At 33.2% G+C, this 72089-nt stretch overlaps 2 protein-coding genes and 1 non-coding gene across 3 annotated transcripts; 2 read left to right on the top strand and 1 right to left on the bottom strand.

Annotated features, from left to right (window-relative positions):
- Nucleotides 1-21890: 21890 nt before the first annotated feature.
- Nucleotides 21891-22441, top strand: LOC139870241 (uncharacterized). Its single transcript, XM_071858074.1, has 2 exons — nucleotides 21891-22075; nucleotides 22159-22441. Exons 1-2 carry the CDS (start codon nucleotides 21891-21893, stop codon nucleotides 22439-22441), a joined length of 468 nt encoding a protein of 155 aa, XP_071714175.1.
- LOC139870242 (uncharacterized) lies at nucleotides 22442-40397 on the top strand. Its single transcript, XM_071858075.1, has 3 exons — nucleotides 22442-22575; nucleotides 39675-40330; nucleotides 40372-40397. The coding sequence occupies exons 1-3, from the start codon at nucleotides 22442-22444 to the stop codon at nucleotides 40395-40397; spliced, it is 816 nt and encodes a 271-aa protein (XP_071714176.1).
- On the bottom strand, nucleotides 26854-26960 carry LOC139873731 (small nucleolar RNA R71). The gene has a single exon (XR_011767456.1). It is a non-coding gene; the product is annotated as a small nucleolar RNA R71 (small nucleolar RNA).
- Nucleotides 40398-72089: the final 31692 nt, after the last annotated feature.

Here is a 72089-nt window from a genome sequence, read left to right on the forward strand (position 1 = left end):
AACCGCCCAAAGTCGACAAAAGAGCTACGCCGACATTAAAAGAAAAGATATAGAATTTGAAATTGGAGAGATGGTCATGCTTAAAGTTGCACCTTGGAAAGGCGTTGTTCAATTTGGTAAACGGGGGAAATTAAATCCAAGGTATATTGGACCATTCAAGATTATTGATCGTGTCGGACCAGTTGCTTACCGACTTTAATTACCTAAACAACTCGTGGCTGTACATAACACTTTCCACGTCTCAAATTTGAAGAAATGTTTTGCTAAATAAGATCTCACTATTTCGTTAGAAGAAATCCAAATCAATGAAAAACTTCAATTCGTCGAAGAACCCATCGAAATAATGGATCATGAGGTTAAAAGACTTAAGCAAAACAAGATACCAATTGTTAAGGTTTGATAGAATTCTCGTAGAGGACCCGAGTTCACCTGGGAATGAGAAGATCAGATGAAGAAGAAGTACCCGCACTTATTTCCAGAAGATATGTTAACGGGTAGGTACTGTAATGACCCAAACTTTTCCATGTTTATATATATTAAATAAAATTGTTATTTACATGATTAAGTGTTTCCAACATGTTAAGCAATCAAACTTGTTAAGACTTGATTAATTGAAATAGGTTTCATATAAACAATTGACCACCCAAGTTGACCGGTGATTCACGAACGTTAAAACTTGTAAAAACTATATGATGACATATATATAGTTAGCATGGTATTATGGTAAGTAAACATATTAAGTATATTAACAATTAACTATATATGTAAAAACAAGACTACTAACTTAAGGATTTCGAAACGAGACATATATGTAACGATTATCGTTGTAACAATATTTAACTGTATATATATCATATTAAGATATATTAATACAACATATTATCATGATAATATAATAATTTAACATCTCATTTAATATAATAAATAATGGGTTAACAACATTTAACAAGATCGTTAACTTAAAGGTTTCAAAACAACACTTACATGTAACGACTAACGATGACTTAACGACTCAGTTAAAATGTATATATACATGTAGTGTTTTAATATGTATTCTTACACTTTTGAAATACTTAAAGACACTTATCAAAGTACTTCTACTTAACAAAAATGCTTACAAATACATCCTCGTTCAGTTTCATCAACAATTCTACTCGTATGCACCCGTATTCGTACTCGTACAATACACAGCTTTTAGATGTATGTACTATTGGTATATACACTCCAATGATCAGCTCTTAGAAGCACATGTGAGTCACCTAACACATGTGAGAACCATCATTTGGCAACTAGCATGAAATATCTCATAAAATTACAAAAATATTAGTAATCATTCATGACTTATTTACATGTAAACAAAATAACACATCCTTTATATCTAATCCATATACCAATGACTAAAAACACCTACAAACACTTTCATTCTTCAATTTTCTTCATCTAATTGATCTCTCTCAAGTTCTATCTTCAAGTTCTAAGTGTTCTTCATAAATTCTATAAGTTCTAGTTTCATAAAATCAAGAATACTTCCAAGTTTGCTAGCTTACTTCCAATCTTGTAAAGTGATCATATAACCTCAAGAAATCTTTCTTATTTACAGTAAGATATCTTTCTAATACAAGGTAATACTCATATTCAAACTTTGATTCAATTTCTATAACTATAACAATCTTATTTCGAGTGGAAATCTTACTTGAACTTGTTTTCGTGTCATGATTCTGCTTCAAGAACTTTCAAGCCATCCAAGGATCCTTTGAAGCTAGATCTATTTTTTTCATTTCCAGTAGGTTTATCCACAAAACCTGAGGCAGTAATGATGTTCATAACATCATTCAATTCATATATATAAAACTACCTTATTCGAAGGTTAAACTTGAAATCACTAGAACATAGTTTAATTAATTCTAAACTTGTTCGCAAACAAAAGTTAATCCTTCTAACATGACTTTTAAAATCAACTAAACACATGTTATATATCTATATGATATGCTAACTTAATGATTTAAAACCTGGAAACACGAAAACACCGTAAAACCGGACATACGCCGTCGTAGTAACACCGCGGGTTGTTTTGGGTTTGATAATTAAAAACTATGATAAACTTTGATTTAAAAGTTGTTCTTCTGGGAAAATGATTTTACTTATGAACATAAAACTATATCCAAAAATCATGGTTAAACTCAAAGTGGAAGTATGTTTTTCAAAATGGTCATCAAGACGTCGTTCTTTCGACTGAAATGACTACCTCTTACAAAAACGACTTGTAACTTATATTTCTGACTATAAACCTATACTTTTTCTGTTTAGATTCATAAAATAAAGTTCAATATGAAACCATAGCAATTTGATTCACTCAAAACGTATTTAAAACGAAGAAGTTATGGGTAAAACAAGATTGGATATTTTTTTATTGTTGTAGCTACGGGAAATATTGTAACAATTCTATACAAATCATATCCTAGCTAACTTATTGATAATGCTAAAAACGAACATATATTTCATAGCATTATCCCTCAAGAAAGACAAGCTTTTAGTTGCAATTGTTCTATTTACAAGTGATATTCGTTTAAATAATAAAAGGTGAAGACAAAAGACAGATTCGACGAATTGAAGACGCAAATGACCAAAAAGCTCAAAAGTACAAAATACAATCAAAGAGGTTCCAATTATTGATGAGAAACGTCTCAAAATTACAAAAGTACAAGATTTAAAATGCAAAGTACAAGATATTAAATTGTACGCAAGGACGTTCGAAAATCCGGAACCGGGACCAGAGTCAACTCTCAACGCTCGACGCAACGGACTAAAAATTACAAGTTAACTATGTATATAAATATAATATAATATATAATTAATTATATAAATTATATATAAATTATATTTATATATTAAAACCGTTGGCAGACTAGGATCCAAACTTGTGTGAGCTGGTTTTACGAACTCCGCGACTTGCGGAGTTTGTAGTGGAAAAATGCCGCGACTCGCGGAGAGACCATGGACAAAAATGCCTATAAAAGCCAGCGCATTCTGAACGTATCATATATCAATCTCTCTATCTATCTCTATATACGTAAATATATATATATATATATATATATATATATATATATATATATATATATATATATATATATATATATATATATATATATATATATATATATATATATATATTTATTTATATTTTAATTTTAATTTTAATTTTAATCCTAATAATAAGGGTATGTTAGCGAATGTTGTAAGGGTGTAAGTCGAAATTCTGTCCGTGTAACGCTACGCTATTTTTAATCATTGTAAGTTATGTTCAACCTTTTTAATTTAATGTCTCGTAGCTAAGTTATTATTATGCTTATTTAAATCGAAGTAATCATGATGTTGGGCTAATTACTAAAAATTGGGTAATTGGGCTTTGTACCATAATTGGGGTTTCGATAAAAGAACGACACTTGTGGAAAATAGACTATGGGCTATTAATGGGCTTTATATTTGTTTAACTAAATGATAGTTTGTTAATTTTAATATAAAGATTTACAATCGGACGTCCCTATAAATAACCATATACACTCGATCGGACACGATGGGCGGGGTATTTATATGTACGAATAATCGTTCATTTAACCGGACACGGGAATGGATTAATAGTCTATGGACTTATTAAAACAAGGGTGAAATTATGTACAAGGACACTTGGCATAATTGATAACAAAGTATTAAAACCTTGGGTTACACGCAGTCGATAACCTGGTGTAATTATTAAACAAAGTATTAAAACCTTGTTACAGTTTAAGTCCCCAATTAGTTGGAATATTTGACTTTGGGTATAAGGATAATTTGACGAGGATACTCGCACTTTATATTTATGACTGATGGACTGTTATGGACAAAAACCAGACGGACATATTGAATAATCCAGGACAAAGGACAATTAACCCATGGGCATAAAACTAAAATCAACACGTCAAACATCATGATTACGGAAGTTTAAATAAGCATAATTCTTTTATTTCATATTTAATTTCCTTTATTTTATATTTAATTGCACTTCTAATTATCGTACTTTTATTTATTGTCATTGTATTTAATTGCACTTTTAATTATCGTACTTTTTAATTATCGCAAGTTTATTTTATCGCACTTTTATTTATCGCAATTTCATTATCGTTATTTACTTTACGCTTTAAATTAAGTCTTGTATTTATTTTTAATATTTTACATTAGGTTTTAACTGCGACTAAAGTTTTTTTTAAAATCGACAAACCGGTCATTAAACGGTAAAAACCCCCTTTTTATAATAATAATAATATTACTTATATATATTTGTATTTTTATAAATTAAAACTAATATAGTGTTAAGCTTTGGTTAAAGATTTTTCCCTGTGGAACGAACCGGACTTACTAAAAACTACACTACTGTACGATTAGGTACACTGCCTATAAGTGTTGTAGCAAGGTTTAAGTATATCCATTCTTTAAATAAATAAATATCTTGTGTAAAATTGTATCGTATTTAATAGTATTTTCTTGTAAAATTTAATAGTATTTTATACCCCTTAGCTTTAACTATCAAGTATTTTTGGCGCCGCTGCCTGGGATTTTAAAATCTAGCTTAAAAGCCGGAAGCGCAACGCTATATAAAAAAAAATTTAGTTTACTTTTATAAAAAATACGCTTTTGTAAAAATACGTTTTAAATATTCGAAAACATAAAAAGAAAACAAAAATATAAATATTTTTAAGTGTTTGTTAAATTTTTTTAGTTTTATAAAGTTTCTTTATTTTTATTTTATAAAAATATAAGTCTTATTTAAATAATTTGTGTTTATTTAAAAGATAAAAAAAAACTAAAATATATATATATATATATATATATATATATATATATATATATATATATATATATATATATATATATATATATATCTAGTTTTAAGATTTTTATTTATAAAATTATAAAATATTTTTATTTTTATTTTAGTTTTTAAAATATAAGTTTTATTAAATTTATATAAATATATTAATTAAATTAAAAACAGGAAAAAAAATAAATAATTATGAAACCTGTCAAACGAAACCACCTTATCTGAAATTTCAAATCCCGCGACTCGCGGAGTTTGTTGCCAGGTGTACCGTGACTCGCGGAGCCACCCTGACACGCGCCTGACAGAACCCTAATCTGCATTAAATACGGAGTATTATTAATTATTATTAATTAATTTGTATTTAGGGTTAAATATTTAATTAATTTAATATTTAATTTAAGTTTTTATTAATTTATGTATTTAGTTTAATTAGTTTTATTAAATTATAAAATTAATAGTTTTATTAAATAAATAATATAAAAATAATATTTTTATAAAAATTGTACTTTTTACAACTTTTAGTATATTTTTATATTTTGTCCCTTTTTAATTGTTTTAGCGTAATTTGTTGTATTTTTTGCTCGTATTTAGTTTTAAATATAGTTTTTGCCATAGTTATTTTTACTTCTAGATTTTTAGGCTTTGCCGTAAAATCCCTTAAGTGCTTTTTCTTTAGACTAAAATTTAGGTGCTTTAGAATTTTGCGACGCCTTTTTAAGTTTTAGTACCTTTTTAAGATATTGCCATTTGGGATATAGTTTTACTTGTAAGCTTTAATATTTTTAGACGCAACTTTTAATTCTTAGTTTTTAGTTCTTTTTTAAGTTTCAACGCACTACTTTCTTATTTTTATTTTTCGACGCCTTTTACCTATGTATCAATTATCACTCCAATTAGTAATCTCAATTTGCAATTTTAATTTTAAGTTAGTGATAGTAATAAGGTTAGGTTAGTCGAGTGTTTTAAAGTTTTATAAGTCATTCTTTTTCTTTCTTATTTTTCGACGCCTTTTATTTTTCAACCCTTTTCTTTTTTCGACCTTTTTCGACGCGCTCTTTTTCTTTCTTATTTCTCGCCATTCTAGTTTTAGGACATAGATTTTTATTCTACTTCTTCTCTAAATTTCTTAAAATTACGAAAATTTATTTTAAGTGGTTAAATTGATAGATATCAAAATTTTCTGGTTCGTAGTAATAGTTGGATTTGTACGTGGACCTGGTTATTGGAGCCAAACAGTACTCAATTATATTGAGACCAAACGAATCCTACCCCTCTGCTGCATCTTTTGGCTATTCGAAACGTGGGCAAAATCAGAAAAGTCTATTAATTGGATAACTTATATAATTTTTCTTTCCTTTTAAAAACTAATAGGATATTCAGTGAATGCACCGAGCAAGACGTTCATCACCTTTTGTACGTTCACCACCTGTAACCAGATCAAGACATCTAGCAAATATTGCCGCCGTTGATTTTTCTTTAGAATCGTCATCCAGTCGACCAAGTACTCCAATTCAAATTTCCGATAATCCATTTTTTGAACCCGACCTCACAATTGAGAATCCGGAGAATATTCAGGGACAATTCATAGATCCTGAACCATTAATTTTTCCTCCGGAACCACCAATCATTCAAATAGAGATTGTTGAGGAACGAACCATTAAATCAGAATCCTCTAGTGATTCAGATTCAACAAATTCAATCATGGAAAATCTGGAACCTTTAAGTATGGAAGACCGAATGCGAGCTAAACGCACTGGCCAAGGTCACGCAATTACTCATCCAGACATTAATGCGCCAGATTATGAAATCAAAGGACAAATTCTACATATGGTGACTAATCAATGCCAATTTAGTGATGCACCGAAGGAAGATCCAAATGAACATCTTCGTACCTTTAATAGAATCTGCACACTATTTAAAATAAGAGAAGTTGAGGATGAACAGATATATCTCATGTTATTTCCCTGGACTTTAAAGGGAGAAGCCAAAGATTGGTTGGAATCGTTACCTGAAGGGGCGATTGATACATGGGAAGTTTTAGTTGAAAAATTTCTTAAACAATTCTTTCCGGCATCTAAAGCCGTAAGACTTCAAGGAGAAATTGTTACGTTCACACAGAAACCGAATGAAACTCTATATGAGGCATGGACAAGATTTGGAAAGTTGTTAAGAGGATGTCCGCAACATGGTTTAGACACTTGTCAAATAGTACAAATATTCTACCAAGGATGCGATTTCACTACAAGGAAAGACATCGATATAGCAGCTGGTGGTTCCATTATGAAGAAAACTGAAACTGATGCTTACAAAATTATTGATAACACTGCTTCCCACTCACATGAGTGGCACCAAGAAAAAGATATCGTTAGATCATCTAAAGCAGCTAGAGCCGATTCTAGCCATGACTTAGATTCCATTTCCGCAAAGATAGACGCTGTCGAGAGACGAATGGAAAAGATGACTAAGGATATACACTCAATACGAATTAGTTGTGAGCAGTGTGGAGGACCACATTTGACAAAAGATTGTCTTAGTATTGAGCTAACAATGGAACAAAGAGAGAATATTTCATACATAAAACAAAGGCCTGGAAATAATTATCAGAATAATTATCAACCGCCAAGACCAATTTACAATCAAAACCAGAATTATAACCGAAATGTTTCATACAACAACCAACAAGGTCCTAGTAATCAACAAGTATCTAATAATACTTACAATCAGCAAAGACCTAATTTTCAAAACAAACCACCACAAACCGATGATAAAAAGCCGAATTTAGAAGATATGATGATGAAGCTAGTTGAATCTCAAACACAGTTTTTCACATCTCAGAAACAAACCAATGAACAAAATGCTCAAGCATTTAGAAATCAACAAGCTTCTATTCAAAATTTGGAACAAGAAGTGAGTAACCTAGCAAGGTTAATAGGTAAAAGAAAACCGGGAAGTCTACCTAGTGATACAAATGCTAACCCCCGGAATGAAACAGCTAAAGCCATTACCACAAGAAGTGGTACAACACTTAAACCACCTGAAATACCTGTAATTTCTGATGAAGCTATTCCTACTCCACAAGAACCACAACCTGAACAAGATAAGGAAAAAAAACCGGTAGTTGAAAAGGTTAATGAAGATAACACAGTTAAGGCTAAACCTTATGTTAAACCATACCAACCACCACTTCCTTACCCGAGTAAAATGAAAAAAGAGAAACTTGAAGCCGAGCAATCCAAATTCTTGGATATGTTTAAACAAATAAATGTCAATCTTCCTTTCATTGATGTAATTTTAGGAATGCCTAGATATGCTAAATTTCTGAAAGATTTAATCACAAATAGAATGAAAATGGAAGAACTCTCGGCCGTTACTATGAATGCTAATTGTTCAGCAGTGTTGTTGAATAAGATACCAGAAAAACTATTAGATCCAGGAAATTTCACAATTCCATGTTTTCTGGGTAGTCTTAGTTCAATAGAAGCATTGGCAAACTTAGGTGCTAGTATAAATTTAATGTCGTATTCACTATACACTAAACTAGACCTTGGAGAATTGAAACCAACACGAATAAGTATACAACTAGCCAATCGATCAATAAAATATCCTAGAGGGATAATGGAGAACATGCTAGTTAAAGTTGGAACTTTAGTATTTCTAGTAGATTTTGTTGTTCTGGACATGGAAGAAGATTCTCAAGTTCCTCTCATATTAGGAAGACCATTCTTAAACACGGCTAAAGCAATGATAGACGTGTTTGGTAAGAAACTGACCCTAAGTATAGAGGACGAGAGTGTTACCTTTTCAGTTGATAGAGCAATACAACAACCGCAATCTGCAGATGATACATGTTATTATATTCAAACTATAGAATCACATGCAGAATTGTTAGAAGAATTTCCAGAATTACAAGGAACAGGAGAATGTTCTTTAGGAGAAGGTACTGAACCAATTGATGAAACTGAAATGTTAGCTACACTAATAGCTAATGGATATGAACCAACAATAGAAGAAATTCAAATGCTAAAAGAAGAAGACGGATATCGATATAAATCATCGATAGAAGAACCTCCGACATTAGAGTTAAAGCCACTTCCAAATCATTTGGAATACGCTTATTTACATGGTGAATCTGAATTACCTGTAATAATATCGTCTTCTCTTACTGAAAATGAGAAATCACAACTCATTTCTGTGTTAAAAGCTCATAAACCAGCTATTGCATAGAAGATTCATGATATTAAAGGAATAAGTCATTCGTATTGCACACATAAAATCCTTATGGAAGAAGGTCATAAAACGTATGTGCAATGCCAACGAAGACTAAATCCTAATATGCAGGATGTTGTTAAAAAAGAAATTATTAAACTACTAGATGCAGGTTTAATTTATCCGATTTCTGATAGTCCATGGGTAAGCCCAGTTCAATGCGTACGTAAGAAGGGTGGCATTACTGTCATTACAAATGAGAAAAATGAGATTATTCCTACTAGGACTGTAACAAGATAGCGTGTGTGTATTAATTATAGAAAATTAAATGACGCCACCAGAAAAGATCACTTTTCCTTACCTTTTATTGATCAAATGTTGGAAAGGTTAGCCAAAAATAGTTACTATTGTTTTCTTGATGGTTTTTCCGGATATTTTCAAATTCCAATAGCACCCGAAGACCAAGAGAAAACCACGTTCACGTGCCCTTATGGTACTTTTGCTTACAAACGCATGCCATTTGGACTTTGTAACGCCCCTGCAACCTTTCAAAGGTGCATGATGGCGATTTTCACGACATGATAGAAGAATGCATGGAAGTTTTCATGGATGACTTTTCAGTCTTCGGTGATACATTTGAATCATGTCTAGTTAATCTTGAACGAATGCTTATTAGATGCGAACAATCAAATCTAGTTCTTAATTGGGAGAAATGCCATTTCATGGTTAAAGAAGGCATCGTTCTTGGACATAAAATTTCAAAGGAAGGAATTGAAGTGGATAGAGCTAAAGTAGATGTAATTGCTAAACTTCCACATCCCACCAATGTTAGAAGAGTTAGGAGTTTTCTAAAGCATGCCGGTTTTTACCGACGTTTCATTAAAGATTTTTCTAAAATTGCCACTCCTATGAATAAACTCCTAGAAAAGGATGCTCCATTCATCTTTTCAGAGGAATGTATCAAATCTTTTAATATTCTTAAAGAGAAACTCACTAATGAGCCGATCATGATAACACCAAATTGGAATTTACCGTTTGAACTAATGTGCGATGCAAGTGATTTTGCAATGGGAGCCGTTTTAGGACAAAGGATTGAAAAACGATTTCAACCTATATATTATGCTAGTAAGACGTTACAAGGAGCACAAACGAATTACACAACCACTGAAAAAGAACTCCTTGCTATTGTCTTTGCTTTTGACAAATTTCGTTCATATCTCGTTCTAGCTAAAACGGTGGTCTATACCGACCATTCTGCTCTTAGATACCTATTTTCGAAACAAGATGCCAAACCAAGATTAATCCGTTGGATCTTACTCTTACAAGAGTTTGATATTGAAATCCGAGATAAAAAGGGAGCAGAAAATCTCGCCGCTGATCATCTTTCTCGTCTTGAAAATCCTGAATTAGAAGTTCTAAATGAATCGACCATACAAGACAACTTTCCTGATGAATATCTATTGAAGATAGATTATAATGAAATTCCATGGTTTGCAGACTATGCAAACTACTTAGTATGTAGATTCCTTGAAAAAGGATTATCGTACCAAAAACGAAAGAAATTCTTTAGTGATATAAAACACTATTTCTAGGAAGATCCACATTTGTTTAAAAGTTGTCCCGATGGAATAATACGCCGAGGTGTATTCGGAGATGAAGCTAGTAAAATTTTAAACCATTGTCACACAGGACCAACAGGAGGGCATTATGGGCCTCAACTAACAGCAAGAAAAGTTTACGATGCTGGATTCTATTGGCCTACAATTTACAAAGACGCACACCTTCTTTGCAAATCCTGTGATGCTTGTAAAAGGGCCGGAAAAATAAGTCAACGTGATGAAATGCCATAAAATGTCATTCAAGTATGTGAAGTATTTGACATTTTGGGTATTGACTTTATGGGTCCATTTCCAAAATCTCATAATAATTTATACATTCTCGTAGCGATTGATTATGTATCTAACTGGACGAAAGCACAAGCTCTCCCAACTAACGATGCACGAGTTGTAGTCAATTTTTTAAAACGTCTTTTTGTAAGGTTTGGAACACCGAAAGCTTTAATAAGTGATCGGGGTACTCATTTCTGTAATAATCAACTTGAGAAAGTTCTCAAAAGATATGGAGTAACTCATAAAATCTCCACTGCATATCATCCACAAACAAGTGGACAAGTTGAAAATACCAACCGAGCTTTAAAACGTATTCTAGAGAAAACCGTAGGATCAAATCCGAAGGAATGGTCCATTAAATTGGAGGATGCACTCTGGGCTTTTAGAACAGCCTACAAAACTCCAATTGGAACCACACCTTTCAGACTCGTTTATGGAAAAGCATGTCATCTTCCAGTAGAAATTAAACACAAAGCGTTTTGGGCTTTGAAGACATGTAATCTTGATTTACATGAAGCTGGACGTCTATGATTAAGTCAACTAAACGAATTAGAAGAATTAAGACATGAAGCATACGAAAATTCGTTAATCTATAAAGAAAGAACGAAGATATGGCATGATAAAAGAATCAGAAGTTCAAAAGAATTTAAAGAAGGAGACAGAGTTCTTCTTTTCAATTCACGATTCAAGCTATTTCTTAGAAAATTGAAATCAAGATGGTCTGGACCATTCATAGTCAAAAGAGTTTTCCCATACGGAACAGTAGAGTTAATAAATTCAAATGGGATTGAATTTAAGGTTAATGGTCACAGAGTTAAACACTACATAGATAGTCCGATGGAAGTTGACAACGAAGTTAATCACAATTTCGAAACCACAGCTAACTAAGTGTGGGGAGAATCAAGTCTTTTAAGGATATTATGTATTTCTCTTAGAGTTAGATTTTCTGTTTTCGTGTAGTTCTCGAAAATGGAACCCGAATGGTCTTTCCCTAGCAGACCCTAAAGAACTAGTCTTCTCCCCCCATTCTGAATTTTTATTTTTTTAGGTTTTACGAAATGAAGACTTCCTGTGAACTGAACCATGGTCTAATGGTACACGCTTTGATTACTAAACGTAATAATGACACACTACCGAGTGAACTGGTATCAGTAATCAGAGAAAAATTGGACGGAGTAAGAAAAGAATCCAGATGCGAAGATAATAAGTTACAATTTGGTAAAGGAAAATCAAAATCCGCAGCGAAAAGAAGAGCACGACATCTTGAAAGATGTCACAAATGCGGAAAATGGTCACACGAAGGTAAATGTTCATATAATCAAACCTATTCAAACACCGAATTTGTTACTTTATGTAGAGATGGACCGTTCATATGTTTAGAAGAAAAAACATTAAATGCTCGAGGTTACGCCTATGTAGCCATGGAAAATCAATTAGTCCGACTATCTTATGAGTGTGCTAGAGCATATCACTAAGAAATATATTTCACAGGTAAGTTTGTACAGTTTTATTATTATTTTTAACCTTTTGATAATAAAAGCTAAATTGTTCGCTATAAAGTATTAAATTGGTATTCGATGAAATTAGGTCTTGCGACCGAAATTGTTGATATCATACAAAAAAAAAATTACATCACTGCGAAATTTAACGTTTATTCTTAAGGTATAAATATCTTTAATCAATCAACTCAAAATATTTCAAAAATTCGTCATGAGTTAAATTAGGTCATGGAACCGAAATTACTTTACCGAAAAGAGGGGCGCATATTTTTGATAATATTTGATTGATTAAAGTGGGATAAAAGCCAAAAAGATTTTTAATTTTATTTTTACCATGTTTTTAAAAAATTAATAAATTAATATTAAATAAATATTGTAAACTTTTAAAATTGTAAATATTTGGAAAATTAATATTTTTAATATAAGTTTGTATGTATAAAAACAAAAATATAATTTAAGTTTGGTGTGAATTTATAATATGAATTTTTAATTAAGTTTGGTATGAATTTTTTTAATTTTATGCATTTTAAATTTAAGTTTGGTGTGAATTTAAAAACAAAAATTTACTTTATTTCGCTAAGTTAAAAATATGATTTTTAAAATTCGTCGTGAGTTGAAGACTAGGTCTTTGAACCGAAATTGCTTTACCCGAGGTAGGGACGAGAACTTTTATTATCATTATTTTTAATCTTATTGAATTAAAGTATGCCAAAAACATTAAAAAAAAAAATCTTTGCTTTTAAAACCGCGCTTTAAATAGACAAATTTTAAAATTTTGTCGAGAGACGGACTAGGACATCGATCCGAAACGACCTCGTCCTAAATAACAAGGGAAACAAAATTTTAAAATTAATTAAATAATTGTTTTAATTAGTATAAGATTTTTATAAAAAAAAAAAAAAAAAAACTCCGCGACTCGCGGAGTTTGAAGGGGAAATTCACCGCGACTCGCGGAGGATCAAAATTCCAGAAAAAAAATAAAATGCAGAAACAGATCAGTATCCACACAACCATACACAAAACTGCGAAAACACGGCAAAAAACACATCACAAATCCGAAAATTTTCACCATTTTTCATCAAATCTTTCACAAAATCATGTTGAGAAGAATGCTATCAAGGAATTACTCAAGGAAAACGGTAAATTTCTACACCAAAACACCCTTTAATCCGAAAATTTAGTGTTCTTGAGCAATTTTATACCCAATTCAATTTTGATGCTTTTTAGTGTAATTATGCTTAAATTACTTGTGTATTATGCTTGTATAACCTAGAGTGATGCTATTTAACATGATTAGAAGCCTTAAACTTCAAATTTTGAGTAACCTAGGGTTTGTGTTCTTGAGCAATTTGGGACTTTTTGATATAAACAGGTTATGACCGATTTTTGTCATGAATTATTGCTAAATTAAGTAATGTAACATGTTTAGGTAGTTAAATGATACAAACTTTGAGCCTAAACATGATTTTTGAGAATTAAAGTGGACTTTTTCAAGTCTAAAATTCATGAACTTGATTTTTGGGAGATAATGCCATTTGAAACTTATTTAATTGCTAATAATGATTATTTTGACATGTTATTTGAGTTGAATGCTTATGAACTTGGCGAACATTTTCGTATATGCTTATTTGAAAAAGTGTAGATTTGATAAAAATATGAAAATGAGCATAAATTGAACATGTCATTGTAATTATTTTGATTGATGATTTTGCTGACACTAATGCATATTTGGATGCACAAAAAATTGTGTTTGATGTGTTTTGCAGACTGAAAGGGGTGAATCTTCATCCCAAGCTCGCATTGCTCCTCCTGAGAATGCGGAACAACAGGATGTTGATAACTATTACAAACAAGATATACCTCATCCAGTTATGACATTTTCAGATATGCACGTGGAAGATTTGCACCCGAACTTGAGATTAGACAGACGTTGGATAGATTATCCAAAATACCAAAGGAGCTTGCACACTCTTCATTCTAAAGCTGTTGAAGTACCTAGGGTAATAGAATGGGAACCGTTAGAAGCTGTAGGATTAGGCGAACGGATTAGAGAATTACTTACACAGAGGTATGGTAATTCTACTTTTAACGATTGGGTATAATTATTCAACATGCGTAGACCTGTATATAAAGTATGGTGTGAAGAATTATTGTGTAGTATAGAAATAAATGATCGGGTTGCTACTTTAACCGATCGAACTTTTATTAGATTTTTGTTAGGAGGTTCGATGCGCCACATGTCTCTACTAGACATGGCTCAGACCTTACGTATATATACGCCTGAGGAGCTAGCATCTGCCGATTGTCGAGGGTTGATATTAAATGGTAGGAAGATTGATGAAAATTTTGATACGCATGGTGTATGGAGTCAAATGACTAGCCATCACCGATTTAAAGGGGGAAATTACTCTTATTTGGATATAGATAGAGCTGAGTTAAGAGTAATTCACAGGTTTCTAGCGAACTCGATTACACAGCGAGGTAAAAATAAGAAAAAGGTAAATGAGCAAGATTTATTTTACCACATGTGTATTCGAGACCCACAAAGCGCTGTAAGTATACCTTATTGTGTGGGTTATTATTTATCAGCTATGGTTAGGGGGATGAGACCGCACAGTATAATAGGAGGTGGTATATTTATTACATTAATTGATGAGTATCTAGATGTGGATATAAGTCGGGGGGATTATTAATCGAAGAACCAGAACCCCACGATACAATTGGTTTAAATGTATATCATGGTGCTAAGGTTTTGAAGAGGCGAAATAACACCGCAGTACAATATAATGGAAGACATCCACAGGTTGAAAGAAATCAACAGCCAGGTAATGTGGGAGGGGGAAATGAAATGACAGAAATGCAAAGGTTTATAGCTTCACAAGAGTATGAAAATGCTAGACATCGAGCATTTGAAGATTGGCAAGTTCATCAAAACCACATCATAGCTCATTGCCAACATATAGGTAGAAACTATATTCCTACTCCAAAGCCCGTATTTCCTCCCTGGTCTATAGAGATCCAACCACCGTATCCGACTTATAACCCAGCTGAAGCATTCTATAACACATACGGTTATGCATGGAACCCCTACTGGTATCAGTATCAACCCTAGTTTATTTAGTTTTATTTATTTTATTTTTGTAATGTTACTACATTTAGCACTTATGTTCATATTGTAATAGTTTTTATAATTTTCTAACTTTTATTATTAGATTTTAATAATTTTTGAATGTGGGGTAATATACCAAACTTCAAAAATATGTATATATGTTTGCAGTTTATCTTATGTACACAACAGGGTAAAACAACGCAAGACGGAATAAATGTGACGACGAGATGAAAAATAAATGTGATGTAACAACAAGACGGAATGAACAAATAATGTGCACCATTTATCATTCAACACAAACAACAATATGTTTGGAAACTTTGGTAAAATTTAATCATTTTTCTACGCTAATCACCCTCAATAATTTAAATTGTTACTGATTTCTTGCAAATGAGGGCATTGCAAGATCTTAAGTGTGGGAAGGGGTTAAATTCTTTCGGATTTTAAAATTTTTTTTTATTTAAACACTTGGTTACCATTAAAAATACTAGCAAAGCAGTAGTTGTATTAGAATCTAGTGCTCTCTGATAATAAAGAACAGCCCTAGTCTTATATACTGACTACCCAATTCTAGTAAAATTTTTCAGAAATTTCAATTAAATGAACTCAAAATCATGTTTATACATATTTATGAACGATAAAACTAGGTGTTAACACCGAAATTATTGTTACCTTGGAAAGGACATAAATTGAGAAACAAACCAAAATGTTAGAATTCATTTAAAATAGAATAGAGGAGAATAAAAAGGCAAAGAAAGGAAAATAAAAGCCAAGTGTGAGAAATTTTTACCAAGTTATTCAAAACATATATCACATATTTTTGTACAATTAATTGAAAATACTTTTGTTTTGGACGATAATTAACTGTTTTACCCGATGAAAGAAAAGAAGAGATGGATCTACAAGATGAATCAATTCCATCATTAAAAGAAAGTAAAGTCTTCCGAAAGAGAAACGCGCTTCTTGATTTAGGTCATGAAGTTGTCGTCCAGACCAGCTGTAGGTTGACGAAAAATCTAGAAAAGTCATCACTAAAATCAGTAGGAAATCCACGGACCTCAGCATAAAACAGGGTCGCCAAGTGGTCAGACTTATCCTAACCATGAGAGGATCTGTCTTGTAAAATGGGGAGGACGTCGTGCAAATTAGCTTGATAAGACTAATGAATCAGATCCCCAGAAAGGATAATCTCCTTAAAGATCAAAAATCAGCTTTTAAGACTGATATTACTCAATCCTAGAGATTGACCTTAAAGATTGAGAATTACAAACTCATGAAATTCAATGATATCTAAACTCGAGCTTGAACGAGAAAATATTTTGATCAAAATTTCAAACCGATTTGTTTTCTGAAAACCCATTTTCAATGCGTTCATTACCATTGAACGTAAAATCATAGGAATTCAACTGGAATTCATTAGGTCACCTGAACCAAATCGGGTGTCAACCGTAAGAACGGTGGTTGCATAGCATGGTCGAAGACAGGACCTTGTGTCAGACCGAAAAATTATAAGGGTGAGCTTTACTATTGCTCCTACAAAAGATAGTAATTGCGTCTGACACGTTATAGACCATAATTAAAAGTATGTCAGGGGACATTGCCTTAACAATTGCTTGTTCAACGCTTTCCTTTACAACCGGACGGTAGTTTTTCGAAAGGTAATATACGGAGCAAGTATACTGGACGTGTTGCTTTCCCAATTCAAGGTTAGCAAGTGGGTGACACAAAACCACAAGTTTTGAGCTAAAATTTTCAAATCTGAAACCCACCAAACCCACAAAAAGAATTTGCAAACACCGGTGAAGGGTTATTCTGGAAAACTTATATAGGGTAAAAGCTAGAATGAAATTTTCAAAAGATCAAATGTTTTCATAAAGATCCAATTTCCTTAAAGGATCTAAATTTTATAGTCATGTGGGACTGTAAACCACATCGTTACTACCATTTTTTATACCGCCGTAAAGAAATCACGGATGTACAAAGTGTGAAGAATAAAGAAGTGATTCTAGTATTTCAAGACTATATTGCTTGACGACAAGCAACACTCAAGTGTGGGAATATTTGATAATGCTAAAAACGAACATATATTTCATAGCATTATCCCTCAAGAAAGACAAGCTTTTAGTTGCAATTGTTCTATTTACAAGTGATATTCGTTTAAATAATAAAAGGTGAAGACAAAAGACAGATTCGACGAATTGAAGACGCAAACGACTAAAAAGCTCAAAAGTACAAAATACAATCAAAGAGGTTCCAATTATTGATGAGAAACGTCTCAAAATTACAAAAGTACAAGATTTAAAACGCAAAGTACAAGATATTAAATTGTACGCAAGGACGTTCGAAAATCCGGAACCGGGACCAGAGTCAACTCTCAACGCTCGACGCAACGGACTAAAAATTACAAGTTAACTATGTATATAAATATAATATAATATATAATTAATTATATAAATTATATATATATACATATATATATATATATATATATATATATATATATATATATATATATATATATATATATATATATATTATATTTATATATTAAAACCGTCGGCAGACTAGGATCCAAACTTGTGTGAGCTGGTTTTACGAACTCCGCGACTTGCGGAGTTTGTAGTGGAAAAATGCCGCGACTTGCGGAGTTACCCTGGACAAAAATGCCTATAAAAGCCAGCGCATTCTGAACGTATCATATATCAATCTCTCTATCTATCTCTATATACGTAAATATATATATATATATATTTATATTTTAATTTTAATTTTAATCCTAATAATAAGGGTATGTTAGCGAATGTTGTAAGGGTGTAAGTCGAAATTCTGTCCGTGTAACGCTGCGCTATTTTTAATCATTGTAAGTTATGTTCAACCTTTTTAATTTAATGTCTCGTAGCTAAGTTATTATTATGCTTATTTAAATCGAAGTAATCATGATGTTGGGCTAATTACTAAAAATTGGGTAATTGGGCTTTGTACCATAATTGGGGGTTGGACAAAAAGAACGACACTTGTGGAAATTAGACTATGGGCTATTAATGGGCTTTATATTTGTTTAACTAAATGATAGTTTGTTAATTTTAATATAAAGATTTACAATTGGACGTCCCTATAAATAACCATATACACTCGATCGGACACGATGGGCGGGGTATTTATATGTACGAATAATCGTTCATTTAACCAGACACGGGAATGGATTAATAGTCTATGGACTTATTAAAAACAAGGGTGAAATTATGTACAAGGACACTTGGCATAATTGATAACAAAGTACTAAAACATTGGGTTACACGCAGCCGATAACCTGGTGTAATTATTAAACAAAGTATTAAAACCTTGTTACAGTTTAGGTCCCCAATTAGTTGGAATATTTGACTTCGGGTATAAGGATAATTTGACGAGGATACTTGCACTTTATATTTATGACTGATGGACTGTTATGGACAAAAACCAGATGGACATATTGAATAATCCAGGACAAAGGACAATTAACCCATGGGCATAAAACTAAAATCAACACGTCAAACATCATGATTACGGAAGTTTAAATAAGCATAATTCTTGTATTTCATATTTAATTTCCTTTATTTTATATTTAATTGCACTTCTAATTATCGTACTTTTATTTATTGTCATTGTATTTAATTGCACTTTTAATTATCGTACTTTTTAATTATCGCAAGTTTATTTTATCGCACTTTTATTTATCGCAATTTCATTATCGTTATTTACTTTACGCTTTAAATTAAGTCTTGTATTTATTTTTAATATTTTACATTAGGTTTTAACTGCGACTAAAGTTTTTTTTAAAATCGACAAACCGGTCATTAAACGGTAAAAACTCCCTTTTTATAATAATAATATTACTTATATATATTTGTATTTTTATAAATTAAAACTAATATAGCGTTAAGCTTTGGTTAAAGATTTTTCCCTGTGGAACGAACCGGACTTACTAAAAACTACACTACTGTACGATTAGGTACACTGCCTATAAGTGTTGTAGCAAGGTTTAAGTATATCCATTCTTTAAATAAATAAATATCTTGTGTAAAATTGTATCGTATTTAATAGTATTTTCTTGGAGTTAGCTATACAGGGTTGAGGTTAATTCCAAAACTATATATACTTTGAGTTGTGATCTAGCCTGAGACGTGTATACACTGGGTCGTGGATTGGGTCAAGATAATATATATCAATTTATTTCTATACATCTAACTATGGACAACTAGTTGTAGGCTACTAACGAGGATAGCTGATTTAATAAACTTAAAACATTAAAACGTATTAAAAATGTTGTAAATATATTTTGAACATACTTTCATATATATGTACATATTTGTTATAGGTTCGTGAATCGAACAGTGGCCAAGTCTTACTTCCCGACGAAGTAAAAATATGTGAAAGTGAGTTATAGTCCCACTTTTAAAATCTAATATTTTTGGGATGAGAATACATGTAGCTTTATAAATGTTTTACAAAATAGACACAAGTACATGAAACTACTTTCTATGGTTAAATGATCGAAGCCGAATATGCCCCTTTTTGCTTGGTAGCCTAAGAATTAGGGAACATCACTAATTTTGAGAATTAGTGCACGCCTAATTGACGCGAATCCTAAAGATAGATCTATTGAGCCTAACAAACCCCATCCAAAGTACCAGATGCTTTAGTACTTCGAGTTTTATATCATGTCCGATGGATGTCCCGTAATGATGGGGATATTCTTATATGCATCTTGTTAATGTCGGTTACCAGGTGTTCACCATATGAATGATTTTTATCTCTATGTATGGGATGTATATTGAAATATGAAATCTTGTGGTCTATTATTACGATTTAATAAATATATAGGTTAAACCTATAACTCACCAACATTTTTGTTGATGTTTAAATCATGTTTATTCTCAGGTGATTATTAAGAGCTTCCGCTGTTGCATGCTAATATATGGATAAGATTTGGAGTCAGCATGCTTGTATAATATTGTTTAAAACTGCATTCAAAATTTCCTTTGTTGTAACAAATTAATATTGTAAACCAATATGTATTGGTAGTGTGTAAGTGTGTTATTTAGGCTTACCACTTGCCTGGAATAAAGGACTCTCTCTCCTCCCTACTTTTTCTCCAACGTTTCAAAATATTCTTAAACTCCAAACAATTTTTGACTGCAAATAACAAGCTAACACCAGAAAATTAGAAGTCACCACCACTACCTTTCAACTTAAAATTAACACACGAACCAAACAAGCCTGGTTTTGCCGTTGTCGGAGCTCCGACGCGCCACCAGGAGTTACCGTTGGAGGTGGGTTTCTCACGGCAAATAAACTGCTTTTTCGGCCAATCCCCAGCGAGTGGGTTATCACCGCTTACATATCGGGCTCAGGAACGTTCTTACTCACAGGAATCAACCTTTTTGGCTTCACCAACAATGCCGTTTTCCGCTAACTGCCGATGGAAGTACCGGAAATTAACATTTCCGGCTAGTTACCTCTTACTTCTTTCCTTCTGTTTTGGCTAACTGTTTTTGTGATCTTGCTTGTTTACATAATATCTTCCTTTAACTCCATTATTAGTATTAATAAATAAAAATTCCTACCATCTATCATTAATAGTATTAATAAATATTTATTATTTATTTTTACAACTATCATATCTTTTTATTATTTTTTGGCAGTATCACAGCTTCTTGTTTTGATGGCTATTATAGTTTAGTGTTGGATAGATACTATATTTAGATATATTTATTTTTTTTAGTCCCTCTGGTGCTTGCTTTTCTTTTGTGTAGCTTATAAAATAAGATTGACGCTACTCTTGCTTTTTACTACTTGCTATTACGTGCTGCTACTTGTGGATAGAAACGTCCTTTTACTCGTTTTTGCTTGCTTTTTACTTCGGCAATTGTAACTCTTTTCTACTTTTAGTGTGTTGTTTATAGGGTAAGATTAACTTGACACATACGCATGGTTACTTGAGGTCATGTCCTATTAGCTTAGGGGCGGGTAGGTCTAGAGGGAGTAGAGATACTCGCGCTAGGATTAGAGTAGGTAGTTGGAATGTAGGAACTTTGACTAGCAAATCCCGTGAACTTGTAGACTCGTTACTTAAGAGTAAAGTGGACATATTGTGTGTTCAAGAGACCAGATGGAGGGGTGAAGAGGCGGTTGACATTGGCGACTACAGGTTGTGGTTTTCAGGTTCTAGAGCAGCTAGAAACGGGGTAGGGATTTTTATAGGACCCCTTTATAAGAATAATATTGTGGGTGTGTATAGGTGTAGCGATAGAATTATGTCGGTTAGGGTGGTTATCTAGGAGGAGACATACATGGTCATTTGCGCTTACGCACCTCATACTGGTTTAGGAGATGAAGAAAAAAGTCGCTTTTGGGAATCGTTAGATGAAATTGTGAGGAGTTGCCCCGTTGACCATAGTTTGCTTATTGGGGGAGACCTTAATGGACATATAGGAACGATTTCGGACGGTTATACGGGTGCTCATGGGGGCTTTGGGTACGGAGTTCGAAATGAAGAAGGACGCTCTATTCTCGAATTTGCGGTTACCCACGATTTGGTTGTTGCAAACTCTTTTTTAGGAAGACGGAAGCACAGCTAGCAACTTTCCATAGTGGGGGACATAGTACCCAGATTGACTATTTGCTGCTTCGTAAAGGGGACCTTAGGGCTTGCAAAGACTGTAGAGCCCTGACTACCTGGACCTGTTCCACCCAGCACAGATTATTGGTCATGGACTTGGTTCTGCAAAGGCGGGTTACTAGGAGAGTGAGACCCGCCCAACCTAGGATCCTTTGGAAGAACCTGAATGAAGGGCAAGCCGAAACTTTTAAAGCGTCATTTTTGGAAAGAGTAGGGGCATGAATGGATACTGTTACTCAAGTGGACGCAGACCAGATGTGGAATAGTATGGCATTAACTATTAGAGATGTTGCCAAGGAAACCTTAGGGGTGGCAGTAGGGACATCGAGAGGACACACGTCTGGTAGAGAATCATGGTGGATTAGTGATAATGCTAAAAACGAACATATATTTTATAGCATTATTCCTCAAGAAAGACAAGCTTTTAGTTGCAATTGTCCTATTTACAAGTGATATTCGTTTAAATAATAAAAGGTGAAGACAAAAGACAGATTCGACGAATTGAAGACGCAAATGACCAAAAAGCTCAAAAGTACAAAATACAATCAAAGAGGTTCCAATTATTGATAAGAAACGTCTCAAAATTACAAGAGTACAAGATTCAAAACGCAAAGTACAAGATATTAAATTGTACGCAAGGACGTTCGAAAATCCGGAACGGGGACCAGAGTCAACTCTCAACGCTCGACGCAATAGACTAAAAATTACAAGTCAACTATGCACATAAATATAATATAATATTTAAATAATTCTTATAATTATTTATATATTATATAATATAAAAATCCGTCGGTAAACAAAGAGCCAAAGCTGGGTGAGCTGTAAAAACAAACTCCGCGACTCGCGGAGTTTGAAGAGCAAAAAGGGCGCGAGTCGCGGAGATTACCTGGACTCAAATCCCTATAAAAGGCAACGCAGTTTGATCATTTTTCATCATCTTTTTCTATCTCTCAATATATCTATACGTAATATTTATTTATATTTTAATTTTAATTTTAATTTTAATTTTAATTCTAATAATAAGGGTATGTTAGCGAATGTTGTAATGGTGTAAGTCGAAATTCTGTCCGTGTAACGCTACGCTATTTTTAATCATTGTAAGTTATGTTCAACCTTTTTACATTAATGTCTCGTAGCTAAGTTATTATTATGCTTATTTAATTCGAAGTAATCATGATGTTGGGCTAATTACTAAAATTGGGTAATTGGGCTTTGTACCATAATTGAGGTTTGGACAAAAAGAACGACACTTGTGGAAATTAGACTATGGGCTATTAATGGGCTTTATATTTGTTTAACTAAATGATAGTTTGTTAATTTTAATATAAAGATTTACAATTGGACGTCCCTATAAATAACCATATACACTCAATCGGACACGATGGGCGGGGTATTTATATGTACGAATAATCGTTCATTTAACCGGACACGGGAATGGATTAATAGTCTATGGACTTATTAAAACAAGGGTGAAATTATGTACAAGGACACTTGGCGTAATTGATAACAAAGTATTAAAACCTTGGGTTACACTCAGTCGACATCCTGGTGTAATTATTAAACAAAGTATTAAAATCTTGTTACAGTTTAAGTCCCCAATTAGTTGGAATATTTAACTTCGGGTATAAGGATAATTTGACGAGGACACTCGCACTTTATATTTATGACTGATGGACTGTTATGGAAAAAAACTAGACGGACATATTAAATAATCCAGGACAAAGGACAATTAACCCATGGGCATAAAACTAAAATCAACATGTCAAACATCATGATTACGGAAGTTTAAATAAGCATAATTCTTTTATTTCATATTTAATTTCCTTTATTTTATATTTAATTGCACTTCTAATTATCACACTTTTATTTATTATTATTGTATTTAATTGCACTTTTAATTATCGTACTTTTTAATTATCGCAATTTTATTTTATCGCACTTTTATTTATCGCAATTTCATTATTGTTATTTACTTTACGCTTTAAATTAAGTCTTTTATTTATTTAATATTTTACATTTTGTTTTAACTGCAACTAAAGTTTTTAAAATCGACAAACCGGTCATTAAACGGTAAAAACCCCCCTTTATAATAATAATATTACTTATATATATATTTGTATTTTTATAAATTAAACTAATATAGCGTTAAGCTTTGATTAAAAGATTCCCTGTGGAACGAACCGGACTTACTAAAAACTACACTACTGTACGATTAGGTACACTGCCTATAAGTGTTGTAGCAAGGTTTAAGTTTATCCATTCTCTAAATAAATAAATATCTTGTGTAAAATTGTATCGTATTTAATAGTATTTCCTAGTAAAATATAAGCTATTTCATATACACCTCGCATAACATCAAGTATTTTTGGCGCCGCTGCCGGGGAACATCTAGCTTAAAAGTCGGAAGCGCAACGCTAATATATATAAAAAATAAAAAGATTTTTATTTTTAGTTTACTTTTATTAAAATACGCTTTTGTAAAAATACGTTTTAATATATTCGAAAATATAAAAAGAAAACAAAAATATAAATATTTTTAACAGTTTGTTAAATATTTAAGTTTTATAAAGTTTCTTTATTTTTATTTTCTAAAAATATAAGTTTTATTTAAATATTGTGTTTTTATTTAAAACATAAAATCAAAAACTGAAAAAAAAATTTATATAAATATCTAGTTTTAAGATTTTTATTTATAAAATTGTAACATATTTTTATTTCTATTCTAGTTTTTAAAATATAAATTTTATTTAAATTATATAAATATTTTAATTAAATAAAAAACTGAAAAATAAAAAAAATATATATAAATAAATAAAAAAACCGAAACCTGTCAAACGAAGCTACCTAATCTGAATTTTCGAACCCCGCGACTCGCGGAGTTTTCCAGCTTCGGGCACCGCAACTCGCGGAGCCGCCCTGACACACGTGACCAGAAACCCTAATCGCAATTAATACGGGGTAATTATTATTATTATTAACTTTAAACCTAATTAGGTTATTTATATTATATTAATTAGTATAGTTATTTTATTATTTGTATTATTTAGTTAAATTAGTTTAATTAAAATATAAAATTAATAGTTTTATAAATTAAATAATATAAAAATAATATTTTTATAAAAATTGTAATTTTTACAACTTTTAGTATATTTTTATATTTTGTCCCTTTTTAATTGTTTTAGCGTAATTTTTGTGTTTTTCGCTCATATTTAGTTTTAAGATATAGTTTTTGCCATAGTAATTTTTTTTTACTTCTAGATTTTTAGACTTTGCCATAAAATCCCTTAAGTACTTTTTCTTTAGACTAAAATTTAGGTGCTTTAGAATTTTGCGACGCCTTTTTAAGTTTTAATACCTTTTTAAGATATTGTCATTTGGGATATAGTTTTACTTGTAAGCTTTAATATTTTTCGACGCCTTTTACCTATGTATCAATTATCATTCCAATTAGTAATCTCAATTTGCGATTATAATTTTAAGTTAGTGATAGTAATAAGGTTGGGTTAGTCGAGTGTTTTTAAGTTTTATAGTCATTTCTTTTTCTTTCTTATTTTTCGATGCCTTTTTCAATCTATTTCTTTTTCGACCTTTTTCGACGCGCTCTTTTTCTTTCTTATTTCTCGCTATTCTAGTTTTTAGGACATAGATTTTTATTCTACTTCTTATCTAAAATTCTTAAAATTACGAAAATTTATTTTAAGTGGTTAAATTGATAGACATCAAAATTTTCTGGTTCGTAGTAATAGTTGGATTTGTACGTGGACCGGTTTATTGGAGCCAAACAGTACTCAATTATATTGAGACCAAACGAATCCTGCCCCTCTGCTGCATCTTTTGGCTATTCGAAACGTGGGCAAAATCAGAAAAGTCTATTAATTGGATAACTTATATAATTTTTCTTTCCTTTTAAAAACTAATAGGATATTCAGTGAATGCACCGAGCAAGACGTTCACCACCTTTTGTACGTTCACCACCTGTAACTAGATCAAGACATCTAGCAAATATTACCGCCGTTAATTTTTCTTTAGAATCATCATCCAGTCGACCAAGTACTCCAGTTCAAATTTCCGATAATCCATTTTTTGAGCCCGACCTCACAATTGAGAATCCGGAAAATATTCAGGGACGATTCATAGATCCTGAACCACTAAACTTTCCTCCGGAACCACAAATCATTCAAACAGAGATTGTTGAGGAACGAACCATTAAATCAGAATCCTCTAGTGATTCCGATTCAACAAATTCAATTATGGAGAATCTGGAATCTTTAAGTATGGAAGACCGAATGAGAGCTAAAAGCACTGGCCAAGGTCATGCAATTACTCATCCAGACATTAATACGCCAGATTATGAAATCAAAGGACAAATTCTACATATGGTGACTAATCAATGCCAATTTAGTGGTGCGCCGAAGGAAGATCTAAATGAACATCTTCGTACCTTTAATAGGATCTGCACACTATTTAAAATAAGAGAAGTTGAGGATGAACAGATATATCTCATGTTATTTCCCTGGACTTTAAAGGGAGAAGCCAAAGATTGGTTGGAATCATTACCTGAAGGGGCGATTGATACATGAGATGTTTTAGTTGAAAAATTTCTTAGACAATTCTTTCCGGCATCTAAAGCCGTAAGACTTCAAGGAGAAATTGTTACATTCACACAGAAACCAAATGAAACTCTATATGAGGCATGGACAAGATTTGGAAAGTTATTGAGAGGATGTCCGCAACATGGTTTAGACACTTGTCAAATAGTACAAATATTCTACCAAGGATGCGACATCACTACAAGAAAAGACATAGATATAGCAGCTGGTGGTTCTATTATGAAGAAAACCGAAACTGATGCTTACAAAATTATTGATAACACTGCTTCCCACTCACATGAGTGGCACCAAGAAAAAGATATCGTTAGATCATCTAAAGCAGCTAGAGCCGATTCTAGCCATGACTTAGATTCCATTTCAGCAAAGATAGATGCTGTCGAGAGACGAATGGAAAAGATGACTAAAGATATACACTCAATACGAATTAGTTGTGTGCAGTGTGGAGGACCACATTTGACAAAAGATTGTCTCAGTATTGAATTAACAATGGAACAAAGAGAGAATGTTTCATATCTAAACCAAAGGCCTGGAAATAATTATCAGAATAATTATCAACCGCCAAGACCGATTTACAATCAAAATCAGAATTATAACCGAAATATTCATACAACAACCAACAAGGTCCTAGTAATCAACAAGTATCCAACAATACTTACAACCAGCAAAGACCTAATTTTCAAAACAAACCACCACAAACCGATGATAAAAAGCCGAATTTAGAAGATATGATGACGAAGCTAGTTGAAACTCAAACGCAGTTTTTCACATCTCAAAAACAAACCAATGAACAAAATGCTCAAGCATTTAGAAATCAACAAGCTTCTATTCAAAACTTAGAACAAGAAGTAAGTAACCTAGCAAGGTTAATAGGTGAAAGAAAATCGGGAAGTTTACCTTGTGATACAAATGCTAACCCCCGGAATGAAACAGCTAAAGCTATTACCACAAGAAGTGGTACAACACTTAAACCACCTGAAATACCTGAAAATTCTGATGAAGCTATTCCTACTCTACAAGAACCACAACCTGAACAAGATAAGGAAAAATAACCGGTAGTTGAAAAGGTTAATGAAGATAACACAGTTAAGGCTAAACCTTATGTTAAACCATACCAACCACCACTTCCTTACCCGAGTAAAATGAAAAAGGAGAAACTTGAAGCCGAGCAATCCAAATTCTTGGATATGTTTAAACAAATAAATGTAAATCTTCCTTTCATTGATGTGATTTCGGGAATGCCTAGATATGCTAAATTCTTGAAAGATCTAATCACAAATAGAAAGAAAATGGAAGAACTCTCGGCTGTTACTATGAATGCTAATTGTTCTGCAGTACTGTTGAATAAGATACCAGAAAAATTATCTTATCCAGGAAGTTTCACAATTCCATGTTTTCTGGGTAGTCTTAGTTCAATAGAAGCATTAGCAGACTTAGGTGCTAGTATAAATTTAATGCCGTATTCATTATACGCTAAACTAGACCTTGGAGAATTGAAACCAACAAGAATAAGTATACAACTAGCCGATAGATCAATAAAATATCCTAGAGGGATAATGGAGAACATGCTAGTTAAAGTTGGTACTTTAGTATTTCCAGTAGATTTTGTTGTTCTGGACATGGAAGAAGATTCTCAAGTTCCTCTCATATTAGGAAGACCATTCTTAAACACGGCTAAAGCAATGATAGACGTGTTTGGTAAGAAACTGACCCTAAGTATAGAGGACGAGAGTGTTACCTTTTCAGTTGATAGAGCAATGCAACAACCGCAATCTGCAGATGATACATGTTATTATATTCAAACTATAGATTCACATGCAGAATTGTTAGAAGAATTTCCAGAATTACAAGGAACAGGAGAATGTTCTTTAGGAGAAGGAACTGAACCAATTGATGAAACTGAAATGTTAGCTACACTAATGGCTAATGGATATGAACCAACAATAGAAGAAATTCAAATGCTAAAAGAAGAAGACAGATATCGATATAAATCATCGATAGAAGAACCTCCGAAATTAGAGTTAAAGCCATTTCCAAACCATTTGGAATACGCTTATTTACATGGTGAATCTGAATTACCTGTAATAATATCGTCTTCTCTTACTGAAAATGAGAAATCACAACTCATTTCTGTGTTGAAAGCTCATAAACCAGCCATTGCATGGAAGATTCATGATATTAAAGGAATAAGTCCTTCGTATTGCACACATAAAATCCTTATGGAAGAAGGTCATAAAACGTATGTGCAACGCCAACGAAGACTAAATCCTAATATGCAAGATGTTGTTAAAAAAGAAATAATTAAACTGCTAGATGCAGGTTTAATTTATCCGATCTCTGATAGTCCATGGGTAAGCCCAGTTCAATGCGTGCCTAAGAAGGGTGGTATGACTGTCATTACAAATGAGAAAAATGAGCTTATTCCTACTAGGACTGTAACAGAATGGCGTGTATGTATTGATTATAGAAAATTAAATGATGCCACCAAAAAAGATCACTTTCCCTTACCTTTTATTGATCAAATGTTGGAAAGATTAGCCGAAAATAGTTACTATTATTTTCTTGATGGTTTTTTCGGATATTTTCAAATTTCAATAGCACCCGAAGATCAAGAGAAAACCACGTTCACGTGTCCTTATGGTACTTTTGCTTACAAACGCATGCCATTTGGACTTTGCAACGCCCCTGCAACCTTCCAAAGGTGCATGATGGCGATTTTTCACGACATGATAGAAGAATGCATGGAAGTTTTCATGGATGACTTTTCAGTCTTCGGTGATACTTTTGAATCATGTCTAGTTAATCTGGAACGAATGCTTATTAGATGCGAACAATCAAATCTAGTACTTAATTGGGAGAAATGCCATTTCATGGTTAAAGAAGGCATTGTTCTTGGACATAAAATCTCAAAGGAAGGAATTGGAGTGGATAGAGCTAAAGTAGATGTAATTGCTAAACTTCCACATCCCACCAATGTTAGAGGAGTTAGGAGTTTTCTAGGGCATGCCGGTTTTTACCGACGTTTCATAAAAGATTTTTCTAAAATTGCCACTCCTATGAATAAACTCCTAGAAAAGGATGCTCCATTCATCTTTTCAGATGAATGCATCACATCTTTTAATATTCTTAAAGAGAAACTCACTAATGCGCCGATCATGATAACACCAAATTGGAATCTACCGTTTGAACTAATGTGCGATGCAAGTGATTTTGCAATGGGAGCCGTCTTAGGACAAAGGATTGAAAAACGATTTCAACCTATATATTATGCTAGTAAGACTTTACAAGGAGCACAAACGAATTACACAACTACTGAAAAAGAACTCCTTGCTATTGTCTTTGCTTTTGACAAATTTCGTTCATATCTCGTTCTAGCAAAAACGGTGGTCTATACCGACCATTCTGCTCTTAAATACCTATTTTCGAAACAAGATGCTAAACCACGATTAATTCGTTGGATCTTACTCTTACAAGAGTTTGATATTGAAATCCGAGATAAAAGAGGAGCAGAAAATCTCCCCGCTGATAATCTTTCTCGTCTTGAAAATCCTGAATTAGAAGTTCTAAATGAATCGGCCATACAAGACAACTTTCCTGATGAATATCTATTGAAGATAGATTATAATGAAATTCCATGGTTTGTAGACTATGCAAACTACTTAGTATGTGGATTCCTTGAAAAAGGATTATCGTACCAAAAACGAAAGAAATTTTTCAGTGATATAAAACACTATTTCTGGGAAGATCCACATTTGTTTAAAAGTTGTCCCGATAGAATAATACGCCGATGTGTATTCGGAGATGAAGCTAGTAAAATTTTAAACCATTGTCACACAGGACCAACAGGAGGGAATTATGGGCCTCAACTAACAGCAAGAAAAATTTATGATGCTGGATTCTATTGGCCTACAATTTACAAAGACGCACACTTTCTTTGCAAATCCTGTGATGCTTGTCAAAAGGCCGGAAAAATAAGTCAACGTGATGAAATGCCACAAAATGTCATTCAAGTATGTGAAGTATTTGACATTTGGGGTATTGACTTTATGGGTCCATTTCCAAAATCTCATAATAATCTCTATATTCTCGTAGCCATTGATTATATATCTAAATGGGCGGAAGCACAAGCTCTCCCAACTAACGATGCACGAGTTGTAGTCAACTTTTTAAAACGTCTTTTTGCAAGGTTTGGAACACCGAAAGCTTTAATAAGTGATCGGGGTACTCATTTCTGTAATAATCAACTTGAGAAAGTTCTCAAAAGATATGGAGTAACTCATAAAATCTCCACCGCATATCATCCACAAACAAGTGGACAAGTTGAAAATACCAACCGAGCTTTAAAACGTATTCTAGAGAAAACCGTAGGATCAAATCCGAAGGAATGGTCCATTAAATTGGAGGATGCACTCTGGACTTTTAGAACAGCCTACAAAACTCCAATTGGAACCACACCTTTTAGACTTGTTTATGGAAAATCATGTCATCTTCCAGTAGAAATTGAACACAAAGCATTTTGGGCTTTGAAGACATGTAATCTTGATTTACATGAAGCCGGACGTCTACGATTAATTCAATTAAAAAAATTAGAAGAATTAACACAAGAAGCATACGCAAATTCGTTAATCTATAAGGAAAGAACGAAGAAATGGCATGATAAAAGAATCAGAAGTTCAAAAGAATTTAAAGAAGGAGACAGAGTTCTTCTTTTCAATTCACGATTCAAGCTATTTCCTGGAAAATTGAAATCGAGATGGTCTGGACCATTCATAGTCAAAAGAGTTTTCCCATACGGAACAGTAGAGTTAATAAATTCAAATGGGATTGAATTTAAAGTTAATGGTCACAGAGTTAAACATTACATAGATAGTCCAATGGAAGTCGACAACGAAGTTAATCACAATTTCGATACCACAGCTAACTAAGTGTGGGGAGAATCAAGTCTTTAAAGGATAATATGTATTTCTGTTAGAGTTAGATTGTCTGTTTTCGTGTAGTTCTCGAAAATGGAACCCGAATGGTCTTTCCCTAGCAGACCCTAAAGAACTAGTCTTCTCCCCCCATTCTGAATTTTTATTTTTTTAGGAAATGAAGACTTCCTTTGAACTAAACCATGGTCTAATGCTACACGCTTTGATCACTAAACGTAATAATGACACACTTCCGAGTGATCTAGTATCATTAATCAGAGAAAGATTGGACGGCGTAAGAAAAGAATCCAGATGCGAAGATAATAAGTTACAATTTGGTAAAGGAAAATCAAAATCCGCAGCGAAAAGAAGAGCACGACACCTTGAAAGATGTCACAAATGCGGAAAATGGTCACATGGAGGTAAATGTTCAAATAATCAAACCTATTCAAACACCGAATGTGTTACTTTATGCAGAGACGGACCGTTCATATGTTTAGAAGAAAAAACACTGAATGCTCGAGGTTACGCCTATGTAGCCATGGAAAATCAATTAAACCGACTATCTTATGAATGGGATAGATCATATCACTAAGAATACTATCTCACAGGTAAGTCTGTACAGTTTTTATTTTTTATTTTCATTTTTAACCTTTTGATAATAAACGCTAATTTGTTCGCTATAAAGTATTAAATTGGTATTCGATGAAATTAGGTTTGGCGACCGAAATTATTGATATCATTCAAAAATTTATTACATCACTGCGAAATTTAACGTTTATTCTTAAGGTATAAATATCTTTAATCAATCAAACCAAAATATTTCAAAAATTCGTCATGAGTTAAATTAGGTCATGGAACCGAAATTACTTTACCGAAAAGAGGGGCGTATATTTTTGATAATATTTGATTGATTAAAGTGGGATAAAAAGCCAAAAAGATTTTTAATTTTATTTTTACCATGTTTTTAAAATTAATATATAAATCTTAAATTAATATTGTAAACTTTGTAAAATCAATATATTTAAGTTTGTCAATATTTGAAAAATTAATATTTTTAAGTTTGTATGTATAACAACAAAAATATAATATAAGTTTGGTGTGAATTTATAATATGAATTTTTAATTTAAGTTTGGTGTGAATTTTTAATTTTTAAAATATGAATTTTTAATTTTATGCATTTTAAATTTAAGTGGTGTGAATTTAAAAACAAAAAAAAATTACTTTATTTCGCTAAGTTAAAAATATGATTTGTAAAATTCGTCGTAAGTTGAAGACTATGTCTTTGAACCGAAATTGCTTTACCCGAGGGAGGGACGAGAACTTTTATTATCATTATTTTTAATCTTATTGAATTAAAGTATGCCAAAAACATTAAAAAAACCCAAAAATCTTAGCTTTTAAAACAATCGCTACAAAGAGACAAATTTTAAACTTTTGTCGAAGGACGGACTAGGACATCGATCCGAAACCACCTCGTCCTAAAATAAAGCAAAACAAAATTTTAAATTTATTTTATATTTGTTTTATAAGTTAAGGTTTATTTAAAAAAAACAAAAAAAAAACAAACAAACACCGCGAATCGCGGTATTTGAAAGAGCCAAACGCCGCGACTCGCGGAGGACCGAAAATACAGGAAAAAAAATAAAAGGCCGAACAGATCAGTTGCACCCACACCACACCCCATTTTACTGCGAAAATACACCCGAAAATACCGAAAAACAAACACCAAATTCGCAATTTTTGACCGTTTATCATCAAATCTTTTACTAAAATCATGTTGAGAAGGATGTTATCAAGGAATTACTCAAGAAAAACGGTAAATTTCTACACCTAAACACCATTTAATCCGAAAATTAGTGTTCTTGAGCAATTGTTTATCCAATTCGAATTTGATTATTTTTAGTGTAATTATGCTTAAATTGCTTATGTATTGTGCTTGTATAACCTAGATTGATGCTATTTAACATGATTAGAAGCCTTAAACTTCAAATTTTGAGTAATCTAGGGTTTGTGTTCTTGAGCAAATTTGAGGCTTTTTGATATAAACAGGTTATGGCCGATTTTTGTCATGAATTATTACTAAATTAAGTAGTGTAACATGTTTAGGTAGTTAAATGATCCAAACTTTGAGCCTAAACATGATTTTTAAGAATTAAAGTGGACTTTTTCAAGTCTAAAATTCATGAACTTGATTTATTTGATATATTTGCCAATTGAGACTTGTTTAATTGTTAGTAATGATTATTTTGACATGTTATTTGAGTTGAATGCTTATGAACTTGGCGTACATTTTCGTATATGCTTATTTGAAAAAGTGTAGATTTGATAAAAATATGAAAATGAGCTTAAGTTTGATATAAATTGAACATGTCATTGTAATTATTTTGATTGATGATTTTGCTGACACTAATGCATATTTGGATGCACAAAAATTGTGTTTGATGTGTTTTGCAGACTGAAAGGGGTGAATCTTCATCCCAAGCTCGCAATGCTCCTGCTGAGAATGCGGAACAATAAGAGGTGGATAACTACTACAAACAAGATATACCTCATCCAGTTATGACATTTTCAGATATGCACTTGGAAGATTTGCACCCGAACTTGAGATTTGACAGACGTTGGATAGATTATCCAAAATACCAAAGGGGCTTGCATACTCTTTATTCTAAAGTTGTTGAAGTACCTAGGGTAATAGAATGGGGACCATTAGAAGCTGTAGAATTGGCCGGGCCAATTAGGGAATTACTTACGCAGAGGTATGGTAATTCTACTTTTAACGATTGGGTACGATTATTCAGCATGCGTAGACCTGTATATAAAGTATGGTGTGAAGAATTATTGTGTAGTATAGAAATAAATGATTGGGTAGCTAGTTTAACCGATCGATCTTTTATTAGATTTTTGTTAGGAGGTTCAATGCGCCACATGTCTCTACTAGACATGGCTCAGGCCTTACGTATATATACACCTGAGGAGTTAGCATCTGCCGATTGTAGAGGGTTGATATTGAACGGTAGGAAAATTGATGAAAATTTTGATACGCATGGTGTATGGAGTCAAATGACTAGCCATCACCGATTTAAAGGAGGAAATTACTCTTATTTGGATATAGATAGAGCAGAGTTAAGAGTAATTCATAGGTTTTTAGCCAATTCGATTACACAAAGAGGTAAGAATAAGGAAAAGGTAAATGAACAGGATTTGTTTTACCATATGTGTATTCGAGACCCACAAAGCACTGTAAGTATACCGTATTGTGTGGGTTATTATTTATCAGCTATGGTTAGGGGGATGAGACCACACAGTATAATAGGAGGTGGTATATTTATTACATTAATTGCTGAGTATCTCGGTGTGGATATAAGTCGGGGGGATTATTAATCGAAGAACCAGAACCCCACGATACAATTGGTTTAAATGTATACCATGGTGCTAAAGTTTTGAAAAGGCAAAATAACACCGCAGTACGATATAATGGTAGACATCCACAGGTTGAGAGAAACTAACAGCCATGTAATGTGGGAGGGGGAAATGAAATGACATAAATGCAAAGGTTTATAGCTTTACAAGAATATGAAATTGCTAGACAATGAGCATTTGAAGATTGGCAAGTTCATCAAAACCATATCATAGCTCATTGCCAACTCGTAGATAGAAACTATATTCCTACTGCAAAGCCCGTATTTCCTCCATGGTCTATAGAGATTCAACCACCGTATCCTACTTATAACCCAGTAGAAGCATTTTTTAACACATACGGTTATGCTTGGAACCCCTTCTGGTATCAGTATCATCCCTAGTCTACTTAGTTTTATTTATTTTATTATTTGTAATGTTGATACATTTAATACTTATGTTGGAATTGTATTAGTTTTTATAATTTTTTAACTTTTATTTTTAGATTTTAAAAATTTTTGAATGTGGGGTAATATACCAAACTTCAAAAATATGTATATATGTTTGCAGATTATCTTATGTACACAACAGGGTAAAACAACGCATTTTCAAAGCCTGGCATTAAGTTCAGCAAAAGCTACTAATTTTGACGACAAGATGACAAAAAATGTGATATAACAACAGACGGAATGAACAAATGATATGTACCATTTATCATTCAGCAAACAAACGCCAATATGTCTGGAAACTTTGGTAAAATTTAATCATTTCTACGCCAATCACCCTCAATAATTTAAATTGTTACTGATTTCTTGCAAATGAGGGCATTGCAAGATCTTAAGTGTGGGAAGGGGTTAAATTCTTTCGGATTTTTAAAATTTTTATCTTAAACACTTGGTTACCATTAAAAATACTAGTAAAGCAGTAGTTGTATTAGAATCTAGTGCTCTCTGATAATAAAAAACAGCCCTAGTCTTATATACTGACTACCCAATTCTAGTAAAATTTTCAAAATTTCCAATTGAATGAACTCAAAATCATGTTTATACATATTTATGAACGATAAAACTAGGTGTTAACACCGAAATTATTGTTATCTTGGAAAGGACATAAATTGAGAAACAAATCAAAATGTTAGAATTCATTTAAGAATGGAATAGAGGAGAACAAAAAGAAAAAAATAAAAGCCAAGTGTGAGAAATTTTCACCAAGTTATTCAAAATATATATCACATATTTTTGTACAAATAATTGAAGATACTTTTGTTTTGGACTAAATTAACTGTTTTACCCGATTTACTGTAAAGAAAAGATGGATCTACACGATGAATCAATTCCATCATTAAAAGGAAGTAAAGTCTTCCGAAAAAGACACGTGCTTCTTGATTTAGGTCATGAAGTTGTCGTCCAGACCAGCTATAGGTTGATGAAAAATCTAGAAAAGTCATCTCTAAAATCAGCAGGAAATCCACGGACCTCAGCATAAAACAGGGTCGCCAAGTGGTCAGATTTATCCTAACCATGAGAAGGATTTATCTCGTACAATGGGGGGACACCGTGCAAATTAGCTTGATAAGACTAATGAATCAGATCCCTAGAAAGGATAATCTCCTTAAAGATTAAAAATCAGCTTTTAAGACTGATATTACTCAATCCTTGAGATTGACCTTAAAGATTGAGAATTCAAACTCATGGAATTCAATGATATCTAAACTCGAGCTTGAACGAGAAAATATTTTGATCAAAATTACAAACCGATTTGTTTTCTAAAAACCCATTTTAAATGCGTTCATTACCATTGAACGTAAAATCCTAGGAATTCACCTGAAATTCATTAGGTCACCTGAACCAAATCGGGTGTCAACCGTAAGAACGGTGGTTGTATAATATGGTCAAAGACAGGACCTTGTGCCAGACCGAAAAATCATAAGGGTGAGCTTTACTATTGCTCCTACCAAGGATAGTAATTGCGTCCGACACGTTATAGACCATAATTAAAAGCATGTCAGGGGACATTGCCTTAACAGTTGCTTGTTCAACGCTTTCCTTTACAACCGGACGGTAGTTTACCGAAAGGTAATATTCGAAATAAGTATACTGGACGTGTTGCTTTCCCAATTCAAGGTTAGCAAGTGGGTGACACAAAACCGCAAGTTTTGAGCTAAAATTTACAAATCTGAAACCCACCAAACCCACAAAAATATTTTGCAAACACCGGTGAAGGGTTATTCCGGAAAACTTATCTAGGGTAAAAGCTAGATTGAATTTTTCAAAAAGATCAAATGTTTTCATAAAGATCCAATTTTCTTAAAGGATCTAAATTTTATAGTCATGTGGGACTGTAAACCACATCGTTACTACCATTGTTTATACCGCCGTAAAGAAATCACTGATGTACAAAGTGTGAAGAATAAAGAAGTGATTCTAGTATTTCAAGACTATATTGCTTGAGGACAAGCAACGCTCAAGTGTGGGAATATTTGATAATGCTAAAAACAAACATATATTTCATAGCATTATTCCTCAAGAAAGACAAGCTTTTAGTTGCAATTGTCCTATTTACAAGTGATATTCGTTTAAATAATAAAAGGTGAAGACAAAAGACAGATTCGACGAATTGAAGACGCAAACGACCAAAAAGCTCAAAAGTACAAAATACAATCAAAGATGTTCCAATTATTGATAAGAAACGTCTCAAAATTACATGAGTACAAGATTCAAAATGCAAAGTACAAGATATTAAATTGTACGCAAGGACGTTCGAAAATCCGGAACCGGGACCAGAGTCAACTCTCAACGCTCGACGCAATGGACTAAAAATTAAAAGTCAACTATGCACATAAATATAATATAATATTTAAATAATTCTTATAATTATTTATATATTATATAATATAAAAATCCGTCGGTAAACAAAGAGCCAAAGCTGGGTGAGCTGTAAAAACAAACTCCGCGACTCGTGGAGTTTGAAGAGCAAAAAGGGCGTGAGTCGCGGAGATTACCTGGACTCAAATCCCTATAAAAGGCAACGCAGTTTGATCATTTTTCATCATCTTTTTCTATATCTCAATATATCTATACGTAATATTTATTTATATTTTAATTTTAATTTTAATTTTAATTTTAATTTTAATTCTAATAATAAGGGTATGTTAGCGAATGTTGTAATGGTGTAAGTCGAAATTCTGTCCGTGTAACGCTACGCTATTTTTAATCATTGTAAGTTATGTTCAACCTTTTTAATTTAATGTCTCGTAGCTAAGTTATTATTATGCTTATTTAAATCGAAGTAATCATGATGTTGGGCTAATTACTAAAAATTGGGTAATTGGGCTTTGTACCATAATTGGAGTTTCGATAAAAGAACGACACTTGTGGAAAATAGACTATGGGCTATTAATGGGCTTTATATTTGTTTAACTAAATGATAGTTTGTTAATTTTAATATAAAGATTTACAATTGGACGTCCCTATAAATAACCATATACACTCGATCGGACACGATGGGCGGGGTATTTATATGTACGAATAATCGTTCATTTAACCGGACACGGGAATGGATTAATAGTCTATGGACTTATTAAAACAAGGGTGAAATTATGTACAAGGACACTTGGCATAATTGATAACAAAGTATTAAAACCTTAGGTTACACTCAGTCGACATCCTGGTGTAATTATTAAACAAAGTATTAAAATCTCGTTACAGTTTAAGTCCCCAATTAGTTGGAATATTTAACTTCGGGTATAAGGATAATTTGACGAGGACACTCGCACTTTATATTTATGACTGATAGACTGTTATGGAAAAAAACCAGACGGACATATTAAATAATCCAGGACAAAGGACAATTAACCCATGGACATAAAACTAAAATCAACACGTCAAACATCATGATTACGGAAGTTTAAATAAGCATAATTCTTTTATTTCATATTTAATTTCCTTTATTTTATATTTAATTGCACTTCTAATTATCGCACTTTTATTTATTGTTATTGTATTTAATTGCACTTTTAATTATCGTACTTTTTAATTATCGCAATTTTATTTTATCGCACTTTTATTTATCGCAATTTCATTATTATTATTTACTTTACGCTTTAAATTAAGTCTTTTATTTATTTAATATTTTACAATTTGTTTTAACTGCAACTAAAGTTTTTAAAATCGATAAACCGGTCATTAAACGGTAAAAACCCCCCTTTATAATAATAATATTACTTATATATATATATATATATATATATATATATATATATATATATATATATATATATATATATATATTTGTATTTTTATAAATTAAACTAATATAGCGTTAAGCTTTGATTAAAAGATTTCCTGTGGAACGAACCGGACTTACTAAAAACTACACTATTGTACGATTAGGTACACTGCCTATAAGTGTTGTAGCAAGATTTAAGTATATTCATTCTCTAAATAAATAAATATCTTGTGTAAAATTGTATCGTATTTAATAGTATTTCCTAGTAAAATATAAGCTATTTCATATACACCTCGCATAACATCAATTAGTGATGAGGTTCAAACCAAAGTTGCGCTTAAGCAACTGAGGTTTAGAGAGCTCATTACGTGCTGGGATAGGACAAGTGATGAGAGAACTAGGGCAGAAGAGATGTATAAAGAAGCCAATAGAGAAGCTAAGAAGGTTGTTGCCCGTGCAAAAGATAAAGTGTATGAAGACTTGTATAGGAAACTAGACTCTAAAGAAGGAGCAAATGATATTTTCAGGATTGCAAAAGCTAGGGAGCGTAGGAGGAGGGATGTAGATAACATCAAGTTTATCAAGGATGAAGCCGGTCAAACCATAGTGAAGGAAGAAGAAATTAGGAAAAGATGGAAATGGTATTTTTCATCTCTTTTCGTGGGTGAAGGACCCGGGAGCCAAGAGGACCCGCATGACTTGGGAATAGGACAATTCCAGAACAATAATTTCTGTAGAAGAATCAGTCAGGAAGAAGTAAGATCAGCATTACGAAAGATGGGTAGAAACAAAGCTGTAGGACCAGACCAGATTCCAATAAAGGCGTGGCGGTGCCTTGGCGAGGATGGTGTTAGGTGGCTGATGTGTCTTCTCAATAAGACGCTTAGATGTTACAAAATGCCTACAGAATGGAGACTCAGCGAGATTATCCCCATCTACAAAAATAAAGGGGATGCCCAAATCTGCGGTAATTATAGAGGCATAAAATTACTTAGTCATACTATGAAGCTTTGGGAGAGAGTGTTCGAGACTAGACTTCGACGTGTAACTACGGTTTTAGAAAACCAATTTGGATTCATGCCAGGGCGCTCTTCGATGGAGGCAATTCATATTTTAAGAAGCGTGATGGAGAAGTATAGGGAGAAACAGAAGGGTCTAGATATGGCCTTCTTAGACTTAGAAAAGGCCTATGATAGTGTACCGAGAAAGCTAATTTGGAAGACCCTTAATGTTAGGGATATCCCAAGTAGATATATTAGAGCTATTATGGATATGTACAATGGGGCGAAGTCCTGTGTTCGAACGCCTGTGGGAAACACAGAGTATTTCCCGATAGAAGTAGGCTTGCACCAGGGATCAGCCCTTAGTCCTTTTCTTTTTGCTTTGATCCTCGACGAGCTGTCTCGAGGAATAGAAGAGAACATCCCTTGGTGTCTGATTTTTGTCGATGATATCGTGCTAGTATCGAAATCAAAGGATGAGCTTAATAGAAGACTTGAACAATGGAGGGAGGCCGTAGAACAAAATGGGCTACGGATCAGTAGATAAAAGATGGAATATCTTAGGTGCGATTTCAGTAGGACTGAGGATAAACTAAATGTTGGAGGGAATATCAGCATTGGAGACCAGATCTTGTATCCACACGAGTCGTTTAGATATCTAGGTTCGATCCTCCACAAATAGGGGAGGATAGACGAAGACGTGACTCATCGTATTAAGGTAGGTTGGTTGAAGTGGAGAGCAGCGAAAGGGGTCTTGTGCGACAAGAAGATACCGCTCAAATTGAAAGGGAAATTCTTCAAGGTGGCAATTAGACCTGCCATGTTGTACGGAGCAGAATGTTGGCCTATGACGAAGGCTCAAGAGAGAAGGATGGAAGTGGCAGAAATGAGAATGCTTAGGTAGACGTGTGGTAAAACCATGTTAGATATGATCCCAAATGGTGTGTTTAGGGAAAACCTTGGAGTGAGTAGCATCATCGACAAGCTAAGAGAAGAACGGCTTCGATGGTTTGGGCATGTGATGAGGCGACCACATACTGCCCCGGTTAGGAGAGTAGAGGCACTCACAGTCGATGGCGTAAGGAGAAGGGGTAGACCTACTCGTAGGTGGATGGATAGACTAAGGCTCGACATGAGGGAGCTTTCGTTGACTGAGGACATGACTTCTGATAGGGGTGAGTAGGGGGCTAGAATTTGAATAGTCGAGTAGGGTTACTTTCTATTATTTATTATTATTATTATTATTATTATTATTATTTTGTAGTTTTATTAGGATTATTATTTTTTATTACTATTATTATTATTATTATTTTTATTATAATTACTATTATTATTATTATTATTATTATTATTATTATTATTATTATTATTATTATTAATTATTAATATTATTTGTATTATTAATTATAAAACTATTAACTATTACTTACTATTATTATTATTATTATTATTATTATTATTATTATTATTATTATTATTATGTAGGTTTATTATTACTATTACTATTACTAGTTGATGAGTAGGTTTGGTATTTGGCGTTTGTATGTAGGTTTGTTTGTATGTATGTATGCGTGGTATGTACGTATTTATGGATGTATGTATATAGGTTTGGTAGTGTAGGCTTTTATGTCTACGTATGTATGTCTTGCCTATGCATGTATGTTAGATTGTTTTTGTAGGTATATATGTTTGTTTCGGTTATGTATGTATGCTTGTTTTTGTTTGTTTTATTGGTGTATGTATGTAGGTTTGGTTTATCTTGTAGGTTTGTAGCTATGTTTATGTACGGATGTTTGTTGGCATGTATATAGGTTTATGTTTTTGTGTGTGTGTGTGTGTGAGGGGGGGAGGGGGTGGGGGTATGGGAGGGGCGTGTGTGTTTGTGTGTGTACATATCGTTTGGTGCACCCTGAGGTCATTATGGCTGAGGACAATCTTTCTTTGATCCTGAGCTTGATTGGTATTCTTCTAGTTGTGTGTCATCAGGGATGTCTACCGTAATGATGCATGAGTGGTGTTTGGTGTGTTACCGGTGGTTGGCCCCTTGCTTGCGCAACAACGCCCACCTGGCATGCCTTTCGTGTTTCTGTTTTCAAGGCCCCTTGGCTCTATTTATTGAGGCAACACCAAGCGTCGATTAAGTGGCGTCTTGACTGCCGCTTAGAGCCTAAATTGATTTTCAGACAGACTTTTAAACCCATGAAAATCTGATTCTACCATTTTCATGGCGTCTTAATTTTATTTTATTTTTATTTTCTTTTTATTTTTATTTTTATTTGCATTTTCTTTTTTTCTTTTTATTTTTATCCTTACTATTTTTTTTTCCTACTATTTCTTAGTTTTTATTTAAAAATAAAACAAATTTCCTACTTTTTGGCCGGAGGCCCACTCGGAAGCAATCTCTGTATCCGTCGAATAAAGACAGGGATGACTTTCTCTACTTTTCTGAGTGGTGAAATGACCTGTTTTTATTCTCGGGTAGGGGAAGGATTGTCTACATCTTACCTCCCCCATACACTGTAGTGACCCGAACTTTTCCATGTTTATATATTTTAATTGAGATTGATATTTACATGATTAAATGTTTCCAACATGTTAAGCAATCAAACTTGTTAAGACTTGATTAATTGAAATATGTTTCATATAGACAATTGACCACCCAAGTTGACCGGCGATTCACGAACGTTAAAACTTGTAAAAACGACATGACGATATATATATGGATATACATATGGTTAACATGAGATTATGATAAGTAAGTATCTCCATAAGTATATTAACAATGAGTTATATACATATAAACAAGACTACTAACTTAAGGATTTCGAAACGAGACATATATGTAACGATTATCGTTGTAACGACATTTAAATGTATATATATCATATTAAGATATATTAATATATCATAATATCATGATAATATAATAATTTAACATCTCATTAGATATAATAAACAATGGGTTAACAACATTAATTGAGATCGTTAACTTAAAGGTTTCAAAACAACACTTACATGTAACGACTAACGATGACTTAACGACTCAGTTAAAATGTATATACATGTAGTGTATTTAGATGTATTAAAATACTTTTGGAAGACTTCAAGACATATATCAAAACACTCATACTTAACGAAAATGGTTACAGTTACTTTTCCATTCTTTTCTTTCATCAAGAATTCTAGTCGTATTCTTACCCGTATTATACACAGCTTCAAAACGTACTTACTATGAGTATATACCAATAGGAACTAGCATGGGATTCCACTCTTGATTATGTCATGTATGACTAATCAATTTTAACTTCTACCATGAGCTAGTCAACTAACTAGAACTCCTTTTAACCCCACTCACCACTCACCAATTACCACTCATCATTCACTCCATTTCACTTCCAATTCTCTTTCTAATTCTCTCTCAACACACACACACTATTATGAACGTATTTTTCCAGTAGTTAATCATCATCTTCATCAAAAATCACTTCAAGAATCAAGCTATAATCATCATAGGAAGAACACTTCAAGAACACTTCAAAAATCCCTTCAAGTTTACTAATTTACTTCCAAGCTTTCTAATCCATTCCAAGTAATCATCTAAGATCAAGAAACCTTTGTTATATACAGTAGGTTATCTTTCTTATTCAAGGTAATATTCATATTCAAACTTTGATTCAATTTCTATAACTATAAACTATCTTAATTCGAGTAAAAATCTTACTTGAACTTGTTTTTGTGTCATGATCCTACTTCAAGAACTTTCAAGCCATCCAAGATCCTTTGAAGCTAGATCATTTCTTGTCACTTCCAGTAGGTTTACCTACTAAACTTTAGGTAGTAATGATGTTCATAACATCATTCGATTCATATATATAAAACTATCTTATTCGAAGGTTTAAACTCGTAATCACTAGAACATAGTTTAGTTAATTCTAAACTTGTTCGCAAATAAAAGTTAATCCTTCTAACTTGACTTTTAAAATTAACTACACACATGTTCTATATCTATATTATATAATAACTTAATGATTTAAAACCTGGAAACACGAAAAACACCGTAAAACCGGATTTACGCCGTCGTAGTAACACCGCGGGCTGTTTTGGGTTAGTTAATTAAAAACTATGATAAACTTTGATTTAAAAGTTGTTATTCTAAGAAAATTATTTTTATTATGAACATGAAACTATATCCAAAAATTATGGTTAAACTCAAAGTGGAAGTATGTTTTCTAAAATGGTCATCTAGACGTCGTTCTTTCGACTGAAATGACTACCTTTACAAAAACAACTTGTAACTTATTTTTCCGACTATAAACCTATACTTTTTCTATTTAGATTCATAAAATAGAGTTCAATATGAAACCATAGCAATTTGATTCACTCAAAACAGATTTAAAATGAAGAAGTTATAGGTAAAACAAGATTGGATAATTTTTCTCATTTTAGCTACGTGAAAATTGGTAACAAATCTATTCCAACCATAACTTAATCAACTTGTATTGTATATTATATAATCTTGAGATACCATAGACACGTATACAATGTTTCGACCTATCATGTCGACACATCTATATATATTTCGGAACAACCATAGACACTCTATATGTGAATGTTGGAGTTAGCTATACAGGGTTGAGGTTGATTCCAAAATATATATAGTTTGAGTTGTGATCAATACTGAGATACGTATACACTGGGTCGTGGATTGATTCAAGATAATATTTATCGATTTATTTCTGTACATCTAACTGTGGACAACTAGTTGTAGGTTACTAACGAGGACAGCTGACTTAATAAACTTAAAACATCAAAATATATTAAAAGTGTTGTAAATATATTTTAAACATACTTTGATATATATGTATATATTGTTATAGGTTCGTGAATCAACCAGTAGCCAAGTCTTACTTCCCGACAAAGTAAAAATCTGTGAAAGTGAGTTATAGTCCCACTTTTAAAATCTAATATTTTTGGGATGAGAATACATGCAGGTTTTATAAATGATTTACAAAATAAACACAAGTACGTAAAACTACATTCTATGGTTGAATTATCGAAATCGAATATGCCCCTTTTTATTAAGTCTGGTAATCTAAGAATTAGGGAACAGACACCCTAATTGACGCGAATCCTAAAGATAGATCTATTGGGCCTAACAAACCCCATCCAAAGTACCGGATGCTTTAGTACTTCGAAATTTATATCATATCCGAAGGGTGTCCCGGAATGATGGGGATATTCTTACATATATGCATCTTGTTAATGTCGGTTACCAGGTGTTCACCATATGAACGATTTTTATCTCTATGTATAGGATGTGTATTGAAATATGAAATCTTGTGGTCTATTGTTACGATTTGATATATATAGGTTAAACCTATAACTCACCAACATTTTTGTTGACGTTTAAAGCATGTTTATTCTCAGGTGAATACTAAGAGCTTCCGCTGTTGCATACTAAAATAAGGACAAGATTTGGAGTCCATGTTTGTATGATATTGTGTAAAAACTGCATTCAAGAAACTGATTTCGATGTAACATATTTGTATTGTAAACCATTATGTAATGGTCGTGTGTAAACAGGATATTTTAGATTATCATTATTTGATAATCTACGTAAAGCTTTTTAAACCTTTATTTATGAAATAAAGGTTATGGTTTGTTTTAAAAATGAATGCAGTCTTTGAAAAACGTCTCATATAGAGGTCAAAACCTCGCAACGAAATCAATTAATATGGAACGTTTTTAATCAATAAGAACGGGACATTTCAGTTGGTATCCGAGCGTTGGTCTTAGAGAACCAGAAAATTTGCATTAGTGTGTCTTATCGAGTTTGTTAGGATGCATTAGTGAGTCTGGACTTCGACCGTGTTTTCTTTAAAAATGATTGCTTAACATTTTTGTTGGAAACTATATATTTTTAACATATGAATATTATGTGATATATTAATCTCTTAACGTGTTTGATATTATGTGATAGATGTCTACCTCTAGAACAAGTCTCATTGACTCACCTAATAATAATGAAGAGTCAAATGTAAATTGGAATGATTCGTGGACTGATTCACAAGTTCCTGAAGAGGAACCGGAAGAAGAGTCGGAACCGGAAGAAGAATCGGAACCAGAAGAAGAATCGGAACCGGAAGAAGAAATAGAACCGGTGGGGGAAATAATAAAACGGTTAAGTAAAAGAGAATCCTCAACCAACCGACCAAGGTTAATTATGGTCAATGGTGTTTCCGCCAAGGAAGCAAAATATTGGGAGGATTACCAATTCTCCGATGAATCGGATTCCGACGAGAATTCCGATGATGTTATAGAAATTACCCCAACTGAATTTAAAAAGGCAAAAGAAAATAATAAGGGAAAGGGCATAAAAATAGAGAAATCTAATTCTAACCCCGATGAACTTTATATGTATCGTCAACCCCCGAAGTCCTTAAGTTGTAACAATGACCCGGGAACCTCTAAACCACCAGGTTTTTCTAAACCAATGTGGACAACGATGGCTCGTATTAGGGGAACATCATATATCCCTAGAAACTTGGCAAAACGAACCAAAACCGAACAAGAAAAAATGAGCGAGTCGGAATAAGATAGTTGTATTCGTGTGGTGTAATATATGTAATATAGTGTGCTTATGCTTTATGATATATGTAAAAATTGCTTGTATTAATAAGTATTTTTTTTTTATGAATCTAACTCTTGTCTATTTTACAGTATAAAAACACAAAATGGATAGACAACCCAATATTTTAAGAGACCTACCCGGAGACATGATTGATGAAATCTTGTCTAGAGTCGGTCAGAATTCCTCGGCACAACTATTTAAGGCGAGATCAGTTTGTAAGACATTCGAAGAACGTTCCAAGAATGCCTTGGTTTATAAAAGGCTTTCGTTCGAAAGATGGGGGATATCACATTGGGAAATCCATAAGTTACGATGTGTTTACTTTGACGCATATATTGCGGGGAACCCAAATGCTATTTTACGCAACGGGTTAAGAAATTATTTTGACTCAGTATATCCGAATATAGGACTTCGTGATTTATAAAAAGTGGCTAACATGCAACATAAAGAAGCATGTTATGCTTCCGGGTTAGTAATGTTCGCTTCTCACCAAAGTGAGAACAAGAACATCGGGCTACAACTATTAAACAAAACGTTCCCACAAGTGACGGAGTCGGTAATTGGGGTAAGAAATGAGGTTTTTAGGTTATTACGAGACTGTTGGTCATTACGTAACCCTCGTCCCTTTGACGACGTTACAACACGCTGTCTTATCAACGGCCATAACGGTTATGTTCCACAAGACCAAGGATGGGAAGTAGTCCTAGTAAAACCAGAATGCATGACTTGTTTCTGGACGTATGAATTACGTGTCTTTATTGCCTTTGCTGAACGACTTGTGTACTAGCTAGAATTATCTTCACAACTATCTTGTATCAAAGTTATTGTGTGCTATATTTCATGCTTTATGTAAAATAAGCGGTATTGTAAGTTTGTAAAATATTGTATAAAAGTTTGAACGCGAAATATTATTACAATCAGTTTTTCATATAGAATTGTAGTAGTTGAATTGTATATTAGCTACTAAGTATGAACTTAACGGGTAGGTACTACCCGAATTTAAACTTATAAAACGCTAATATAAAGAAAAAGCTTTTATAAATGAGTTCATATTATGCTACGAAATACTATTAACTACTCTTAATATTCTGTATGATTAACTTGTTCCATTTGACTATTTTGAAGGAAATGGCACCGACTACTCGACACACCGTGAATATGAATGAAGAGGAATTCCGTACTTTTCTAGCTTCAAACATAGCCGCAGTACAGGCTGCGCTACATACCAACAATAACCTTGGATCTAGCAGTACAGGAAATCGTGTAGGATGCACCTACAAAGAATTCACTGCCTGCAAACCTTTGGAATTTGATGGAACCGAAGGACCGATCGGATTGAAACGGTGGACCGAGAAGGTCGAATCGGTGTTTGCCATAAGTAAGTGTACTGAAGAGGACAAAGTGAAGTACGCTACGCATACCTTCACAGGTTCTGCGTTAACATGGTGGAATACCTATCTAGAGCAAGTGGGACAAGACGATGCGTACGCACTACCGTGGTCAGCATTCAAGCACTTGATGAACGAGAAGTACCGTCCCAGAACCGAGGTCAATAAGCTCAAGACAGAACTTAGAGGGTTACGAACCCAAGGATTTGATATTACCACGTACGAAAGACGATTCACAGAATTGTGCCTATTGTGTCCGGGAGCATTCGAAGATGAGGAAGAGAAGATCGACGCGTTTGTGAAAGGATTACCGGAAAGAATCCAAGAAGATATAAGTTCACACGAGCCCGCCTCCATACAACAGGCATGTAGAATGGCTCACAAACTAGTGAACCAGATTGAAGAAAGAATTAAAGAACAGACTGCTGAAGAGGCCAATGTGAAGCAAGTCAAAAGAAAGTGGGAGGAAAACGGTGATAAGAATCACCAATACAACAACAACAACAGCAATTACAACAATAATCGCAACAATTATCCCAACAATCGCAACATCAATCGCAACTACAACAAACGGCCCAACAACAACAACAACAGCAGCAACTACAACAATCATCCCAACAACAATAATAACCGCAACAACAACAACAACAATCAGAAGCAGCTATGCCAAAGGTGTGAAAAGTATCACTCGGGGTTCTACACCAAATTTTGCAACAAGTGTAAAAGAAATGGTCATAGCGCGGCGAAGTGTGAGGTCTACGGACCAGGGGTTAATAGAATGAAAGGAACAAATGGTGTCGGAACAAGTAATGGCGGAGCAAGTAGTGTCGGAGCAAGTTATGCCAATGTAGTTTGTTATAAATGTGGAAAACCGGGCCACATTATTAGAAATTACCCAAACCAGGAGAACACGAATGGACAAGGTCGCGGAAGAGTTTTCAATATTAATGCGGCAGAGGCACAGGAAGACCCGGAGCTTGTTACGGGTACGTTTCTTATTGACAATAAATCTGCTTACGTTTTATTTGATTCGGGTGAGGATAGAAGCTATATGAGTAGAGATTTTTGTGCTAAATTAAGTTGTCCATTGACGCCTTTGGATAGTAAATTTTTACTCGAATTAGCAAATGGTAAATTAATTTCAGCAGATAATATATGTCGGAATCGAGAAATTAAACTGGTTAGCGAAACATTTAAGATTGATTTGATACCAGTAGAGTTAGGGAGTTTTGATGTGATAATCGGTATGGACTGGTTGAAAGAAGTGAAAGCAGGGATCGTTTGTTACAAAAATGCAATTCGCATTATACGAGAAAAAGGAAAACCCTTAATGGTGTACGGAGAAAAGGGCAACACGAAGCTAAATATTATTAGTAATTTGAAGGCACAAAAACTAATAAGAAAAGGTTGCTATGCTGTTCTAGCACACGTCGAGAAAGTACAAACTGAAGAAAAGAGCATCAATGATGTTCCCATTGCAAAAGAATTTCCCGATGTATTTCCGAAAGAATTACCGGGATTACCCCCACAACGATCCGTTGAATTTCAAATAGATCTTGTACCAGGAGCTGCACCAATAGCTCGTGCTCCTTCAGACTCGCACCCAGCGAGATGAAAGAACTGCAAAGCCAATTACAAGAACTTTTAGAGCATGGTTTCATTCGACCAAGCACATCACCGTGGGGAGCTCCTGTTTTGTTTGTCAAGAAGAAAGATGGTACATTCAGGTTGTGTATCGACTACCGAGAGTTGAACAAACTTACCATCAAGAACCGCTACCCACTACCGAGAATCGACGACTTATTTGATCAACTACAAAGCTCGTCTGTTTATTCAAAGATTGACTTACGTTCCGGGTATCATCAAATGCGGGTGAAAGAAGATGATATTCCAAAGACTGCTTTCAGAACACGTTACGGTCATTACGAGTTTATGGTCATGCCGTTTGGTTTAACTAATGCACCAGCTGTGTTCATGGACCTTATGAACCGAGTGTGTGGACCATACCTTGACAAGTTTGTCATTGTTTTCATTGATGACATACTTATTTACTCAAAGAATGACCAAGAACACGGTGAACATTTGAGAAAGGTGTTAGAAGTATTGAGGAAGGAAGAATTGTACGCTAAGTTTTCAAAGTGTGCATTTTGGTTGGAAGAAGTTCAATTCCTCTGTCACATAGTGAACAAAGAAGGTATTAAGGTGGATCCGGCAAAGATAGAAACTGTTGAAAAGTGGGAAACCCCGAAAACTCCGAAACACATACGCCAGTTTTTAGGACTAGCTGGTTACTACAGAAGGTTCATCCAAGACTTTTCCAGAATAGCAAAACCCTTAACTGCATTAACGCATAAAGGGAAGAAATTTGAATGGAATGATGAACAAGAGAAAGCATTTCAGTTATTGAATAAAAAGCTAACTACGGCACCTATATTGTCATTGCCTGAAGGGAATGATGATTTTGTGATTTATTGTGACGCATCAAAGCAAGGTCTCGGTTGTGTATTAATGCAACGAACGAAGGTGATTGCTTATGCGTCTAGACAATTGAAGATTCACGAACAAAATTATACGACGCATGATTTGGAATTAGGCGCGGTTGTTTTTGCATTAAAGACTTGGAGGCACTACTTATATGGGGTCAAAAGTATTATATATACCGACCACAAAAGTCTTCAACACATATTTAACCAGAAACAACTGAATATGAGGCTGCGTAGGTGGATTGAATTATTGAATGATTACGACTTTGAGATTCGTTACCACCCGGGGAAGGCAAATGTGGTAGCCGATGCCTTGAGCAGGAAGGACAGAGAACCCATTCGAGTAAAATCTATGAATATAATGATTCATAATAACCTTACTACTCAAATAAAGGAGGCGCAACAAGGAGTTTTAAAAGAGGGAAATTTAAAGGAAGAAATACCCAAAGGATCGGAGAAACATCTTAATATTCGGGAAGACGGAACCCGGTATAGGGCTGAAAGGATTTGGGTACCAAAATTTGGAGATATGAGAGAAATGGTACTTAGAGAAGCTCATAAAACCAGATACTCAATACATCCTGGAACGGGGAAGATGTACAAGGATCTCAGGAAATATTTTTGGTGGCCGGGTATGAAAGCCGATGTTGCTAAATACGTAGGAGAATGTTTGACGTGTTCTAAGGTCAAAGCTGAGCATCAGAAACCATCAGGTCTACTTCAACAACCCGAAATCCCGGAATGGAAATGGGAAAATATTACCATGGATTTCATCACTAAATTGCCAAGGACTGCAAGTGGTTTTGATACTATTTGGGTAATAGTTGATCGTCTCACCAAATCAGCACATTTCCTGCCAATAAGAGAAGATGACAAGATGGAGAAGTTAGCACGACTGTATTTGAAGGAAGTCGTCTCCAGACATGGAATACCAATCTCTATTATCTCTGATAGGGATGGCAGATTTATTTCAAGATTCTGGCAGACATTACAGCTAGCATTAGGAACTCGTCTAGACATGAGTACTGCCTATCATCCACAAACTGATGGGCAGAGCGAAAGGACGATACAAACGCTTGAAGACATGCTGCGAGCATGTGTTATTGATTTCGGAAATAGTTGGGATCGACATCTACCATTAGCAGAATTTTCCTACAACAACAGCTACCATTCAAGCATTGAGATGGCACCGTTTGAAGCACTTTATGGTAGAAAGTGCAGGTCTTTGATTTGTTGGAGTGAAGTGGGGGATAGACAGATTACGGGTCCGGAGATTATACAAGAAACTACCGAGAAGATCATCCAAATTCAACAACGGTTGAAAACCGTCCAAAGTCGACAAAAGAGCTACGCTGACATTAAAAGAAAAGATATAGAATTTGAAATTGGAGAGATGGTCATGCTTAAAGTTGCACCTTGGAAAGGCGTTGTTCAATTTGGTAAACGAGGGAAATTAAATCCAAGGTATATTGGACCATTCAAGATTATTGATCGTGTCGAACCAGTAGCTTACCGACTTGAGTTACCTCAACAACTCGCGGCTGTACATAACACTTTCCACGTCTCGAATTTGAAGAAATGTTTTGCTAAAGAAGATCTCACTATTCCGTTAGATGAAATCCAAATCAACGAAAAACTCCAATTCATCGAAGAACCCGTCGAAATAATGGATCGTGAGGTTAAAAGACTTAAGCAAAACAAGATACCAATTGTTAAGGTTCGATGGAATGCTCGTAGAGGAACCGAGTTCACCTGGGAGCGTGAAGATCAGATAAAGAAGAAATACCCGCATCTATTTCCAGAAGATTCGTCAACACCTTCAACAGCTTAAAATTTCGGGACGAAATTTATTTAACGGGTAGGTACTGTAGTGACCCGAACTTTTCCATGTTTATATATATTAATTGAGATTGATATTTACATGATTAAATGTTTCCAACATGTTAAGCAATCAAACTTGTTAAGACTTGATTAATTGAAATATGTTTCATATAGACAATTGACCACCCAAGTTGACCGGCGATTCACGAACGTTAAAACTTGTAAAAACAACATGATGATATATATATGGATATACATATAGTTAACATGAGATTATGATAAGTAAGTATCTCCATAAGTATATTAACAATGAGTTATATACATATAAACAAGACTACTAACTTAAGGATTTCGAAACGAGACATATATGTAACGATTATCGTTGTAACGACATTTAAATGTATATATATCATATTAAGATATATTAATATATCATAATATCATGATAATATAATAATTTAACATCTCATTAGATATAATAAACAATGGGTTAACAACATTAATTGAGATCGTTAACTTAAAGGTTTCAAAACAACACTTAAATGTAACGACTAACGATGACTTAACGACTCAGTTAAAATGTATATACATGTAGTGTATTTAGATGTATTAAAATACTTTTGGAAGACTTCAAGACATATATCAAAACACTCATACTTAACGAAAATGGTTACAGTTACTTTTCCATTCTTTTCTTTCATCAAGAATTCTAGTCGTATTCTTACCCGTATTATACACAGCTTCAAAACGTACTTACTATGAGTATATATGATGTTATGCGAGGTGTATATAAAATAGTTTATATTTTACTAGGAAAAACTATTAAATACGATACAATTTTACACAAGATATTTATTTATTTATAGAATGGATATACTTAAACCTTGCTACAACACTTATAGGCAGTGTACCTAATCGTACAGTAGTGTAGTTTTTAGTAAGTCCGGTTCGTTCCACAGGGAAATCTTTAAACAAAGCTCAATGCTATATTAGTTTACTTTTATAAAAATACAAATATATATATAAGTAATATTATTATTATAAAGGGAGGTTTTTACCGTTTAATGACCGGTTTGTCGATTTTAAGACTTTAGTCGCAGTTAAAACCTAATGTAAAATATAAAATAAATACAAGACTTAAATTAAAGCGTAAAGTAAATAACGATAATGAAATTGCGAATAATAAAAGTGCGATAAAATAAAATTGCGATAATTAAAAAGTACGATAATTAAAAGTGCGATTAAATAACAATAAATAAAAGTGCGATAATTAGAAGTGCAATTAAATATAAAATAAAGGAAATTAAATATGAAATAAAAGAATTATGCTTATTTAAACTTCCGTAATCATGATGTTTGACGTGTTGATTTTAGTTTTATGCCCATGGGTTAATTGTCCTTTGTCCTGGATTATTTAATATGTCCGTCTGGTTTTTGTCCATAACAGTCCATCAGTCATAAATATAAAGTGCGAGTGTCCTCATCAAATTATTCTTATACCCGAAGTTAAATATTCCAACTAATTGGGGATTCGAATTGTAACAAGGTTTTAATACTTTGTTTAATGAATACACCAGGTTATCGACTGCGTGTAAACCAAGGTTTTACTACTTTGTTAACAATTACACCAATTACCCTTGAATGTAATTTCACCCCTGTTTTAATTATTCTAGTGGCTATTAATCCATTCCCGTGTCCGGTTAAATGAACGATTATTCGTACATATAAATACCCCACCCATCGTGTCCGATTGAGTGTATATGGTAATTTATAGGGACGCCCAATTGTAAATCTTTATATTAACATTAACAAACTTTCATTTAGTTAAACAAATATAAAGCCCATTAATAGCCCATAGTCTAATTTCCACAAGTGTCGTTCTTTTGTCCAAACCCCAATTATGGTACAAAGCCCAATTACCCAATTTTAGTAATTAGCCCAACATCATGATTACTTCATTTTAAATAAGCATAATAATAACTTAGCTACGAGACATTAATATAAAAAGGTTGAACATAACTTACAATGATTTAAAAATAGCGTAGCGTTACACGGACAGAATTTCGACTTACACCCTTACAACATTCGCTAACATACCCTTATTATTAGAATTATAATTAAAATTAAAATTAAAATATAAATTATATATATATATATATATCGTATAGATAGAGAAGAGAGAAAATAGATTATGAAAATTGATCAGAATTCGGTTTGCTTTATAGCCAGAGTTGAAATTTGGGGCTCCGCGACTCGCGGCAAAAGCCTCTTCAAACTCCGCGAGTCGCGGAGGATGAATTTACAGCTCACACCCTTGGAGTTTCTCTGCCGACGGTTTTTTATTTATAAATATAATATATATATAATTAATATAATTAATTATATATTATATTATATTTATATACATAGTTAACTTGTAATTTTTAGTCCGTTGCGTCGAGCGTTAAGAGTTGACTCTGGTCCCGGTTCCGGATTTTCGAACGTCCTCGCGTACAATTTAATATCTTGTACTTTGTGTTTTGAATCTTGTACTTTTGTAATTTCGAGACGTTTCTTATCAATAATTGGAACCTTTTTGATTGTCTTTTGTACTTTTGAGCTTTTTGGTCGTTTGCGTCTTCAATTCGTCGAATCTGTCTTTTGTCTTCACCTTTTATTATTTAAACGATTATCACTTGTAAATAGAACAATTGCAACTAAAAGCTTGTCTTTCTTGAGGAATAATGCTATGAAATATATGTTCGTTTTTAGCATTATCAAATATTCTCACACTTGAGCGTTGCTTGTCCTCAAGCAATATTGTCTTGAAATACTAGAATCACTTCTTTATTCTTCACACTTTGTACATCAGTGAATTCTATATGGCGGTATAAACAATGGTAGTAACGATATGGTTTACAGTCCCACATGACTATAAAAAATTAGATCCATTAAGGAAATTGGATCTTTATGAAAACATTTGATCTTTTGAAAATTAAATCTAGTTTTTACCCTAGATAAGTTTTCCGGGATAACCCTTTACCGGTGTTTGCAAAATATTTTTGTGGGTTTGGTGGGTTTCAGATTTGAAAATTTTAGCTCAAAACTTGCGGTTTTGTGTCACCCACTTGCTAACCTTGTATTTGGAAAGCAACACGTCCAGTTTACTTGTCCCGTATATTACCTTTCGGTAAACTACCGTCCGGTTGTAAAGGAAAGCGTTGAACAAGCAACTGTTAAGGCAATGTCCCCTGACATGCTTTTAATTATGGTCTATAACGTGTCGGACGCAATTACTATCCTTGGTAGGAGCAATAGTAAAGCTCACCCTTATAATTTTTTCGGTCTGGCACAAGGTCCTGTCTTTGACCACTATGCAACCACCGTTCTTACGGTTGACACCCGATTTAGTTCAGGTGACCTAATGAATTCCAGGTGAATTCCTAGGATTTTACGTTCAATGGTAATGAACGCATTGAAAATAGGGTTTTCAGAAAACAAATCGGTTTGTAATTTTGATCAAAATATTTTCTCGTTTAAACTCGAGTTTAGATATCATTGAATTCCATGAGTTTGTAATTCTCAATCTTTAAGGTCAATCTCTAGGATTTGAGTAATATCAGTTTTAAAAGCTGATTTTTAATCTTTAAGGAGATTATCCTTTCTGGGGATCTGATTCATTAGTCTTATCAAGCTAATTTGCACGGTGCCCCCCCATTGTACGAGATAAATCCTTCTCATGGTTAGGATAAATCTGACCACTTGGCGACCCTGTTTAATGCTGAGGTCCGTGGATTTCCTGCTGATTTTAGTGATGACTTTTCTAGATTTTTCGTCAACCTACAGCTGGTCTGGACGACAACTTCATGACCTAAATCAAGAAGCGCGTGTCTTTTTCGGAAGACTTTACTTCCTTTTAATGATGGAATTGATTCATCATGTAGATCCATCTCTTCTTTTCTTTCATTGGGTAAAACAGTTTAGTTTAGTCCAAAGCAAAAGTATTTTCAGTTATTTGTTACAGATATATGTGACATATGTTTAAAATAACTTGGTAAATTTTCCCACACTTGGCTTTTATTTTCCTTTTTATCGTCCTCTATTCCATTTTAAATGAATTTTAACATTTTAGTTTGTTTCTCAATTTATGTCCTTTTCGAGGTAACAATAATTTCGGTGTTAAAACCTAGTTTTATCGTTCATAAATATGTATAAACATGATTTTAAATTCATTTAATTGAAAATTTTGAAAAATTTTACTAGAATTGGGTAGTCAGTATATAAGACCAGGGCTGTTCTAATACAACTACTGCTTTACTAGTATTTTTAATGGTAACCAAGTGTATAAAATAAAAATTTTAAAATCCGAAAGAATTTAACCCCTTCCCACACTTAAGATCTTGCAATGCCCTCATTTGCAAGAAATCAGTAACAATTTAAATTATTGAGGTTGATTTGTGTGAAAATGATTAAATTTTTACCAAAGTTTCCAAATATATTGGCGTTTGTTTGCTGAATGATAAATGGTGCACATCATTTGTTCATTCCGTCTTGTTGTTATTTCACATATATTTTGCATCTTGTCGTCAAAATTAGTTGCTTTTGCTGAACTTAATGCCAGTCTTTAAAAATGCGTTGTTTTACCCTGTTGTGTACATAAGATAAACTGCAAACATATATACATATTTTTGAAGTTTGGTATATTACCCCACATTCAAAAATTATTAAAATCTAAGAATAAAAGTTAGATAATTATAAAAATGATTACAATATTAACAAAAATATTAAATATATCAATAATTACAAATTACAAAATAAAAAAAAATAATAATAAGTAAACTAAGGATGATATTGGTACCAATAGGGGTTCCAGGCATAACCATAAGTGCTATAGAATGCTTCGGCAGGGTCATACGTAGGATATGGTGGCTGCATCTCTATCGACCAAGGAGGGAAGACGGGTTTCGGTGTAGGAATATAGTTTCTACCTATATGTTGGCAATGAGCTATGATCTGGTTCTGATGAACTTGCCAATCTTCAAATGCTCTCTGTCTAGCATTTTCGTATTCTTGAGAAGCTATAAACCTATGCATTTCTTGCATCTCATTCCCCCCTCCTACATTACCTTGCTGCTGGTTTCTCTCCACCTGTGGATGTCTACCATGGTATCGTACTACGGCGTTATTTCGCCTCTTCAAAACTTTCGCACCATGGTATACATTTAAACCTATAGTATCGCGGGGTTCCGGCTCTTCTAGTAATAATCCCCCCCCGACTTATATCCACACCGAGATATTCACCAATCAAAGTAATAAAAATACCACCTCCTATTATGCTATGTGGTCGCATCCCCCGAACCATAGCTGATAAATAATAACCCACACAATATGGTATACTTACAGCGCTCTGTGGGTCTCGAATACACATATGGTAAAACAAATCCTGTTCATTTACTTTTTCCTTGTTTTTACCCCTTTGTGTAATCGAATTAGCTAAAAACCTATGTATCACTCTTAATTCGGCTCTATCTATATCCAAATAAGAGTAATTTCCCCCTTTGAAACGGTGATGGCTTGTCATTTGACTCCACACACCGTGTGTATCAAAATTCTCATCTATCTTTCTACCGTTTAGTATCAATCCTCTACAATCGGCAGACGCTAACTCCTCAGGCGTATATATACGTAAAGCCTGAGCCATGTCCAGTAAAGACATGTGTCGCATCGAACCGCCTAACAAAAATCTAATAAAAGAACGATCGGTTAAACTAGGTACCCAATCATTCAACTCTATACTACATAACAACTCTTCACACCATACTTTATATACAGGTCTGCGTATGGTGAATAAACATATCCAGTCATTAAAAGAAGAATTACCATACCTCTGTACAAGTAATTCCCTAATTGGCCCGGCCAATTCTACAGCTTCTAAGGGTCCCCATTCTATGACCCTCGGTACCTCAACAACCTTGGAATGAAGAGTATGCAAACCCCGTTGATATTTTGGATAATCTATCCAAAGTCTGTCAAATCTCAGGTTCGGGTGCAACTCTTCCAAATGCATATCGGAAAAAGTCATGACTGGATGAGGTACATCCTGCTTGTAGTAGTTATCCACCTCCTGTTGTTCCAAATTCTCAGTAGGAGCATTGCGGGCTTGGGATGAAGATTCACCCCTTTCATTCTGCAAAACACATCAAACACAATTTTTGTGCATCCAAATATGCATTAGTGTCAGCAAAATCATCAATCAAAATAATTACAATGACATTATCAATTTATATCAAACTTAAGCTCATTTTCACATTTTTATCAAATCTACACTTTTTCAAATAAGCATATACGAAAATGTTCGCCAAGTTCATAAGCATTCAACTCAAATAACATGTCAAAATAATCATTACTAGCAATTAAACAAGTCTCAAATGGCATTATCTTTCAAAAATCAAGTTCATGAATTTTAGACTTGAAAAAGTCCACTTTAATTCTCAAAATCATGTTTAGGCTCAAAGTTTGGATCATTTAACTACCTAGACATGTTACACTACTCAATTTAGCAACAATTCATGACAAAAATCGGCCATAACCTGTTTATATCAAAAAGCCCCAAATTTGCTCAAGAACACAAACCCTAGATTACTCAAAATTTGAAGTTTAAGGCTTCTAATCATGTTAAACAGCATCAATCTAGGTTATACAAGCATAATACATAAACAGTTTAAGCTTAATTACACTAAAAAGCATCAAAATCAAATTGGGGAAAAAATAGCTCAAGAACACTTAATTTCGGATTAAATGGTGTTTAGGTGTAGAAATTTACCGTTTTTCTTGAGTAATTCTTAGATAGCATCCTTCTCAACATGATTTTAGCAAAAAATTTGGTGATTAACGGTTAAAAATTGGTATTTTTGGGTTGTTTTTGGGTGGTTTTTCGGGGTTTTTCGCAGCAGTTTTCGGGTGTTTTTGTGTGGGGGAGTGAACTGATCGTTCAGCTCTTTATATTTTTTTTCTGATTTTCGGTCCCTCCGCGAGTCGCGGGGATTTACCCTCCAAACTCCGCGACTCGCGGAGTTTGGTATATTTTTTTTTTTTTTTTTTTTTATAATCATTAACTTATTAAAACAATTAAGTAATTAATTTTAAAATTTTGTTTCCCTTATTATTTAGGACGAGGTCGTTTCGGATCGATGTCCTAGTCCGTCCTTCGACAAAATTTTAAAATTTGTCTTTTTGTAGCGATTGTTTTAAAAGCTAAGATTTTTGGATTTTTTAATGTTTTTGGCATACTTTAATTCAATAAGATTAAAAATAATGATAATAAAAGTTCTCGTCCCTCCCTCGGGTAAAGCAATTTCGGTTCAAAGACCTAGTCTTCAACTTACGACGAATTTTAAAAATCATATTCTTAACTTAATGAGATAAAGTAAATTTTTGTTTTTAAATTCACACAACTTAAATATAAAATTCAAAATTAATATTAAAAATTCATACCAAACTTAAAATTTGAAATGCATAAAATTAAAAATTAATATTTTAAAAATTAAAAATTCACACCAAACTTAATTTAAAAATTTATAAATTTATATCAAACTTATATTAATTTTTCAAATATTTACAATTTTAAATATATTGTTTTTACAAAATTTACAATATTAATTTAAGATTTAAATATTAAGATTAAAAACATGGTAAAAATAAAATTAAAAATCTTTTTGTCTTTTTATCCCACTTTAATCAATCAAATATTATCAAAAATATGCGCCCCTCTTTTCGGTAAAGTAATTTCGGTTCCAAAACCTAATTTAACTCATGACGAATTTTTGAAATATTTTGGGTTGATTGATTAAAGATATTTATACCTTAAGAATAAACGTTAAATTTCGCAGTGATGTAATAAATTTTTGAATGATATCAATAATTTCGGTCGCCAAACCTAATTTTATTTAATACCAATTTAATACTTTTTAGCGAACAAATTAGCGTTTATTATCAAAAGGTTAAAAATAAAAATAAAAATAAAAACTGTACAGACATACCTGTGAAATAGATTTCTTAGTTATATGATCTATTCCATTCATAAGATAGTCGGTTTAATTGGTTTTCCATGGCTACATAGGCGTAACCTCGAGCATTCAGCGTCTTTTCTTCTAAACATATGAACGGTCCGTCTCTGCATAAAGTAACAAATTCGGTATTTGAATAGGTTTGATTATTTGAACATTTACCTCCATGTGACCATTTTCCGCATTTGTGACATCTTTCTAGGTGTCGTGCTCTTCTTTTCGCTGCGGATTTTGATTTTCCTTTACCAAATTGTAACTTATTATCTTCGCATCTGGATTCTTTTCTAACTCCGTCCATTCTTTCTCTGATTACTGATACTAATTCGCTCGGTAGTATGTCATTATTACGTTTAGTGATCAAAGCGTGTAGCATTAGACCATGGTTTAGTTCACAGGCAGTCTTCATTTTGTAAAAACCTAAAAAAATAAAAATTCAGAATGGGGGGAGAAGACTAGTTCTTTAGGGTCTGCTAGGGAAAGACCATACGTGTTCCATTTTCGAGAACTACACGAAAACAGACAATCTAACTCTAACAGAAATACATATTATCCTTTAAAGACTTGATTCTCCCCACACTTAGTTAGCTGTGGTGTCGAAATTGTGATTAACTTCGTTGTCGACTTCCATCGGACCATGTATGTAATGTTTAACTCTATGACCATTAACTTTAAATTCAATCCCATTTGAATTTATCAATTCTATCGTTCCGTATGGGAAAACTCTTTTGACTATGAATGGTCCAGACCATCTTGATTTCAATTTTCCAGGAAATAGCTTGAATCGTGAATTGAAAAGAAGAACTCTGTCTCCTTCTTTAAATTCTTTTGAACTTCTGATTCTTTTATCATGCCATTTCTTCGTTCTTTCTTTATAGATTAACGAATTTTCGTATGCTTCATGTCTTAATTCTTCTAATTCATTTAGTTGACTTAATCGTAGACGTCCGGCTTCATGTAAATCAAGATTACATGTTTTCAAAGCCCAAAATGCTTTGTGTTCAATTTCTACTGGAAGATGACATGCTTTTCCATAAACAAGTCTAAAAGGTGTGGTTCCAATTGGAGTTTTGTAGGCTGTTCTAAAAGCCCAGAGTGCATCCTCCAATTTAATGGACCATTCCTTCGGATTTGATCCTACAGTTTTCTCTAGAATACGTTTTAAAGCTCGGTTGGTATTTTCAACTTGTCCACTTGTTTGTGGATGATATGCGGTGGAGATTTTATGAGTTACTCCATATCTTTTAAGAACGTTCTCAATTTGATTATTACATAAATGAGTACCCCGATCACTTATTAAGGCTTTTGGTGTTCCAAACCTTGCAAAAAGACGTTTTAAAAAGTTGACTACAACTCGTGCATCGTTAGTTGGGAGAGCTTGTGCTTCCGCCCATTTAGATACATAATCAATGGCTACGAGTATATATAGATTATTATGAGATTTTGGAAATGGACCCATAAAGTCAATACCCCAAATGTCAAATACTTCACATACTTGGATGACATTTTGTGGCATTTCATCACGTTGACTTATTTTTCCGGCCCTTTGACATGCATCACAGGATTTGCAAAGAAGGTGTGCGTCTTTGTAAATTGTAGGCCAATAGAATCCAGCTTCATAAACTTTTCTTGCTGTTAGTTGAGGCCCATAATGCCCTCATGTTGGTCCTGTGTGACAATGGTTTAAAATTTTACTAGCTTCATCTCCAAATACACATCGGCGTATTATTCCATCGGGACAACTTTTAAACAGATGTGGATCTTCCCAGAAATAGTGTTTTATATCACTGAAGAATTTCTTTCGTCTTTGGTACGATAATCCTTTTTCAAGGAATCCACAAACTAAGTAGTTTGCATAGTCTGCAAACCATGGGATTTCTTTATAATCTATCTTCAATAGATATTCATCAGGAAAGTTGTCTTGTATGGCCGATTCATTTAGAACTTCTAACTCAGGATTTTCAAGACGAGAAAGATGATTAGCGGCGAGATTTTCTGCTCCTCTTTTATCTCGGATTTCAATATCAAACTCTTGTAAGAGTAAGATCCAACGGATTAATCTTGGTTTAGCATCTTGTTTTGAAAATAGGTATCTAAGAGCAGAATGGTCGGTATAGACCACCGTTTTTGCTAGAACGAGATATGATCGAAATTTGTCAAAAGCAAAGACAATAGCAAGGAGTTCTTTTTCAGTAGTTGTATAGTTCGTTTGTGCTCCTTGTAATGTCTTACTAGCATAATATATAGGTTGAAATCGTTTTTCAATCCTTTGTCCTAAAACGGCTCCCATTGCAAAATCACTTGCATCGCACATTAGTTCAAATGGTAGATTCCAATTTGGTGTTATCATGATCGGTGCATTAGTGAGTTTTTCTTTAAGAATATTAAAAGATTTGATACACTCATCTGAAAAGATGAATGGCGCATCCTTTTCTAGGAGTTTATTCATAGGAGTGGCAATTTTAGAAAAATCTTTTATGAAACGTCGGTAAAAACCGGCATGCCCTAGAAAACTCCTAACTCCTCTAACATTGGTGGGATGTGGAAGTTTAGCAATTACATCTACTTTAGCTCTATCCACTTCAATTCCTTCTTTTGAAATTTTATGTCCAAGAACGATGCCTTCTTTAACCATGAAATGGCATTTCTCCCAATTAAGTACTAGATTTGATTTTTCGCATCTAATTAGCATTCGTTCCAGATTAACTAGACATGATTTAAATGTATCACCGAAGACTGAAAAGTCATCCATGAATACTTCCATGCATTCTTCTATCATGTCGTGAAAAATCGCCATCATGCACCTTTGAAAGGTTGCAGGGGCGTTGCAAAGTCCAAATGGCATGCGTTTGTAAGCAAACGTACCATAAGGGCACGTGAATGTGGTTTTCTCTTGGTCCTCGGGTGCTATTGGAATTTGAAAATATCCGGAAAATCCATCTAGAAAACAATAGTAACTATTTCCGGCTAATCTTTCCAACATTTGATCTATGAAAGGTAAGGGAAAGTGATCTTTTCTGGTGGCATCATTTAATTTTCTATAATCAATACATACACGCCATCCTGTTACAGTCCTAGTAGGAATAAGCTCATTTTTCTCATTTGTAATGACAGTCATGCCACCCTTCTTAGGCACGCATTGAACTGGGCTTACCCATGGACTATCAGAAATTGGATATATTAAACCTGCATCTAGCAGTTTAATAATCTCTTTCTTAACTACATCTTGCATATTAGGATTTAGTCTTCGTTGGCGTTGCACATACGTTTTATGACCTTCTTCCATAAGGATTTTATGTGTGCAATACGAAGGACTTATTCCTTTAATATCATGAATCTTCCATGCAATGGCTGGTTTATGAGCTTTCAACACAGAAATGAGTTGTGATTTCTCATTTTCAGTAAGAGAAGACGATATTATTACAGGTAATTCAGATTCACCATGTAAATAAGCGTATTCCAAATGGTTTGGAAGTGGCTTTAACTCTAATTTCGGAGGTTCTTCTATCGATGATTTATATCGATATCTGTCTTCTTCTTTTAGCATTTGAATTTCTTCTGTTGTTGGTTCATATCCATTAGCTATAAGTGTAGCTAACATTTCAGCTTCATCAATTGGTTCATTACCTTCTCCTAAAGAACATTCTCCTGTTCCTTGTAATTCTGGAAATTCTTCTAATAATTCTGCATGTGCATCTATAGTTTGAATATAATAACATGTATCATCTGCAGATTGTGGTTGTTGCATTGCTCTATCAACTGAAAAGGTAACACTCTCATCCTCTATACTTAGGGTCAGTTTCTTACCGAACACGTCTATCATTGCTTTAGCCGTGTTTAAGAATGGTCTTCCTAATATGAGAGGAACTTGAGAATCTTCTTCCATGTCCAAAACAACAAAATCTACTGGAAATACTAAAGTACCAACTTTAACTAGCATGTTCTCCATTATCCCTCTAGGATATTTTATTGATCTATCGGCTAGTTGTATGCTTATTCTGGTTGGTTTTAATTCTCCAAGGTCTAGTTTAGCGTATAGTGAATACGGCATTAGATTTATACTAGCACCTAAGTCTGCCAATGCTTCTATTGAACTAAGACTACCCAGAAAACATGGAATTGTGAAACTTCCTGGATCAGATAATTTTTCTGGTATCTTATTCAACAGCACTGCTGAACAATTAGCATTCATAGTAAAAGCCGAGAGTTCTTTCATTTTCTTTCTATTTGAGATTAGATCTTTCAAGAATTTAGCATATCTTGGCATTCCTGAAATCACATCAATGAAAGGAAGATTTACATTTATCTGTTTAAACATATCCAATAATTTGGATTGCTCGGCTTCAAGTTTTTCTTTCTTCATTTTACTCGGGTAAGGAAGTGGTGGTTGGTATGGTTTAACATAAGGTTTATCCTTAACTGTGTTATCTTCATTAACCTTTTCAACTACCGGTTCTTTTTCCTTATCTTGATCAGGTTGTGGTTCTTGTGGAGTAGGAATAGTTTCATCAGAAGTTACAGGTATTTCAGGTGGTTTAAGTGTTGTACCACTTCTTGTGGTAATAGCTTTAGCTGTTTCATTCCGGGGGTTAGCATTTGTATCACTAGGTAGACTTCCCGGTTTTCTTTCACCTATTAACCTTGCTAGGTTACTCACTTCTTGTTCCAGATTTTGAATAGAAGCTTGTTGATTTCTAAATGCTTGAGCATTTTGTTCATTTGTTTGTTTTTGAGATGTGAAAAACTGCGTTTGAGTTTCAACTAGCTTTGTCATCATATCTTCTAAATTCGGCTTTTTATCATCGGCTTGTTGTGGTGGTTTGTTTTGAAAATTCGATCTTTGCTGATTGTAAGTATTATTGGATACTTGTTGATTGCTAGGACCTTGTTGGTTGTTGTATGGAATATTTCGGTTATAATTCTGGTTTTGATTGTAAATTGGTCTTGGCGGTTGATAATTATTCTGATAATTATTTCCAGGCCTTTGGTTTATGTATGAAATATTCTCTCTTTGTTCCATTGTTAATTCAATACTGAGACAATCTTTTGTCAAATGTGGTCCTCCACACAGCTCACAACTAATTCGTATTGAGTGAATATCCTTAGTCATCTTTTCCATTCGTCTCTCTACAGCATCTATCTTTGCGGAAATGGAATCTAAGTCATGGCTAGAATCGGCTCTAGCTGCTTTAGATGATCTAACGATATCTTTTTCTTGGTGCCACTCATGTGAGTGGGAAGCAGTATTATCAATAATTTTGTAAGCATCAGTTTCGGTTTTCTTCATAATAGAACCACCAGCTGCTATATCTATGTCTTTTCTTGTAGTGATGTCGCATCCTTGGTAGAATATTTGTACTATTTGACAGGTGTCTAAACCATGTTGCGGACATCCTCTTAATAACTTTCCATATCTTGTCCACGCCTCATATAGAGTTTCATTTGGTTTCTGTGTGAACGTAACAATTTCTGCTTGAAGTCTTACGGCTTTAGATGCAGGAAAGAATTGTTTAAGAAATTTGTCAATTAAAACGTCCCATGTATCGATCGCCCCTTCAGGTAACGATTCCAACCAATCTTTGGCTTCTCCCTTTAAAGTCCAGGGAAATAACATGAGATATATCTGTTCATCCTCCACTTCTCGGATTTTAAATAGTGTGCAGATCCTATTAAAGGTACGTAGATGATCATTTGGATCTTCCTTCGGCGCACCACTAAATTGGCATTGATTAGTCACCATGTGTAGAATTTGTCCTTTGATTTTATAATCTGGCGCATTAATGTCTGGATGAGTAATTGCGTGACCTTGGCCAGTGCGTTTAGCTCTCATTCGGTCTTCCATACTTAAAGGTTCCAGATTCTCCATAATTGAATTTGTTGAATCGGTATCACTAGATGATTCTGATTTAATGGTTCGTTCCTCAACAATCTCTGTTTGAATGATTGGTGGTTCCGGAGGAAAGTTTAGTGGTTCAGGATCTACGAACCGTTCCTGAATATTCTCCGGATTCTCAATTGTGAGGTTGGGTTCAAAAAATGGATTATCGGAAATTTGAACTGAAGTACTTGGTTAACTGGATGACGATTCTAAAGAAAAATCAACGGCGGTTATATTTGCTAAATGTCTTGATCTAGTTACAGGTGGTGAACGTACAAAAGGTGATGAACGTCTTGCTCGGTGCATTCACTGAATATCCTATTAGTTTTAAAAAGGAAAGAAAAATTATAATAAGTTATCCAATCAATAGACTTTTCTGATTTTGCCCACGTTTCGAATAGCCAAAAGATGCAGCAGAGGAGCAGGATTCGTTTGGTCTCAATATAATTGAGGACTGTTTGGCTCCAATAACCCGGTCCACGTACAAATCCAACTATTACTACGAACCAGAAAATTTTGATGTCTATTAATTTAACCACTTAAAATAAATTTTCGTAATTTTAAGAAATTTAGATAAGAAGTAGAAAAAATTCTAAGTCCTAAAAACTAGAATAGCGAGAAATAAGAGAGAAAAAGAGTTCGTCGCAAAAGGTCGAAAAAGAAAAAAAATGGTTGAAAAATAAAAGGTGACGGAAAAATAAAAGAAACTTATAAAAACTTAAAAATACTTAACTAACCTAACCTTATTACTACAACTAACTTAAAATTATAATCGCAAATTGAAATTACTAATTGGAATGACAATTGGTACATAGTAAAAGTTGTCTAAAAATATTAAAGCTTACAAGGAAAAACTAAATCCCAAATGGAAATAACTTAAAAAGAAACTAAAACTTAAAAAGGCGTCGCAAAATTCTAAAGCACCTAAATCTTAGTCTAAAGAAAAAGTACTTAAGGAATTCTACGGCAAAGCCTAAAAATCTAGGAGTAAAAATAACTATAGCAAAAACTAAGTTTAAAATTAAATATGAGCTAAAAATACAAATATTACGCTACAACGATTAAAAAGGGACAAAATATAAAAATATACAAAAAGTTGTAAAAAGTACAATTTTTATAAAAATATTATTTTTATATTATTTTTTTAATAAAACTACTAATTTTACAATTTAATAAAACTAATTAATACTAAATACATAAATTAAATAAAAAGTAAAAATAAAAATAAAACTAATAATAATAATAATAATAATTAGGTTTAAATAATAATTATAATTAATAATAACCCGTAATTAATGCTGAATTAGGGCTTCCTGTCGCCTGTCAGAAAGGCTCCGCGAGTCGCGGCATTTATTGCATCAAACCCCGCGAGTCGCGGGGTTCCAGAATTCAGCTGACAGGTTTGAATTTTTACGCGTTTTTCTTTATTTATTTTTTTTTTTTTTCTGTTTTCTAATTTTTATATAAATAAAAGATATTAAAATTAAACTTATATTTTTATAAACTAAAATAAAAATAAAGAAACTTATAAAACTTAAATATTTAACAAAATCTTAAAAATACTTATATTTTTGTTTTTCTTTTTATATTTTTGAATAATTAAAACGTATTTTTACAAAAACGAATTTTTAATAAAAGTAAACTAAAAATCTTCTTCTTTTTTTTTTATATTAGCGTTGCGCTTCCGGCGTTTAAGAGTGTCCCCGGCAGCGGCGCCAAAAATACTTGATGTTATGCGAGGTGTATATAAAATAGTTTATATTTTACTAGGAAAAACTATTAAATACGATACAATTTTACACAAGATATTTATTTATTTATAGAATGGATATACTTAAACCTTGCTACAACACTTATAGGCAGTGTACCTAATCGTACAGTAGTGTAGTTTTTAGTAAGTCCGGTTCGTTCCACAGGGAAATCTTTAAACAAAGCTCAACGCTATATTAGTTTACTTTTATAAAAATACAAATATATATATAAGTAATATTATTATTATAAAGGGGGGTTTTTACCGTTTAATGACCGGTTTGTCGATTTTAAGACTTTAGTCGCAGTTAAAACCTAATGTAAAATATAAAATAAATACAAGACTTAAATTAAAGCGTAAAGTAAATAACGATAATGAAATTGCGAATAATAAAAGTGCGATAAAATAAAATTACGATAATTAAAAAGTACGATAATTAAAAGTGCGATTAAATAACAATAAATAAAAGTGCGATAATTAGAAGTGCAATTAAATATAAATTAAAGGAAATTAAATATGAAATAAAAGAATTATGCTTATTTAAACTTCCGTAATCATGATGTTTGACGTGTTGATTTTAGTTTTATGCCCATGGGTTAATTGTCCTTTGTCCTGGATTATTTAATATGTCCGTCTGGTTTTTGTCCATAACAGTCCATCAGTCATAAATATAAAGTGCGAGTGTCCTCATCAAATTATTCTTATACCCGAAGTTAAATATTCCAACTAATTGGGGATTCGAATTGTAACAAGGTTTTAATACTTTGTTTAATGAATACACCAGGTTATCGACTGCGTGTAAACCAAGGTTTTACTACTTTGTTAACAATTACACCAATTACCCTTGAATGTAATTTCACCCCTGTTTTAATTATTCTAGTGGCTATTAATCCATTCCCGTGTCCGGTTAAATGAACGATTATTCGTACATATAAATACCCCACCCATCGTGTCCGATTGAGTGTATATGGTAATTTATAGGGACGCCTAATTGTAAATCTTTATATTAACATTAACAAACTTTCATTTAGTTAAACAAATATAAAGCCCATTAATAGCCCATAGTCTAATTTCCACAAGTGTCGTTCTTTTGTCCAAACCCCAATTATGGTACAAAGCCCAATTACCCAATTTTAGTAATTAGCCCAACATCATGATTACTTCATTTTAAATAAGCATAATAATAACTTAGCTACGAGACATTAATATAAAAAGGTTGAACATAACTTACAATGATTTAAAAATAGCGTAGCGTTACACGGACAGAATTTCGACTTACACCCTTACAACATTCGCTAACATACCCTTATTATTAGAATTATAATTAAAATTAAAATTAAAATATAAATTATATATATATATATATATCGTATAGATAGAGAAGAGAGAAAATAGATTATGAAAATTGATCAGAATTCGGTTTGCTTTATAGCCAGAGTTGAAATTTGGGGCTCCGCGACTCGCGGCAAAAGCCTCTTCAAACTCCGCGAGTCACGGAGGATGAATTTACAGCTCACACCCTTGGAGTTTCTCTGCCGACGGTTTTTTATTTATAAATATAATATATATATAATTAATATAATTAATTATATATTATATTATATTTATATACATAGTTAACTTGTAATTTTTAGTCCGTTGCGTCGAGCGTTAAGAGTTGACTCTAGTCCCGGTTCCGGATTTTCGAACGTCCTCGCGTACAATTTAATATCTTGTACTTTGTGTTTTGAATCTTGTACTTTTGTAATTTCGAGACGTTTCTTATCAATAATTGGAACCTTTTTTATTGTCTTTTGTACTTTTGAGCTTTTTGGTCGTTTGCGTCTTCAATTCGTCGAATCTGTCTTTTGTCTTCACCTTTTATTATTTAAACGATTATCACTTGTAAATAGAACAATTGCAACTAAAAGCTTGTCTTTCTTGAGGAATAATGCTATGAAATATATGTTCGTTTTTAGCATTATCAATATACCAATAGGAAATAGCATGGGATTCCACTCTTGATTATGTCATGTATGACTAATCAATTTTAACTTCTACCATGAGCTATTCAACTAACTAGAACTCCTTTTAACCCCACTCACCACTCACCAATTACCACTCATCATTCACTCCATTTCACTTCCAATTCTCTTTCTAATTCTCTCTCAACACACACACACTATTATGAATGTATTTTTCCAGTAGTTAATCATCATCTTCATCAAAAATCACTTCAAGAATCAAGCTATAATCATCATAGGAAGAACACTTCAAGAACACTTCAAAAATCCCTTCAAGTTTACTAATTTACTTCCAAGCTTTCTAATCCATTCCAAGTAATCATCTAAGATCAAGAAACCTTTGTTATATACAGTAGGTTATCTTTCTTATTCAAGGTAATATTCATATTCAAACTTTGATTCAATTTCTATAACTATAAACTATCTTAATTCGAGTAAAAATCTTACTTGAACTTGTTTTTGTGTCATGATCCTACTTCAAGAACTTTCAAGCCATCCAAGATCCTTTGAAGCTAGATCATTTCTTGTCACTTCCAGTAGGTTTACCTACTAAACTTGAGGTAGTAATGATGTTCATAGCATCATTCGATTCATATATATAAAACTATCTTATTCGAAGGTTTAAACTCGTAATCACTAGAACATAGTTTAGTTAATTCTAAACTTGTTCGCAAATAAAAGTTAATCCTTCTAACTTGACTTTTAAAATTAACTACACACATGTTTTTATATCTATATGATATGCTAACTTAATGATTTAAAACCTGGAAACACGAAAAACACTGTAAAACCGGATTTACGCCGTCGTAGTAACACCGCGGGCTGTTTTGGGTTAGTTAATTAAAAACTATGATAAACTTTGATTTAAAAGTTGTTATTCTGAGAAAATGATTTTTATTATGAACATGAAACTATATCCAAAAATTATGGTTAAACTCAAAGTGGAAGTATGTTTTCTAAAATGGTCATCTAGACGTCATTCTTTCGACTGAAATGACTACCTTTACAAAAACGACTTGTAACTTATTTTTACGACTATAAACCTATACTTTTTTTGTTTAGATTCATAAAATAGAGTTCAATATGAAACCATAGCAATTTGATTCACTCAAAACGGATTTAAAATGAAGAAGTTATGGGTAAAACAAGATTGGATAATTTTTCTCATTTTAGCTACGTGAAAATTGGTAACAAATCTATTCCAACCATAACTTAATCAACTTGTATTGTATATTATGTAATCTTGAGATACCATAGACACGTATACAATGTTTCGACCTATCATGTCGACACATCTATATATATTTCGGAACAACCATAGACACTCTATATGTGAATGTTGGAGTTAGTTATACAGGGTTGAGGTTGATTCCAAAATATATATAGTTTGAGTTGTGATCAATACTGAGATACGTATACACTGGGTCGTGGATTGATTCAAGATAATATTTATCGATTTATTTCTGTACATCTAACTGTGGACAACTAGTTGTAGGTTACTAACGAGGACAGCTGACTTAATAAACTTAAAACATCAAAATATATTAAAAGTGTTGTAAATATATTTTAAACATACTTTGATATATATGTATATATTGTTATAGGTTCGTGAATCAACCAGTGGCCAAGTCTTACTTCCCGACGAAGTAAAAATCTGTGAAAGTGAGTTATAGTCCCACTTTTAAAATCTAATATTTTTGGGATGAGAATACATGCAGGTTTTATAAAT

The sequence above is a fragment of the Rutidosis leptorrhynchoides genome, chromosome 10, assembly GCF_046630445.1.
Source record: "Rutidosis leptorrhynchoides isolate AG116_Rl617_1_P2 chromosome 10, CSIRO_AGI_Rlap_v1, whole genome shotgun sequence".
NCBI classification, from domain to species: domain Eukaryota; kingdom Viridiplantae; phylum Streptophyta; class Magnoliopsida; order Asterales; family Asteraceae; genus Rutidosis; species Rutidosis leptorrhynchoides.

Bases quoted from the DNA above. Each gene is read 5' to 3' on its own strand.
- LOC139870242 (XM_071858075.1), top strand. From the start codon at position 22,442: ATGGATACTGTTACTCAAGTGGACGCAGACCAGATGTGGAATAGTATG. The intron at 22,576-39,674 runs GTGGATTAGTGA...AACATCAATTAG, and splicing joins ACGTCTGGTAGAGAATCATG to TGATGAGGTTCAAACCAAAG. The intron at 40,331-40,371 runs GTAATTATAGAG...CATACTATGAAG, and splicing joins AGGGGATGCCCAAATCTGCG to CTTTGGGAGAGAGTGTTCGA.
- LOC139870241 (XM_071858074.1), top strand. From the start codon at position 21,891: ATGGTCATTTGCGCTTACGCACCTCATACTGGTTTAGGAGATGAAGAA. The intron at 22,076-22,158 runs GTACGGAGTTCG...ACTCTTTTTTAG, and splicing joins GGTGCTCATGGGGGCTTTGG to GAAGACGGAAGCACAGCTAG.